General features: G+C 66.3%; 6 protein-coding genes and 1 pseudogene across 6 annotated transcripts; 3 read left to right on the top strand and 4 right to left on the bottom strand.

Moving 5' to 3' along the window:
• Window positions 1-1,995: 1,995 nt before the first annotated feature.
• LOC120748270 (2-oxoisovalerate dehydrogenase subunit alpha, mitochondrial-like) lies at window positions 1,996-12,400 on the bottom strand (annotated as a pseudogene).
• A 1,758-nt stretch (window positions 12,401-14,158) lies between these two features.
• LOC120748265 (MAP/microtubule affinity-regulating kinase 4-like) lies at window positions 14,159-28,933 on the bottom strand. The gene is given in 22 exon segments (XM_058423219.1): window positions 14,159-14,285; window positions 15,004-15,048; window positions 15,728-15,807; window positions 16,513-16,685; window positions 16,718-16,805; window positions 17,720-17,820; window positions 18,613-18,693; window positions 18,696-18,847; window positions 19,603-19,634; window positions 19,636-19,751; window positions 20,282-20,391; window positions 20,625-20,724; window positions 21,732-21,814; window positions 21,817-21,850; window positions 22,852-23,088; window positions 24,153-24,208; window positions 24,728-24,820; window positions 25,375-25,440; window positions 25,841-25,889; window positions 26,292-26,345; window positions 27,098-27,397; window positions 28,883-28,933. Coding segments are annotated over 22 exon segments (2,166 nt in total). The 3' UTR covers window positions 14,159-14,220.
• Window positions 28,934-31,196: 2,263 nt separating this feature from the next.
• EXOC3L2 (exocyst complex component 3 like 2) lies at window positions 31,197-40,076 on the top strand. The gene is given in 12 exon segments (XM_040054383.1): window positions 31,197-31,301; window positions 31,524-31,647; window positions 32,246-32,906; window positions 33,418-33,532; window positions 34,211-34,321; window positions 34,809-34,910; window positions 35,150-35,491; window positions 36,195-36,317; window positions 37,331-37,486; window positions 38,056-38,177; window positions 39,846-39,880; window positions 39,883-40,076. Coding segments are annotated over 12 exon segments (2,190 nt in total).
• Window positions 40,077-43,177: 3,101 nt separating this feature from the next.
• Window positions 43,178-49,838, bottom strand: FOSB (FosB proto-oncogene, AP-1 transcription factor subunit). The gene is made up of 4 exons (XM_040054386.2): window positions 49,058-49,838; window positions 47,679-47,948; window positions 46,502-46,609; window positions 43,178-45,208 (listed from the first exon to the last, which is right to left on the bottom strand). The coding sequence occupies exons 1-4, from the start codon at window positions 49,181-49,183 to the stop codon at window positions 44,798-44,800; spliced, it is 915 nt and encodes a 304-aa protein (XP_039910320.1). The 5' UTR covers window positions 49,184-49,838; the 3' UTR covers window positions 43,178-44,797.
• Window positions 49,839-52,898: 3,060 nt separating this feature from the next.
• On the bottom strand, window positions 52,899-55,853 carry LOC131378703 (reticulon-1-A-like; the record flags this gene model as incomplete). Its single annotated transcript, XM_058423584.1, has 6 exons — window positions 52,899-53,024; window positions 53,234-53,292; window positions 53,611-53,657; window positions 54,270-54,339; window positions 55,129-55,260; window positions 55,839-55,853. Coding segments are annotated over 6 exons (366 nt in total), but the record flags the coding sequence as incomplete, so codon positions are not given.
• Window positions 55,854-60,003: 4,150 nt separating this feature from the next.
• Window positions 60,004-64,173, top strand: LOC120748267 (vasodilator-stimulated phosphoprotein-like). Its single transcript, XM_058423705.1, has 6 exons — window positions 60,004-60,040; window positions 60,626-60,786; window positions 62,270-62,440; window positions 63,080-63,248; window positions 63,365-63,422; window positions 64,079-64,173. Exons 1-6 carry the CDS (start codon window positions 60,004-60,006, stop codon window positions 64,116-64,118), a joined length of 636 nt encoding a protein of 211 aa, XP_058279688.1. The 3' UTR covers window positions 64,119-64,173.
• A 187-nt stretch (window positions 64,174-64,360) lies between these two features.
• Window positions 64,361-65,828, top strand: LOC120748269 (vasodilator-stimulated phosphoprotein-like). Its single transcript, XM_040054388.2, has 8 exons — window positions 64,361-64,436; window positions 64,511-64,611; window positions 64,711-64,756; window positions 64,897-64,939; window positions 65,160-65,205; window positions 65,307-65,376; window positions 65,514-65,571; window positions 65,682-65,828. Exons 2-8 carry the CDS (start codon window positions 64,580-64,582, stop codon window positions 65,717-65,719), a joined length of 333 nt encoding a protein of 110 aa, XP_039910322.1. The 5' UTR covers window positions 64,361-64,436; window positions 64,511-64,579; the 3' UTR covers window positions 65,720-65,828.
• The last annotated feature ends 137 nt before the right edge of the window (window positions 65,829-65,965 follow it).

A 65,965-nucleotide genomic window follows, 5' to 3' on the forward strand; every position in this document is an offset into this window, starting at 1 on the left:
CGGCGCTGCACCACCTCAGGTGAGCTGCCTGTGTCACCTGTGTGTGTGTGTTACCTGTGTGTGTGTGTGTCACCTGACCTGTGTCACCTGGGGACCTCCCAGTCCATCCCAGTCCATCCCAGTATCCCCAGTTTATCCCGGTTTATCCGGTTCCCGCAGCTCCCTGCGCTCCCTGGATCTCTCCGGAAATTCCCGTTCCAGCCCCGGGCGGTTCCGGGCTCTGCTGGAGGGCGGCGCTGCCGGGATGTCGCATCCTGGGCCTGGACGAGCCCCAGCAGTGATTAATTAAATTATATTAATTAATTTAATTAATTAAAATAAATAAATAAAATAAAATAAATTAATTTGTCGTTTCCCATGGATTCGGGGTTTTTTCTGGGTTGTTCCTGGCACTGCCGGGATGTCGCATCCTGGGCCTGGAGGAGTCCCAGCAGTGATTAATTAAATTATATTAATTAATTTAATTAATTAAAATAATTAAATTAAATTAAATTAAATTGTCGTTTTTCCATGGATTTTGGGGTTTTTCTGTGTCGCATCCTGGGCCCGGAGGAGCCCCGGGAGTTAATTTAAAATAAAATAAAATAAAATAAAATAATAAATATATATATACACACACATAAAAATCAAATAAAATAAATTAAAAATAAAAATAAAATAAAATAAAAATTATATATAGATATAAAAATAAATAAAATAAAATATACATAAAAATCAAAGAAAAATAATATAAAATTTAAAAATATAAAATAAAAGCAAAAATAAAAATATAAATTAAAAATATATAAATAAAATAAAAAAGAAAATATGAAATAAAATATAAAAATAAAAAAAAATAAATTATATACCACACATAAAAATTAAAACAAATAATAAATAAAAAAAAGTAAAGAAAAAATCCCAAGTCCCCAAATCCCCAAATCCCCAATCCCCAAATCCCGAATCCAAATCCCCAAATCCCAACTCCGGGTCGGGGTCGCTCCCGAAAGCCCGCGGCTCCTCCTCTCCAAAATGGATTTTATATGGGATTTTGGGGGGAAAATCCGGGAATTCCGGGAAAAGCTCCGGCTGGACTCGGGGCGGATTTGGGATCGCTCAGGGGATTCCCAGGGAGTGCTCAGGGAATTCCCAGGATCGCTCAGGGAATCCCAGGGATCGCTCAGGAATTCCCAGGGATCACTCAGGGAATTTCCCAGGGATCGCTCAGGGGATTCCCAGGGATCGCTCAGGGAATTCCCAGGGATTGCTCAGGGGATTCCCAGGGATCGCTCAGGAAATTCCCGGGATTGCTCAGGGAATTCCCAGGGATTGCTCAGGAAATTCCCAGGGATTGCTCAGGAAATTCCCGGGATTGCTCAGGGAATTCCCAGGGATTGCCTCAGGAAATTCCCGGGATTGCTCAGGGAATTCCCGGGGATTGCTCAGGAAATTCCTGGGGATCGCTCAGGGGATTCCCGGGGATTCGCTCAGGGAATTCCCAGGGATTGCTCAGGGGATTCCCAGGGCGTTCCTGCCGGAATTCCGTGGAATTCCCGGGATTCCGGGATCGGGAGAAGTTCCAGGTGGATTTGGGGCGGGATCGGGGCGGATTTGGAAATCTGGGAAAGCTCAGGGAATTCCCAGGGTTTTCCTGCTGGAATTCCGTGGAATTCCCGGAATTCCGGGATCGGGAGAAGCTCCCCGGGGGGCTCCAGGTGGATTTGGGGTGGGATTGGAGCGGATTTTGGGCGGAACGCGGTGGATTTGGGAATCCTGGGGAAGCTCAGGGAATTCCCCGGGGGTTTCCTGCCGGAATTCCGCAGAATTCCGTGGAATTCCGGGCTCACTTCTGGAACTGCTGGAGCGGGTAGTGCCCCCCAGGGGGGCTCCAGGTGGATTTTGGGTGGGATTGGAGCGGATTTGGGGCGGAACGCGGTGGATTTGGGGACTGCTCAGGGAATTCCCGGGGTTTCTCCTGCCGGAATTCCGCGGAATTCCATGGAATTCCGGGCTCACTTCTGGAACTGCTGGAGCGGGTAGTGCTCCCCGTAGGTCTCCAGGTGCCGCTCCAGCTGCTCCCTGCTGCTGCCGCAGCCTTCGGCGGCATCTCCCGGTAGACGTCGGAGAAGAGCAGCTGCGGCGGCGGCTTCGGCTCGCGCTCCGCCTGCTCGAACGCCTCCAGCACCTGCCGGGATTCCCGGGAATTCCGCACCTCCGCAGCCCCCGGGATCCCGGGGTTCGGCCCCCGAAACGGCGGCGGTTTTCCCGGGTTCCTGCCCGGAAATTTCCTACCCAGGAAATCCCCGAATTTCCCACCCGAAATCCCCAAAATTTCCCACCACAAATCCCAGGGATCCTCCCCCAAAATCCCAAGGATTTCTCTCCTTAAATCCCAAAGATTTCTCTCCTTAAATCCCAAAGATTTCTCTCCTTAAATCCCAAAGATTTCTCTCTCTAAATCCAAGGATTCTCTCCCTAAATCCCAAAGATTTCTCTCCTTAAATCCCAAAGATTTCTCTCCTTAAATCCCAATATTTCTCTCTCTAAAATCCCAAGGATTTCTCTCCCTAATCCCAAAGATTTCTCTCTCTAAATCCCAAGGATTTCTCTCCCTAAATCCCAGGGATTTCTCTCCCTAAATCCCAAGGATTTCTCTCCTTAAATCCCAAAGATTTCTCTCCTTAAATCCCAGGGATCCTCCCCCAAAATCCCAAGGATTTCTCTCCCTAAATCCCAAGGATTTCTCTCTCTAAATCCCAAGGATTTCTCTCCCTAAATCCCAAAGATTTCTCTCCCTAAATCCCAAGGATTTTCCCCCAAAAATCCCAAAGATTTTTCCCCCAAAACCCTCAAGGATTTTTCCTCAAAAACCCTCGGGATTTTTCCCTAAACCCTCAGTAATTTCTCTCCCAAGATCCCAAGGATTTTTCCCCAAAATCTCAATTATTTCCCCCAATCCCCCTGGGATCTTCGCACCACCCCAAAACATTGGGAATTCTCCCGAAAGCACCGCCCGAAAACAAAACTTCGGGAATTCTCCCCAAATCCCGGGAATTCTCCCCAAAACCCCTGGAATTCTCCCCCCAGAACGCCGGGAATCTCTCCCCCAAGAACCAGGAATTCCCCCAAAACCCCAAGGAATTCTCCCTAAGCCCTAGGAATTCTACCCCAAATCCCAGGAATTCTCCCCCAAACACTGGGAATTCTCCCAAAACCCCAGGAATTCTCCCCCAAACCCTGGGAATTCTCCCCCCAAACCCCAGGAATTCTCCCCCGAACCCGGGAATTCCCCCCCGAACCCCAGGAATTCTCCCCCAAACCCCAGGAATTCTCCCCCAAACCCCGGGAATCCTCCCCCAAACCTTGGGAATTCTCCCCCAACCCTGGGAATTCTCCCCCAAATCCCAGGAATTCTCCCCCGAATCCTGGGAATTCTCCCCCAAACGCTGGGAATTCTCCCCCAAGAACCAGGAATTCTCCCACAAGCACCAGGAATTCTCCCCCAAATGCTGGGAATTCTCCCCCAAGAACGAGGAATTCTCCCCCAAACCCCGGGAATTCTCCCCCGAATCCTGGGAATTCTCCCCCAAACGCTGGGAATTCTCCCCCAAACCCTGGGAATTCTCCCCCAAACCCGGGAATCCTCCCCCGAACCCCGGGAATTCCGCCCCCGCACCATTTTTTCGGGAATTCTTCCTCCAGGCCTTCTCCTGCGCCTCGTCCCACCACTGGCGCCGCGCCATGTAGTGCCGCAGGCGGGAGATGGGGTGTGATCCTGCTTGTCCCAGTAATTCACCTCGTCCACGGAGCGGTACGCCGAGCTGTCGTCGCTCGTGCTGTGGTGCCCGATCCTGGAAAAAATGGGAAAAAATCCAGGGGAAAATCCAGGGAAAAATCCAGGGGTGAAAACGGGAAAAATCCAGGGAAATTGGGGAAAATCCAGGGGAAAAACGGGGGAAAATGGGGAGAAGAATGCAAGGGAATGCGGAGCTGTTGTTCGCTCGTGCTGTGGTGCCCGATCTTGGGGGGAAAACGGGGAAAATCCAGGGGAAAATCCAGGGGAAAAACGGGAAAAATCCAGGGGAAATTGGGGGGAAAAATCCAGGGGAAATTGGGGAAAAATCCAGGGGGAAAACGGGGGAGAATGCAAGGGGAGAGCGGAGCTGTCGTCGCTCGCTGCTGTGGTGCCCGATCCTGGGGGAAAAAACGGTGGAAAATCCAGGGAAAAATGGGGAAAATCCAGGGGAAAAATGGGAAAAAAACGGGAAAATCCAGGGGAAAAAACGGGAAAAATCCAGGGGAAATTGGGGAAAAATCCAGGGGAAAACCGGGGAGAATGCAAGGGAGCACCAAGCTGTCGTCGCGCTCGTGCTGTGGTGCCCGATCCTGGAAAAATGGGAAAAAAAGTGGAAAATCCAGGGGAAAAATGAGAGAAAATCCAGGGGAAATTGGGGAAAAAGCCATTGGAAATTGGGGAAAATGGGGAGAATGGGGGGGGGGGAAATTCCTGGGAAAAGCAAAGGGGCTGGGGGAATTCTGGGGGAGAAGTGAGGGGGGGGGTTTCGGGAATCCAGGGGAAAGTGAAGTGTTCCTTTTTAAATTCAGGGCAAAGCACAGGTTTTTTCAAGAATTTCAGGGGGGGAGAAAATCGATTTTTTTTCCAGGAATTCAGAGAAATCGATTTTTTCCTGGAATTTCGGGGAAAATCTAATTTTTTTCAGGTATTTCCAGGGCAAACCCTTTTTTTTTTCCAGGAATTTCAGAGAAGAAAATCAATTTATTTCCAGGAATTTCAGAGAAAATCCTTTTTTTTTTTTTCAGGAATTTCAGGGGCAAACCCATTTTTTTTCAGGCATTTCAGGGGGAAAGGAAAATCGATTTTTCTTTTCTTCAGGAATTTCAGGGAAAAAATCTATCTTTTTTCGGGAATTTCAGGGAAGATTGAGTGATTTTTTTTAGGAAATTCAATAAAAATCGGATTTTTTCCCAGAAAATTCAATAAAAAATCGATTTTTTTTCTCCAAGGAAATTCAATAAAAATCTTTTTTTTTTTTTTTTCCGGGAATTTCAGAGAAGTCGATTTTTTTTTTCCAAAAATTTCAGGGAAAATCGATTTTTTTTTTTTTCGGGAATTTCAGGGGCAAACCCATTTTTTTTTCAGGAATTTCAGGGAAAATCGATTTTTTTTTCCCGGGAATTTCAGAGAAGAGTAATTTTTTTTTAGGAAACTCATAAAAATCCATTTTTTTTTCCCCCAAGGAAATTCAATAAAAATCCTAATTTTTTTCCCGAGAATTTCAGATAAAATCAATTTTTTTTTCCCAAAAATTTCAGGGAAAATCTAATTTTTTTCCCAGGAATTTCAGAACCCCCCCCCGACTTTTCCCGGGCCTCGGAGGGGCGGATCCGTGGTTTTTTCGGGGGCGCACCGGTAGGTCATGGCCTCGATGAGGAAGGGCTGGTTCTCGGCCACGGCGCGGCGCCGCGCCTCCCTCGTGGCGTTTGTACACGGCGAAGACGTCGTTGCCGTCCAAGCGGATGGAGAGCAGCCCCGTAGCCCGGGCCCCGCGCCGCTGCCGGGGAGAAATCCCCGGAAATCCCGTCGGATCCGGGGGAAAATCACAAAAACACCCCGTCGGATTCCCGGGAAATACCAAAAACCCCCGTCGGATTCCCAAAAATCCCGTCGGATTCGGAGGAAAAATCCCAAAAAAACCCCCTCGGATTCCGGGGGAAATCACAAAAACCCCATCAGATTCCCAGGAAAATACCAAAAAAATCCCGTCGGATTCCGGGGGAAAAATCACAAAACCCCCATCGGATTCCCAAGAAAATCCCCAAAAATCCCGTCAGATTCCCAAAAAAATCCCATCGGATTGCAGGGAAAAATCCCAAACACCCCGTCAGATTCCAGAGAAAATCACAAAAATCCCATCGGATTCTGAAAAAAATCCATCCCATCGGATTGCGGGGAAAAATCCCAAAAACCCCGTCGGATTCCCAGGAAAATACCAAAAAAAATCCCGTCGGATTCCGGGGAAAAAAACACCACAAAAAATCCCATCGGATTCCGGGGAAAAAAATCCCAAAAATCCCGTCAGATTCCCAAACACCCCGTCGGATTCTGGGGAAAATCACAAAAAATCCCATCGGATTCCAGGGAAAATCCCAAAAAATCCCGTCGGATTCCGGGGAAAAAAACCAAAAAAATCCCATCGGATTCCCAAAAACCCTGTCGGATTCCGGTGAAAATCACAAAAATCCCATCAAATTCCAGGGAAAATCACAAGAATCCCGTCAGATTCTGAAAAAATCCCGTCGGATTCGCAGGAAAATCCCAAAAAAAATCCTGTGGGATTCCGGGAAAAAAATCCCAAAAGTCCTGTCGGATTCCAGGGAAAATCCCCAAAACCCCCGTCAGATTCCGGGGAAAAATCCCGTCAGATTCCGGAAAAAATCCCAAAAAACTTGTTGGATTACAGGGAAAAATCCCCAAAACCCCGTCGGATTCCGGGAAAAACCCAAAAAACCCCCAGATTCCCCCCGATTTTTTCCAGAATTTCCATTTTTTCCCCCTTTTTTCCCATTTTCCCCATTTTTTCCCCAATTCCCCCTTTTCCCACCGATCCCGTGCCCCTGGCACTGCTCCGAGGTGGGCGTGGGATGGATGGAGATGGCAAACCCCAGATTTTCCCCGATTTCTCCCGATTTTTCTGGGGGTTTTTTCAGTTTTTTCCCATTTTTTTCCCCCAAATTCCCGTTTTTTTCCCATTTTTTCCCCCTTTTCCCGTTTTCCCCCACCGATCCCGTCGCCCCGTTACTGCTCCGAGGTGGGCGTGGAGATGGCGTAGCCGTTGTTGCGGCAGAAAGAAGACCACGGGGCACTCGAGGGTGGCGGCGAAGTTGAAGCCGGCGTGAGCGTCGCCCTCGCTGGCCGCCCCCTCCCCGAAATAGCAGACCACCGCCCGGCTGGCGTCCGCGCGCGCTTGATGGCGTAGGCCGCGCCCACGGCTGCGGGGAAATCCGGGAATCCGGGGGGAAATTCCCTCAGGGATTGAGGGGGAAATTCACTCAGGGATTGGGGGGGAAATTCCCTCAGGGATTGGGGGAAATTTCCCTCAGGGATTTGGGGAAAAAATGAGGGAGGGGTTTGGGGAAATTCCCTCAGGGATTTGGGGTGAAATGAGGGGAATTTGGCGTCCGCGCGCTTGATGGCGTAGGCCGCACCCACGGCTGCGGGAAAATCCCGGGAATCCGGGGGAAAATTCCCTCAGGGATCGGGGGAAATTCCCTCGGGGATTGGGGGGGGAAATTCCCTCAGGGATTTGGGGGAAATTCCCTCAGGGATCGGGGGAAATGAGCGGAATTGAGGGGACAATGAGGGGAATTTGGCGTCCGCACGCGCTTGATGGCGTAGGCCGCGCCCACGGCTGCGGGGAAAATCCGGGGGGAAATTCCCTCAGGGATGTGGGGAAATTCCCTCAGGGATTTGGGGAAATTCACTCGGGGATCAGGGGAAATTCCCTCGGGGGTTTGGGGTGAACGAGGGGAATTTGGCGTCCGCGCGCTTGATGGCGTAGGCCGCGCCCACGGCTGCGGGGAAACCCCCGGGAATCCGGGGGGAAATTCCCTCAGGGATCGGGGGAAATTCCCTCAGGGATTTGGGGGAAATTCCCTCGGGATTTGGGGGAAATTCCCTCAGGGATCGGGGGAAATTCCCTCAGGGATTGGGGAGGAAATTCCCTCAGGGATTGGGGGGGAAATTCCCTCAGGGATTGGGGGAAATTCCCTCGGGGATTTGGGGGTGAAACGAGGGGAATTTGGCGTCCGCGCGCTTGATGGCGTAGGCCGCGCCCACGGCTGCGGGGAAATCCCGGGATTCCGGGGGGAATTCCCTCAGGGATTGGGGGAAATTCCCTCGGGGGTTTGGGGAAATTCCCTCAGGGATCGGGGGGGAAATTCCCTCAGGGATCGGGGGAAATTCCCTCAGGGATTCGGGGGAAATTCCCTCAGGGATCGGGGGAAATTCCCTCAGGGATCGGGGGAAATTCCCTCAGGGATCGGGGGAAATTCCTTCAGGGATGGGGGGGAAAAGGAGGGGAATTTGGGGGGAAATTCCCTCGGGGATTTGGGGGGGAAAAATGAGGAGAATTTGGGGGGGGAATGGGAATTTGGGGAAGGGGAGAGGGAGGTGGGAGAGGGCGGGGACAGGTGACACAGAACAGGACAGGGGACACAGATCAGGACAGGTGACACAGAACAGGACAGGTGCCAGGTGACACAGAGCGGGGCCAGGTGACACAGAACAGGACAGGTGACACAGAGCAGGACAGGGGACACAGAGCAGGACAGGCGGCAGGTGTCGGTGCCAGGTGCCGGGCCGGGCGGCACAGAGCAGGGACAGGTGACACAGGACAGGTGACACATAACAGGACAGGTGACACAGGACAGGTGACACAGAGCAGGGACAGGTGGCACAGCTCAGGACAGGTGACACAGGACAGTGACACAGATGAGGACAGGTGGCACGGCACGCACCTTGCGGGATCTGCGTGGCCAGCGGGGACGAGATGGTGACGAAGTGGCGCTCGGGCAGCCGTAGTGCACCGGCATCTGCCGCCCCTTGCCGGGTCACGCGCGTTGCCGTAGCACACTGCGCCATGAACAGCTCCAGCGGGTACCCGCGGTACAGCAGCACACCTGGGGACACCTGCGTCACACCTGGGCACACCTGGGGACACCTGAGCTACACCTGAGCTACACCTGTGTGACACCTGCGACCTCCCCAGGAACCATGAACAGCTCCAGCGGGTACCCGCGGTACAGCAGCACACCTGGGGACACCTGCGTCACACCTGGGCGCACCTGGTGACACCTGCGTCACACCTGGGGACACCTGGGGACACCTGAGCTACACCTGAGCTACACCTGAGCTACACCTGTGTCACCGGGGTTACACCTGCGTCACACCTGGGGGCACCTGGGGACACCTGAGCTACACCTGGGGACACCTGTGTGACACCTGCGTCACACCTGGGGACACCTGGGGACACCTGCGTCACACCTGGGCACACCTGGGGACACCTGCGTCACACCTGGGCACGCCTGAGCTACACCTGAGCTACACCTGTGTGACACCTGTGACCTCCCCAGGAACCATGAACAGCTCCAGCGGGTACCCGCGGTACAGCAGCACACCTGGGGACACCTGCGTCACACCTGGGGGCGCCTGGGGGCACCTGCGTCACACCTGGGCACACCTGAGCTACACCTGAGCTACACCTGCGTCACCGGGGTTACACCTGTGTGACACCTGTGACCTCCCCAGGAACCATGAACAGCTCCAGCGGGTACCCGCGGTACAGCAGCACACCTGGGGACACCTGCGTCACACCTGGGCACACCTGGGCACACCTGAGCTACACCTGTGTGACACCTGGGGACACCTGCATCACACCTGGGGGCGCCTGGGGACACCTGGGGACACCTGGGGACACCTGCGTCGCACCTGTTCCACCCGTCTCTCACCTCTCTCCCCTGTACCCGTGTCCCTCCCCTGCCCCAGGTGTGCCTCACCTGTCTCACCTGTCCCAGGTGTGCCTCACCTGTCTCACCTGCCCCAGGTGTCCCTCCCCTGCCCCAGGTGTGCCTCACCTGTCTCACCTGCCCCAGGTGTGCCTCACCTGCCTCCCGGTACTGCCCGAAGACGAGGTCGGAGGCGTCGAGCGCGGCGGCGCTGCCCACGTGCGTCCCCTCCTCGCCGTAGTTGGTCATGTAGAAGGAGATCCGGCCCTGGAGCAGCGCCAGGTGAGCTCAGGTGAGCCCAGGTGAGCCCAGGTGAGCTCAGGTGAGCCCCAGGTGAGCCCAGGTGAGTTCAGGTGAGCCCAGGTGAGCCCAGGTGAGCTCCAGGTGAGCTCCAGGTGAGCTCAGGTGAGCCCAGGTGAGCCCCAGGTGAGCTCCAGGTGAGCCCAGGTGAGCCCAGCTGAGTCCCAGGTGAGCCCAGGTGAGCCCCGGCCATACCTGGCGCTGGGACTCGTACAGGATCCGGTCCATGGTGTTGAGCAGCGTCATCGTCCTGTAGAGCTTCAGCACCTGTTCCTTGGGCAGCTGTGGGGACAGGTGTGGCACCTGAGGGACACCTGGGGGACACCTGGGCAGGTGTGGGGACGGGTGTGGCACCTGAGGGACACCTTAGGGACACCTGAGGGACACCTGGGCAGGTGTGGGGACAGGTGTGTGACACTGAGGGACACCTGGGCAGGTGTGGCACCTGTCCCGTGTCACCTGTCTCCTCTCACCTGTCCCAGGTGTGTCACCTGTGTGTCACTTGTCCTGTGTGTGTCACCTGTCCCAGGTGTATCCCCTGTGTGTCACCTGTGTGTCACCTGTCCCGTGTGTGTCACCTGTCCCGTGTCACCTGTCCCCTGTGTGTCCCGTGTGTGTCCCGTGTGTGTCCCCTGTGTGTCACCTGTCCCAGGTGTGTCCCCTGTCCTGTGTCACCTGTCCCGTGTGTGTCCCCTGTCCCCTGTGTGTCACCTGTCCCAGGTGTGTCCCCTGTCCTGTGTCACCTGTGTCCCCTGTCCCCAGTGTGTCCCCTGTCCCAGGTGCGTCCCCTGTCCCGTGTCACCTGTCCCCTGTGTGTCACCTGTCCCGTGTCACCTGTCCCCTGTGTGTCCCGTGTGTGTCCCGTGTGTGTCCCGTGTGTGTCCCCTGTCACCTGTGTGTCACCTGTCCCAGGTGCGTCCCCTGTCCTGTGTCACCTGTGTCCCTGTCCCCTGCGTGTCACCTGTCCCAGGTGCGTCCCCCGGCTCACCTGGGGGTCCTCGGAGGGGCGCAGCACCTGTCCCTGCCGGTCCATCACGCGGTACACCGGGATCCCGGCCAGCACCTGCGGCTGGATGAACTCCAGGCGCTCGGCGAACTCGGCCGAGGCTCCCGGGAACTGCGGCCGCTCCTCGGGGGACTCCTGCGGGACCGGGGACCCCAAAAACACCAAAAACTGACCCCAAAAACTGACCCGAAATCACCCCAAAAACTGACCCAAAATCACCACAAAACTGACCCAAAACTGACCCAAAACCGCCCCAAAAAGGGACTCCTGCGGGACCGGGACCCCAAAAACACCCGAAAACTGACCCAAAACTGACCCGAAACTGACCCAAAATCACCGCAAAACTGACCCAAAACTGACCCCAAAAATCCCAAAAACTGACCCCAAAAAATCCCAAAAACTGACCCAAAAACTGACCCCAAAAACTGACCCAAAACTGACAGCAAAAAACCCCGAAAACTGACCCAAAACTGACCCAAAATCACCCCCAAAAACTGACCCAAAACTGACCCCAAAAACTGACCCAAAACTGACCCAAAAAACCCCAAAACTGACCCAAAACTGACCCGAAACTGACCTGAAATCACCCCAAAAACTGACCCAAAACTGACCCAAAACTGACCCGAAATCACCCCAAAAACTGACCCAAAACTGACCCAAAACCACCCCAAAAAGGGACTCCTGCGGGACCGGGGACCCCAAAACCCGAAAACTGACCCCAAAAAATCCCAAAAACTGACCCAAAACTGACCCCAAAACCCCGAAACTGACCCAAAACCACCCCAAAAAACGCCAAACTGACCCAAAACTGACCCAAAACCGCTCCAAAAAGGGACACCGGGATCAGGGACATCGGGACATCGGGACACCGGGATATCGGGACATCGGGATATCAGAATATCGGGATACCGGGACATCGGGACATCGGACACGGGGACATCGGGATATCGGGATATCGGGACACGGGGACATCGGCACATCGGGACACCGGGACAGCGGCACATCGGGACACCGGGACATCACGGGGCACAGCCGGGGCGGGACAGGGGCGCTCGCAGAGGGGACGCGGCCCCCCGGTGCCCCCCCGGTGTCCCCCGGTGTCCCCCGGTGTCCCCCGATGTCCCCCCGGTGCCCCCCCGATGTCCCCCCGATGTCCCCGCGGTGTCCCCCGATGTCCCCCGGTGCCCCCTCGGTGTCCCCCCGATGTCCCCCGATGTCCCCCGGTGTCCCCCGATGTCCCCCGGTGTCCCCCCGGTGTCCCCCGATGTCCCCCCGATGTCCCCCGGTGCCCCCTCGGTGCCCCCCCGGTGTCCCTCGATGTCCCCCGGTGTCCCCGCGGTGTCCCCCGGCCTCGCTCACCGCCGTCCCCAGCAGCCGCCTCACGATCGGCCCCGGGAGCCGCCGCCGCCATCGCAGCGCCCTCAGCGCCGCCATCTTCCCCGGGGGGCGTGGCCGCGCGGGGCGCCGGGCGCCGATTGGCCGCGGGCGGGGCGGCGGCGCTGATTGGCCGCGCGCGGGGGGCGGTGGCGGCGGCGGCGCCTGATTGGCTGCGCGCGGGGGGCGCTGGCGGCGGGGGGAGGCCACGCCCATATCGGTTGACCACGCCCACTAATTAGCATAATCCGCTGCACGGGGGCGTGGCTGTGCCTGATCCCGCCCTCTAATTATCATAAATTAACATACAGCGTGGGGGGTGAGTGGCCCCGCCCTCTAATTATGTAAATATCCCACCTATGGAGGGTCATGGCCTGGTCACGCCCCCTAATTACCATAAAATTAGCATACATTGTGCGCTGTGCTGATCCCACCCCCTAATTAACATAAATATCGGCGTACACGTGCCCGGCCCCGCCCCTCAATTACCATAAAATTACCATGCACCGCCTCTGCACACCCTAATTAGCATAAATTACCGTACCGCGTCCCGAGGCCACGCCCCCACAGGTAAAGGTGGGCGGTGCCTCGGCCCCGCCCCTTGAGTGACATCGGGGGGGCTTCTCCCGGCCGCCCCCCCCCCCAACCCAAAATCCCCTTCCCCACCGTGTGACCCCTCCCCTCCCCTATCGCGACATGGCGCCCCCGCCCCTCCCCTATCGCGACATGGCGCCCCGCCCTCTCCCCAAAGCACACGGGGGTCGTGGGGGGGGGGGGGTCGTGGCGGCGGGGGGGGGGGGTGTCCCTACGTTTATTTTTTTTAAATTTATTTTTATTATTTTTATTTTTAATTTGGGGAGGGGTCGGCACAGAGTGGGGGAGGGGCAGGAATAACTTAAAAACGGGGGAGGGGCGAGGTGGGGGAGGGGCGGCGCCGTATTTACAGACTGTACAGAGCGGGGGGAGGGGCGGGGGGGGTCCCCCAAAATCTTGGCACCGATGTTCCGGACACCCCCCACCCCCCAAAAAAATCCCCCCCCCAAATGTCCTCAGGTTTTGGGGGGGGGGTCCCGGTGCTGCCGCAGGTGTCCAGAGCGCCCCCCCCCGGGCAGGTTTGGGGGGTCCCGGGGTCATTTTGGGGGTCCCGGGGGGGGTCCCAATCTCATTTTGGGGGTCCTGGGGAGGTCCCGGGTTCGTTCTGGGGGTCCCGGGGGGGTTCCCGATGGTTCCAGGGGGGTCCCAGGAGGGTCCCAGGCTCATTTTGGGGGTCCCAGGAGGGTCCCGGGTTCATTCTGGGGGTCCCGGGGGGTTCCCGATGGTTCCAGGGGGGTCCCGAGAGGGTCCCAGGCTCATTTGGGGGGTCCTGGGGGGGTCCCAGACCGGCCCCGATGCCCTCAGCGGGGGGGTCCCAGTCTCATTTCGGGGGTCCCAGCCAGGTTCCGGGGGTCCAGGGGGGTCCCGATCCAATCCCGGGGGTCCCGATCTGGTCCTGGGGGGTCCCGGTGCTGTTCTGGGGGTCCCAGGGGGGGTTTCGGGGGTCCCGATCCAGTTCCGGGGTCCCGATCCAATTCCGGGGTCCCGATCCAATCCCGGGATCCCGATCCGGTTCCGGGATCCCGATCCAGTTCCAGGGTCCCGATCCAGTTCCGGGGTCCCGATCCGGTTCCGGGGTCCCGGTGTGATTTTGGGGGTCCCGGGGGGGTCCCGATCCAATCCCGGGATCCCGATCCGGTTTCCGGGTCCCGATCCAGTTCCGGGGTCCCGATCCAGTTCCGGGGTCCCGGTGCGGTTTTGGGGGTCCCGGGGGGGTCCCGATCCAATCCCGGGATCCCGATCCAATCCCGGGATCCCAATCCAGTTCCGGGGTCCCGATCCGTTTCCGGGGTCCCGATCCATTTCCGGGGTCCTAATCCGGTTCCGGGGGTCCCGGCGCCCCTCCCCTCCCCCCGTGCAGGGGGCGTGGTCCCGGGCGCTGGGGGGGGCGGGTCCCGGGCAGGGTGTGGGGGGGGGTCCGGGGGTCGCAGCCCCCCCCCCCATCACAGCCCCCCCCCCTCGGAGCAGCCGGGGGGCGGCTTCCGCTTGATGCCCAGGTAGATGGCGACTGCGGGGGGGGGGGGCACAGGTGAGGAGGGGGCGTCCGGGGGGGGGGGGGGTCCCGGGGGGGGTTTGGGGGGGGTCCGGGGGGGGGGTCCTGAGGGGATCCCGGGGGTCCCAGAGGCATCTGGGGGGGTTCCAGAGGGGTCTGGGACGGTCTGGGGGGGGTCTCGGGGGTCCCAGGGGGGACTGGGGGGGGTCTGAAGGGATCCTGGTGGGGTCCCAGGGGGGTCCTGGGGGGATCCTGGGGTCCTGGGTGGGTTTGGGGGGGTCCCAGGGGGTCCTGGGGGTTTTGGGGGGGTCTCAGGGGGTCCCTGGGGGGATTTGGGGGGGTTCCCAAGAGGTCTGGGGGGTCTCAGGGGGTCCCAGGGGTTCCCAGGGGGGGTCCCGAGGGGTTTGGGGGGGTCCCTGGGGGTCCTGGGTGGGTTTGGGTGTTTTGGGGGGGGTCCCTGGGGGGATTTGGGGGGGTCCCAGGGGGTCCCTGGGGGTCCTGGGGGGGGGTCCCGAGGGTTGGGGGGGGTCCCTGGGGGTCCCTGGGGGGAGTTGGGGGGGTCTCAGGGGGTCCTGGGGGTCCCGGGGGGGTCCCGAGAGGTTTGGGGGGGTCTCAGGGGGTTTGAAGGGGTCCTGGGGGGGTCCCAAGAGGTCTGGGGGGGTCTCAGGGGTCCCTGGGGGTTTTGGGGGGGGTGTCAGGGGTCCCCGGGGGGGTCCCGGGGGGCGGCGCCCACCTTGCGAGCGCAGGTCCCCCGATTCCCGCAGGTTCGTCTGCGACCCTGGGGGGGCACCGAGGGGTCAGGGGTCAGAGGTCAGGGGTCGGGGGTCAGGGGTCAAATCCCGCCCCCCCCATGAAAAATCAGAATTGTGTCCCCCCCTCCCCCCCAAAAAATCTCCTGGAAATAAAAAATTATTACCAAAAAAAAAAAAAAAAAAAAAAAAAAAAAAACCACGCTGAAAAGTTAAAATAAAATAAAATAAAATAAAATAAAATAAAATAAAATAAAATAAAATAAATCCCCCAAAAATTAAAAAAAAAAAAAAAAATCCCCCCAAATCCCCTGAAAAAAAAAAAAGAAGATAATTTTAAAATGCCCTAAAAAAATAAAATTAATCCCCCCAAAAATTCCCAGGTGTATCCCAGCTGTCCCCAGGTGTGTCCAGGTGTATCCCAGGTGTGTCCCAGCTGTCCCCAGGTGTGTCCCAGGTGTGCCCAAGTGTGCCCAGGTGTATCTCAGGTGTATGCCCTGTGCCCCAGGTGTATCCCAGGTGTATCCCAGGTGTGCCCAGGTGTATCCCAGGTGTGTCCCAGCTGTCCCCAGCTGTCCCCAGGTGTATCCCAGGTGTATCCCAGGTGTGTCCCAGGTGTGCCCAGGTGTGCCCAGGTGTGCCCAGGTGTATCCCAGGTGTGTCCCAGCTGTCCCCAGGTGTATCCCAGTGTGCCCAGGTGTCACTCACGGATCTTGGCGGCGCCGGGGCCGGGTGTGGCCGAGACGCAGCGATTGGAGCTCTGGCGGCGCGAGGGGTCAAGGGACACCCTGGAACAGAGGGGACAGGTGAGGGGGGACAGGTGAGAGCTCAGGTGAGAGGGGACAGGTGAGAGCTCAGGGGACAGGGGACAGGGACAGGTGAGAGCTCAGGGGACAGGGACAGGGACAGGTGAGAGCTCAGGTGAGAGCTCAGGTGAGAGGGGACAGGTGAGAGCTCAGGTGAGAGCTCAGGTGAGAGCTCAGGGGACAGGCGACAGGTGAGTGGGAGGAGCAAGACGAGGGAACAAAGGCACCAGGTGAAGCGGAGGAAGACGAAACCCCCAGGTGACACCACAGCCCCGCCCAGGTGACACTGACCCCCCCAGGTGACACTGACCCCCCCAGGTGTGTCCCCAGGTGTGTCCCCGCCCCCTCTCCAGGTGTGACCCCGCCCCCCAGGTGTGTCCCCGCCCCCTCCCCAGGTGCCACTGAGGCCCGCCAGGTGACACTGACCCCCCCCAGGTGTGTCCCCAGGTGTGTCCCCGCCCCCCAGGTGTGTCCCCGCCCCCCAGGTGTGCTCCCACAGGTGTGTCCCTGTCCCCCCAGGAGACAATGATGTCCCCCCATGTGTGACCCCGCCCCCCAGGTGTGACCCCGCCCCCCAGGTGTGACCCCGCCCCCCAGGTGTGTCCCCGCCCCCTCCCCAGGTGTGTCCCCGCCCCCCAGGTGTGTCCCCGCCCCCCAGGTGCCCCGGACCCCCCCAGGTGCGCTCACCTGCGCGTCAGCTTGGAGGTGATCTTGCTGAGCAGCGTGGCCGTGGGGCGGGGCCGGGGGGAGGCGGCCGCAGGTGCGGGGGGAGGGGGGGGCGAGAAGGGGGAGGGGCTCCCGAGGCCCCGCCCCCCCCGCGGCGGCCCCCGCCCGCCCCTCCCCCGCCGCCGTGGAAGGTGCTGCGGGCGGAGCAACCGCGGGCCAGGTGCGCCAGGTGAGCCCCGCCCAGGTGAGCCCCGCCCAGGTGAGCCCCGCCCAGAGAGTGGCTGGACGGGGACGGCGGCGGGCGGGACGGCAGGCTGGGGACACACAGGTGACGCTCAGGTGGGACAGGTGACACTCAGGTGACACAGATAACACAGGTGACACACAGGTGACACAGGTAACACACACAGGTAACACAGGTGACACGGGGGACACAGGTGACACATACACACAGGTAACACAGGTGACACACACAGGTGACACACACACAGGTGACGCTCAGGTGGGACAGGTGACACTCAGGTGACACACAGGTAACACACAGGTGACACAGGTGACACACTCAGGTGACACACACAGACACAGGTGACACTCAGGTGGGACAGGTGACACTCAGGTGACACCGCCACACGCTCAGGTGACCCCGCAATCACACAGGTCACCACCCCACGGGGGGACTGGTGGCACTGGGACAGGTGTTGGGGGGGGCACAGGTGGATTTTGGGTGGATTTTGGGCTGGATTTTGGAGTGATTTTTGATGGATTTCGGGGTGATTTGGGGATGGATTTTGGGGTGATTTTGGGGTGATTTTGGGGTGATTTCGGGCTCACCTGTCCTTGCCGTTGGGCAGCAGCAGGTGCCGCTCCCTGGGTGGATTTTGGGTGGATTTTGGATGGATTTTGGGGTGATTTCGGGGTGATTTTGGGCTGGATTTTGGGGTGATTTTGGGGTGATTTGGGGATGGATTTCGGGGTGATTTTGGGCAGGTTTTGGGGTGATTTGGGGATGGATTTTGGGGATAGATTTTGGGGTGATTTCGGGGTGATTTCGGGCTCACCTGTCCTTGCCGTTGGGCAGCAGCAGGTGCCGCTCCCCAGGTGGATTTTGGGCTGGATTTTGGGGTGATTTTGGGGTGATTTTGGGCTGGATTTTGGGGTGATTTCGGGGTGATTTGGGGATGGATTTTGGGGTGATTTCGGGCAGGTTTTGGGGTGATTTCGGGCTCACCTGTCCTTGCCGTTGGGCAGCAGCAGGTGCCGCTCCCCGCCCGGGCGCTCCGAGCACACGTAGGTGTTCCTGCGGCCCATCACGCTGGGGGGCACGTGGGGCTGGGGGGGGCACGGCCCTGGGGTCACCCCCAGACCCACGGGGACGCCCCCAGACCCACAGGGACACCTGGGATCACCCCCAGACCCACGGGGACGCCCCCAGACCCACAGAGACCCCCGGGGACACCCCCAGACCCCCGGGATCACCCCCAGACCCACGGGGACACCCCCCAGACCCACAGAGACCCCCGGGGTCGCCCCCAGTCCCTTCTCCCCTGCCCCAGGTGTGTCCTCCAGGCCCCCCAGGTGCCCCCCAGGTGTGCCCAGATGTTCCCAGGTACCCCCCAGGTGCCCCCAGGTGCCCCCCAGGTGTTCCCAGGTGCCCCTATTCCCCTCCCCAGGTACCCCCAGGTGTCCCCCAGGGGTTCCCAAATGCCCCCCAGGTACCCCCAGGTGTTCCCACGCCCCCCCAGGTGCCCCCAGGTGCCCCCCAGGTGCCCCCCACGCCCCCCCAGGTGCCCCCCAGGTGCCCCCCAGGTGCCCCCCCAGGTGCCCCCAGGTGTTCCCACGCCCCCCAGGTACCCCAGGTGCCCCCCAGGTGTTCTCACACCCCCCAGGTGCCCCCCAGGTGCCCCCAGGTGCCCCCCAGGTGTTCCCACACCCCCCCAGGTGTTCCCACGCCCCCCCAGGTGTTCCCACGCCCCCCCAGGTGCCCCCCAGGTGTTCCCACGCCCCCCACGCCCCCCCCAGGTGCCCCCAGGTGCCCCCCAGGTGCCCCCCCAGGTGCCCCCAGGTGTTCCCACGCCCCCCCAGGTGTTCCCACGCCCCCCCAGGTGCCCCCCAGGTACGCACGGCGCTGTCCGGGTGCCGCTCGGGGATCTCGGCCTTGTTGGGGTTGTGGGCGGAGCTCACCAGGGGGCTGGAGGGGGGGGCGGGCCCGGGCCCCCCCCGCCCCCCCCGCCGCTGCCCCTGCCCCTGCGCGAGGCCACGCCCCCCTCCCGCGAGGCCACGCCCCCTTCCCGCAGCTCCGCGGCGCCCGCGCTGGTGGGGCTGCGCTTGGGGGGCGCGGGGGCGGGCGCGGGGCCACCTGTGGGGACAGGACGGGGACACCTGTGACACCTGTGTCACCTGTGACACCTGTGACACCTGGGGACATTGGGGACATTGGGGAACCCCCACGGGGCTGCGCTTGGGGGGCGCGGGGGCGGGCGCGGGGCCACCTGTGGGGACAGGACGGGGACACCTGTGTCACCTGGGGGGAGACCTGTGTCACCTGTGACACCTGGGGACATTGGGGACATTGGGGATCCCCCATGGGGCTGCGCTTGGGGGGTGCGGGGGCGGGCGCGGGGCCACCTGTGGGGACAGGACGGGGACACCTGTGTCACCTGGGGGGACACCTGGGGACAGGAGAGGTGACAGGAGGGGACAGGAGGGGACAGGGGGGGACAGGGGGTCACCTGGGGGGGGGACACGGGGTGGGGCCGGACCCCCCCAGTCTGCTCTGCCCTGCCAGGGGTCACGCACGGGAGTCAAAGTGTCCCCAATGTCCCCATTGACCCCAATGTCCCCAATGTCCCCACTGTCCCCAGTGTCTCCAATGTCCCCAATGATGTCCCCAGGGTCTCCAATGTCCCCAGTGTCCCCAATGATGTCCCCACTGTCCCCAATGTCCCCACTGTCCCCAGCGATGTCCCCAGTGTCTCCAATGTCCCCAGTGTCTCCAATGTCCCCACTGTCCCAGGTGTCCCCAGTGTCCCCAATGATGTCCCCAGTGTCTCCAATGTCCCCACTGTCCCCAGTGTCCCCAGTGATGTCCCCAGTGTCCCCAGTGCCACTCACAGAAGTCGCTGTGCCGTCGCTGCCGGTGGTGGCCGCCCCCCGCGCTGTCCCTTCCCGTGGGTCCCCGATGTCCCCGACTTGGTGGCACCGTTGGGCGCCTCGGCCGGGGCGCGCAGGCGTGACAGGGACAGGGCACTGCCACCCTCGGGCTGCCACCGGGTCACAGTGTCACCGGGGTCACAGTGTCCACCGGGGTCACCAGTGTCACTCCAGGGACAGGGCACTGCCACCCTCGGGCGTCACAGTGTCATCGATGTCCCCAGTGTCCCCCCCAGGTCCCTAAGACCCAAATGTCCCCAATCCCCCCGATGTCCCCAATCCCCCCAGTGTCCCTGCTGTTCCCAATGTCCCCAATGTCACCATTGTCACCCACCTCTCCCCGGCGGCCCAGCAGCAGGTACGTGGCCGTGTCCCCAGTGTCCCTGCTGTCCCCAATGTCCCCGATGTCCCCGATGTCCCCAATCCCCCCGATGTCCCCGATGTCCCCAATCCCCCCGATGTCCCCGGTGTCCCCGCTGTCCCCGGTGTCACCCACCTCTCCCCGGCGGCCCAGCAGCAGGTAGGTGGCCGTGTCCCCAGTGTCCCTGCTGTCCCCGATGTCCCCGATCCCCCCGATGTCCCCGATCCCCCCAGTCCCCCCGATGTCCCCAGTGTCCCCGCTGTCCCCAGTGTCACCCACCTCTCCCCGGCGGCCCAGCAGCAGGTACGTGGCCGTCACCTCGTTGTACTTGTGCGTGCTCAGCGCCTCCTTGATCTCGTCCCTCGTGTAGCCCATGCCCACCATCACCTCTGGGGACACGGCGGCGTCACCTGGCCGTCCCCAGCTGTCCCCAGGGCGTCCCCAGGGTGTTCCCAGGGCGTCCCCAGCTGTCCCCAGGTGTCCCCAGGTGTCCCCAGGGTGTCCCCAAGTGTCCCCAGGCCATCCCCAGGTGTCCCCAGGTGTCCCCAGGGTGTCCCCATCTGTCCCCGGGATATCCTCAGGTGTCCCCAGGGTGTCCCCAGGTGTCCCCGGTGTCCCTCACCGATGCGCTTGGTGTCCCCGAAGTCCTCCTGGGGCTCCGTGTACGGCGTCAGCTCGTCCCCCTCGTAGCCGATGTTGATCCACTTGTCCTTCATGATTTGCTGGGAGGGACAACGGGGACAACAGGGGACAGAGGGGACAATGGGGACAGCAGGGGACACGGGGACAGCAGGGACACAGGGGGAAATCAGGGACACAGGGGGACATGGGGACATCAGGGACATGGGACCGCCCCCAAATCCCTGAAAACTGCCCCAAAAATCCCTGAAAACTGCCCCAAAACTGCCCCCAAAACCCCTGAAAAAACCGCCCCAAATCGAAGCCCCTCCCCAAAACCCCACAGAAGCTCCCCGGAACCGCCCCAGGACCCCTCAAACCTGCCCCCAAAAACCCCCACAAACCTCCCCCAAAACCCCACCTCAAACCCCTCCCAGGTCACCCCCCGGTGACCCTGGTGACCCCCCGTGACCCCCCCGTGACCCCGTGACCCCCCGGTGACCCCTCCATGACCCCGGTACCTCCAGGGTGCAGCGCTTGGCGGAGTTCAGCACCAGGAAGCGCCGCAGGACCCCCGTGACCCCGGTGACCCCGTGACCCCCCGTGACCCCGTGACCCCCCCCGTGACCCCTCCATGACCCCGTGACCCCCCCGGTGACCCCCGGTACCTCCAGGGTGCAGCGCTTGGCGGGGTTCAGCACCAGGAAGCGCCGCAGGACCCCGTGACCCCGGTGACCCCGTGACCCCCCCATGACCCTGGTGACCCCGTGACCCCCCGGTGACCCCCCGGTGACCCCCCGGTACCTCCAGGGTGCAGCGCTTGGCGGGGTTCAGCACCAGGAAGCGCCGCAGGACCCCCGTGACCCTGGTGACCCCCCTTGACCCCGGTGACCCTGTGACCCCTCCATGACCCCGTGACCCCCCGTGACCCCGTGACCCCCCGGTGACCCCCCGGTGACCCCGGTACCTCCAGGTGCAGCGCTTGGCGGGGTTCAGCACCAGGAAGCGCCGCAGGACCCCCGTGACCCCCGGTGACCCTGGTGACCCCCCGTGACCCCGGTGACCCCGTGACCCCCCGGTGACCCCGTGACCCCCCGGTGACCCCCGGTACCTCCAGGGTGCAGCGCTTGGCGGGGTTCAGCACCAGGAAGCGCCGCAGGATGTTCTCGCAGTCCGTGGACATGTAGAAGGGACGCGGTACTTCCCCCGCAGCACGCGCTCCCGCAGCTCCTGCGGGGTCACACGGGGTCAGGCAGGGGTCATTCAGGGGTCACCCGGGGTCAGGCGGGGTCACCCGGGGTCAGGCGGGGTCAGGCGGGGGTCAGGCGGGGTCAGGCGGGGTCAGCTGGGGTCATTCGGGACACCCTGGGGACATCCTGGGACACCTGGGATACTTGGGGATGCCCTGGGGACACTTGGGGACATCCTGGGGACACCTGGGGACATCCTGGACAGCTGGGAACACCCTGGGGACGCCCTAGGACACCTGGGGACACCCTGGGGACACCTGGGGACATCCTGGGAACACCTGGGGACACCTGGGGACACCCTGGGGATATCCTGGGGACACCCTGGGGACATCCTGGGAACACCTGGGGACATCCTGGGTACACCTGGGACAGCTGGGGACATCCTGGGGACACCCTGGGGACAGCTGGGATATACTGGGACACCCTGGGGACACCTGGGGACATCCTGGGAACACCTGGGGATATCCTGGGGACACCCTGGGATATCCTGGGAACACCTGGGGACATCCTGGGAACACCTGGGGACATCCTGGGTACACCTGGGACAGCTGGGGACATCCTGGGGACACCCTGGGGACAGCTGGGGATATACTGGGGACACCCTGGGGACACCTGGGGACATCCTGGGAACACCTGGGGATATCTGGGGACAGCTGGGGATATCCTGGGGACACCCTGGGGATATCCTGGGGACAGCTGGGACAGCTGGGGACACCCTGGGGACACCCTGGGGACACCTGGGGATATCTGGGGAAATCCTGGGGACACCTGGGGATATCCTGGGGACACCTGGGGACAAACACGTCACCTTGAGGTTGTGGCCGTCGAAGGGCAGCGAGCCGCTGACCAGCGTGTAGAGGATGACCCCAGGGTGACCCCAGAGTGACCCCAGGGCAGGGTCAGGGCTGACCACAGGTGACAGAGGCTGACCATGGGTGACAGGAGGTGACAGCAGGTGACAGAGGGTGACAAAGGCGTCACCTTGAGGTTGTGGCCGTCGAAGGGCAGCGACCCGCTGACCAGCGTGTAGAGGATGACCCCCAGGCTCCAGATGTCCACCTCGGGCCCGTCGTACTTCTTGCCCTGGAAGAGCTCGGGCGCGGCGTAGGGCGGGGAGCCGCAGAAGGTGTCCAGCTTGGAGCCGCGCGAGAACTCGTTGCTGAACCCGAAATCCGCGATCTTGATGTTGGCGTCGGCGTCCAGCAGCAGGTTCTCGGCCTGGGGACACCGGTGGGGACAATGGGGACATCGGTGGGGACGGCAGTGGGGACAGGGACATTGGGACACAGACACTGGGACAGGGACACTGGGACAGGATCCTGATGTTGGCGTCGGCGTCCAGCAGCAGGTTCTCGGCCTGGGGACACCGGTGGGGACATGGGGACATCGGTGGGGACAGCAGTGGGGACGGGCAGTGGGGACGGCAGTGGGGACAGGGACATGGACACAGGGACGGGATCCTGGAGCACCCAGGAGCAGGTTCTCGGCCTGGGGACAGTGGTGGGGACATGGGGACATCAGTGGGGACATGGGGACAATGGTGACATCAGTGGGGACAGGGACATTGGGACACGGACACTGGGACACGGACACTGGGACAGGATCCTGATGTTGGCATTGGTGTCCAGGAGCAGGTTCTCGGCCTGGCGACAGTGGGGACAGCAGTGGGGACAGGGACACTGGGACAGGGACACAGGGACGGACACAGGACACAGGGTCAGAGACACAAGGACGGACACAGGGATATGGGGACGGGACACTGAGACGGACATGAGGACACCAGGACGGACACAGGGACACTGAGATGGACACAGGGACACAGGGACAAGGACACTAAGACGGACATGAGGACACCAGGACGGACACAGGGACAGGGACACTGGGACGGACACAGGGACAGGGACACAGGGACACTGAGATGGACACCAGGATGGACACAGGGACAGGGACACTGAGACGGACACAGGGACACAGGGACAAGGACACTGAGATGGACATGAGGACACCGGGATGGACACAGGGACATGGGGACAGGGACACGGGGACACTGAGACGGACACAGGGACAGGGACACGGGGACACTGAGATGGACACAGGGACACTGAGATGGACACAGGGACACGGGGACATGGGGACGGACACAGGGACAGGGACACGGGGACACTGAGATGGACACAGGGACACAGGGACGGGCACAGGGACCCTGCCCCCGGCGTGGTGCCACCCCCATGTCCCCCCCCGTGTCACCCCCATGTCACCCCCGTGTCCCCCCCGTGTCCCACCTTGAGGTCCCTGTGCACGATGTTCTTCTGGTGGCAGTAGTGCACGCCGAGACGATCTGGGGACAGCGGGTGGCACTGTCACCGTGGGGCCACGAACCCCCGGGGTGTCCCCAGACCCCCCTGGGGTGTCCCCAGACCCTCCCAGGGTGTCCCCAAACCCTCCCCAATGTCCCCAAACCTCCTCAAGGTGTCCCCCAAACCTCCCCAGGGTGTCCCCAAACCCTCCCTGGGGTGTCCCCAGACCCTCAGGATGTCCCCAAACCTCCTCAAGGTGTCCCCAGACCCTCCCAGGGTGTCCCCAAACACTCAGGGATGTCCCCAAACCCTCCCCAATGTCCCCAAACCTCCTCAAGGTGTCCCCAAACCCTCCCAGGGTGTCCTCAAACACTCAGGGATGTCCCCAAACCCTCCCTGGGATGTCCCCAAACCATCTCCAATGTCCCCAAATTGTCCCCAGGGTGCTCCCAAACCCCTGGGATGTCCCCAGACTGTCCCCCGTGTCCCCACACAACCTGTCCCCAATGTCCCCACACCTGTCCCCCGTGTCCCCACACCTGTCCCCAATGTCCCCACACCTGTCCCCCGTGTCCCCACCTGTCTGAACTTGGCCCCCGCCGCCTCCTTCTCCTTCATCCTCCCGTGGGACACCAGGTAATCAAACACCTCACCTGGGGAGGGGGGGACACACCTGGGGTCACCCCAAAATCCGCACCTGGGTCACCCCAAAAATATCCCCAAAATCCGCACCTGGGGTCACCCCAAATCGGCACCTGAGGGGCTGAGACCCCCAAAATATCCCAAAATTCACACCTGGGGAGGGGGGGACACACCTGGGGTCACCCCAAAATCCGCACCCCAGAATCTGCACCTGGGGTCACCCAAATCCGCACCTGAGGGGCTGAGAGCCCCAAATTATCCCAAATCCACACCTGGGGTCTCAGCCCAGGTGTGTCCCCACTGTCCCAGGTGTCCCCACACCTGTTCCCAGGTGTCCCAGGTGTGTCCCAGGTGTGTCCCAGGTGTGTCCCAGGTGTGTCCCAGGTGTGCCAGGTGTGCCCCCACTGTCCCCAGGTGTGTCCCTGCTGTCCCCACACCTGTCCCAGGTGTCCCCCCAGATGTCCCAGGTGTGTCCCCAGGTGTGTCCCTGCTGTCCCCACACCTGTCCCTGCTGTCCCCCACACCTGTCCCCGGTGTCCCCAGGTGTCCCCACACCTGTCCCCACCTGCGCTGGCGTACTCCATCACCAGGTACAGCGTCTTCTCCGTCTCGATCACCTCAAACAGCTTCACTGGGGGGGGGGGGACGGGGACAGAGGGGGGGTCAGCGGGGACCCCTCCCCACCCTGGGAACCCACCCCCCCTGACCCCTCCCCACCCTGCGGACCCCCCCTGACCCCTCCCCACCCTGGGACCCCTCCCCACCCTGGGGACCCCTGGAGACCCCTCCCCACCCTGGGACCCCTCCCCACCCCTGGAGACCCCTCCCCACTCCTGGGACCCCTCCCCACCCTGCGGACCCCCCCTGACCCCTGGAGACCCCTCCCCACCCTGGGACCCCTCCCCTTATCCTGGGGACCCCTGGGACCCTCCCTGACCCCTCCCCACCCCTGGAGAGACCCCTCCCCACCCTGTGACCCCTCCCTGGGACCACCCCCCCCCCCCTTCCCAGACCCCCGGGACCCCCCTCACCGATGTTGGGGTGGTTCAGCCCCTTCATGATCCGAACCTCCCGGAAGAGCTGAGGGGAGGGGCACGGTCAGCGGGACCCCTCCCCAAAACAGGGAAACCTCCGGGACCCCCTCCCCATAATGAGGGGAAACCCCCGGGACCCCCTCCCCAAAAACAGGGGAACACCCCTGGGACCCCTCCCCAAATGAGAGAATCCCCCTACAAAACAGGGAAACCCCTGGGACCCCCTCCCAAAATGAGGGAATCCCCCCAGGACCCCCTCCCCAAAATGAGGGGAAACCCCTGGGACCCCTCCCCAAAATGAGGGGAAACTCCCCCAAATCAGGAGAAACCCCCCCAGAACCCCTCCCCAAATGAGAGAACCCCCCCCCCAGGACCCCCCGGGACCCCTCCCCAAATGAGGAGACCCCACCCGGACCCCCCCGGGACCCCCCCGGGGACCCCTCCCCACCTTCTGCAGGCTGGTGGGGTTCAGCTGCGTCTTGTCGATGATTTTGATGGCAACCTAAAGTGGGGAGGGGGCTCAGGCGACACCCGGGGACCCCCCGTGACCCCCAAATCCACCCCTGAGAGACCCCCAAACTCACCTGAGAGACCCCCCTGGATTCCCCAAATTCACCTGAGACCTCCCTGTGACCCCAAATCCACCCCTGAGAGACCCCCAAACTCACCTGAGAGACCCCCAAAATCCACCTGAGACCCCCCAAACTCACCTGAGAGACCCCCCTGGATTCCCCAAATTCACCTGAGACCCCCCCGTGACCCCAAATCCACCCCTGGGAGACCCCCAAAATCCACCTGAGACCCCCAAAATCCACCTGAGACCCCCCCTGGATTCCCCAAATCCACCTGAGACCCCTCCCCAGGCCCCCAGGACCCCCTCCCATCACCCCAAACCCACCCTGAGACCCCTCCCAGACCCCTGAGCCCCCCCGCCATCACCCCAAATCCCCCCTAAACCCTTTCCCATCAACCCAAAACCCCCCTCCCACTACCCCCCAAACCCTCTCTGAGCCCCCTCCCACCGCCCCAAATCACCCCTGAGACCCCTCCCCAGGCCCTCAGGACCCCCTCCCATCACCCCAAATCCCCTCTGAGCCCCCTCCCACAGCCCCAAATCCCCTCTGAGCCCCCTCCCACCGCCCCAAAAACCCTCTCTGAGCCCCCTCCCATCACCCAAACCCCCCCCAAACCCCCTCCCACTGCCCCAAACCCCCCTCCCCCGAGCCCCCCGAGCCCCCCGAGCCCCCCGCCCACCTCTCTGCCGGTCAGCACGTGCCGGGCCAGCTTGACCTTGGCGAAGTTGCCCTTGCCGATGGTCCGCAGCAGCCGGTAGTTGCCCACGTGCGGGGGCTCCTCGGCCCCCAGCGAGTTTCCGGCCCCGGGGGGCTCCGGCCCCCCGCGCCCCGACCACCCCCCCCGCCCTTCTCGGGGCGGCCGCTGCCCCCCGGGCCCGCCAGCTGCTGGGAGAGGGGAGGTGAGACCCCTCCCCGAATTACAGCGGGGAGGAGAGACCCCTCCCCGAATCACAGCGGGGAGGTGAGACCCCTCCTCAAATCACAGCGAGGAGGTGAGACCCCTCCTCAAATCACAGCGAGGAGCAGGGGAGAGGGGAGGTGAGACCCCTCCTCAGATATAATAAATGGGGGTGAGACCCCTCCTCAAATCACAGCAAGGAGCAGGGGAGAGGGGAGGTGAGACCCCTCCCCGAATCACAGCGGGGGGGTGAGACCCCTCCTCAAATGGAATAAATGGGGGTGAGACCCCTCCTCAAATCACAGCGGGGAGGTGAGACCCCTCCCCGAATCACAGCGGGGAGGTGAGACCCCCTCCTCAAATTATAGCAGGGAGAACCCTACCCAAATTACAGCAGGGAGGTGAGACCCCTCATCAGATATAATAAATGGGGGTGAGACCCCTCCTCAAATACAATAAATGGGGGTGAGACCCCTCCTCAAATCACAGCGAGGAGCAGGGGAGAGGGGAGGTGAGACCCCTCCCCGAATATAATAAATGGGGGTGAGACCCCTCCTCAAATGGAATAAATGGGGGTGAGACCCCCTCCTCAAATTACAGCAGGGAGAGCCCTACCCAAATTACAGCAGGGAGGTGAGACCCCTCCTCAGATATAATAAATGGGGGTGAGACCCCTCCCCAAATATAATAAATGGAGGTGAGACCCCTCCCCAAATTACAGCGGGGAGAGCCCTGCCCAAAGTAACACAGGGAGACCCCTCCCCAAAATAACACAGGGAGACCCCTCCCGAAAATCATATCGGGGATGAGATCCCCCCTCAAAACACAGAAATGTGGGGAGAGGGGAGGTGAGACCCCTCCCCAAAATGTAATAAATGGGGGTGAGACCCCTCCCCAAAATGTAATAAATGGGGGTGAGACCCCTCCACACAATGTAATAAATGGGGGTGAGACCTCTCCCCGAAATGTAATAAATGGGGGTGAGACCCCTCCCCAAAATGTAATAAATGGGGGTGAGACCCCTCCCTGAAATGTAATAAATGGGGGTGAGACCCCTCCCTGAAATAACACTGCAGGGAGAGGGGTAGAAAGGGGAGGTGAGACCCCTCCTCAAAATATAGAACTGCTGGGAGACCCCTCCTCGAAATAATCAATGCAGGTGAGACCCCTCCCGGAAATACAGAACCGCTGGGAGACCCCTCCTCGAAATACCGCAGGGAGACCCCCACCCAAATTACGGCAAAGGCGAGATCCCCCCCCCCAAAACCCCCTCAGACCCCCCCAAATCCCCCCCCCAAAACCACAATGGAGAGACCCCCGGGACGCCCCCAGACCCATTCCCGGTGCTCCCCCGCCGCTTTACCGGGACCCCCGGGACGCCCCCAGACCCACTCCCGGTGCTCCCCCCGCCGCTTTACCGGGACCCCCGGGACGCCCCCAGACCCATTCCCGGTGCTCCCCCCGCCGCTTTATACCCGGACCCCCGGTTCCTCCCCATCCCCTCCCGGTTCCGCTCCCGCCCGTGCCCCCCCCGCCCGTGTCCCCCCGGTGCCGCCCCCCCCTCACCGTGTCGGCGTTGCGCTCGTTCCCCGCCGCCAGGGCGGAGCGCGAGGACATGGTCCCGGCGCGGGGGGGGCACCGGGGGCACCGGGGGGCACCGGGAGGGGCGGGGCCCTTTGCCGGGGCTCCCGATCCCGGCGGGGGCCGGGGGGGGGGTGGTCGGGGGAGGGGGGGGGTCGGTCCCGTTACCGGGGGGGGCGGAGGGGCCGGGCCGTGGCGGCCATGGCGCCGGAACCGGAACCGGAACCGGGGCGCGCCGTGGGCGGGGCGGGCTTGGGCTTTGTATAAGGGAGGGGTGTCGGCCACGCCCACCCGGCGGAGGGGACCAATCAGAAGGCGCCGCCCGGGCATGGAGACAGCCGGGGCGCGCCCCGGGGAGGGGGCGAGGCCGAGCGCCGGGGGCGCGGCGCGATTGGCTGAGCGCTCGGCCAATGGGAGGAGGGAGAGGGGGTTTAACCCTTGAGTGGCCGGGGAGGGGTCACGTGGGGCGCGGGTCGGGGTCACGTGGGAGGGCGCGCGGCCCCTCTCCGTGTCCCCCGTGTCCCCTCGGTGCCACCCGTGAGGTCCCTGGTGTCACCCGCGGGGTCCCCGGGGTCGCCTGTGACCCCTCCCTGTCACACCTGGGGTCCCCGGTGTCACCCGTGTCCCCTCGGTGTCACCTGTGCTGTCCCCGGTGTCACCCGTGTCCCCTCCCCGTCACCCTGAGGTCCCTGGTGTCGCTGCCTGCTGTCCCCGTGCCATCCCCGCTGTCACTGATGTCCCCTCCCTGCGTCCCCCGGTGCCACCAGGGGCCCCTCCCGGTGTCCCCAGGATCCCATCCCGGTGTCCCCAGGGTCTTGTCCCGGTGTCCCGGTGTCCCGGTGTCCCCGATGTCCCCAGTGTCCCAATGTCCCGATGTCCCCAGAGCCCCATCCCAGTGTCTCCAGTGTCCCCAGTGTCCCGATGTCCCAGTGTCCAGATGTCCCGGTGTCCCGATGTCCCCAGAGCCCCATCCCGGTGTCCCCGATGTCCCGGTGTCCCGGTGTCCCCAGAGCCCCATCCCAGTGTCTCCAATGTCCACAGTGTCCCCAGTGTCCCGGTGTCCCCAGAGCCCCACCCCGGTGTCCCCGGTGTCCCGATGTCCCGATGTCCCCGGTGTCCCGGTGTCCCCAGAGCCCCATCCCAGTGTCTCCAATGTCCACAGTGTCCCCAGTGTCCCGGTGTCCCCAGAGCCCCATCCCGGTGTCCCCGGTGTCCCGATGTCCCGATGTCCCCGATGTCCCGATGTCCCCAGTGTCCCGGTGTCCCCAGTGTCCCCGATGTCCCGGTGTCCCGGTGTCCCCAGAGCCCCACCCCGGTGTCCCCGATGTCCCGATGTCCCGATGTCCCAGTGTCCCCGACGTCCCTGTGTCCCGGTGTCGCCCGCCCCCGCCGCGCTCCCCCGCGCTGTCCCCGCCCGGTGCCGGTGCCCGAGCGGAACCGGGCTGACCCTGCCCGGCCGGGGAGGCCCCAGCGGGGCGGCGCTTCCTGAGGAAACCCCCGGGCAGCGCGGCTGTCCCCGCGGCCACCGCCGCCACTGTCACCGCGGCCACCGCAGGCACCGCCACTGTCACCGCGGCCAGCTCCAGTGTCACCACAGGCACCGCCGGTGCCACCACAGGCAGCTCCAGTGCCACCGCGGCCACCGCCAGTGTCACCACAGGCACCGCCGGTACCACCAGTGTCACCGCTGCCACCGCCACTGTCACCGCGTGCAGCTCCAGCGTCGTCAGTGCCACCGCGGCCACCGCCGGTGTCACCACAGGGCACCGCTACTGTCACCGCAGCCGCCACCAGTGCCACCGCTGCCACCGCCAGTGCCACTGCTGCCACCACCAGTGTCACCGCGTGCAGCTCCAGTGTCACCGCGGGCACCTCCGGTGTCACCGAAGGCAGAGCCACTGTCACCTGCGGCCACCGCCAGCGCCACCAGCGTCACCGCCGCCAGCTCCAGTGTCATCGCAGGCACCACCGGTGCCACCAGCGCTGTCCGTGCCACCGCCGCCAGCGCCACCAGTGTCGCCAGCGTCACCGGAGTCACCGGCACCGCCTGTCGCACCGGAGCCCTCGGTGCCACCACTGTCACCGCCGCCACCGGTGTCGCCGGAGCCACCAGAGCCGCGCCGGTTGCCGGGGGTCTCCGTGCGCCCGCCGCCTCCCCGGGCCGCGCGGTGCCAGCCCGCGCCCGGTGTCCCCCCGGTTGTCCCCCCGGTGTCCCCCCCGGTGTCCCCCCCGGTGTCCCCCCCCGGGGCCGCGCGGTGACAGCCCGTGCCCTCCGCCGCCCCCCGGCGCCCCCCCGGCCATGCCGCTGCTCCGGAGACCCCCGGGGGGGGCACAGGAGGACGGGGACCCCTTCGCCACCAACCCCGAGAGCCGGCGGCGGCGCCGCGCCACGCTGGGCGGGCTGGTGGGGCTGGGGGGACAGCTGGGACAGCTCGGGGGACAGCTCGGGGGACACCTGGGACAGCTCGGGGCACCCTTCGGCCGCGCCCGCCGCCCCCGGGACCCCGCCGGGCCCCGCGGCCGCCGCCGCTCCGAGGACTCGGGGGTCCCGCGGAGAGCCCCGGAGGAGGCGGGCGGGGGCAAGCGGGGGTCGCTGCTGCGCCTGGCGCTGGGGACGTGGGGACAGCGAGGGACCGAGAAGGTGTCGCCGGTGGAGGGACAGGCCGGGGACGGCGCGGAGGGAGCGGGACCGCGGCCGGAGAGCGGCCGGAGGGACGAGGACGGCGGCAGGGACAGGGAGCCGCTGTCGGGTGAGTGGGGACAGCGAGGGGTCCGGGGACACGGGGTGGGGACAGGGACGGGGACACGGGTTGGGGACAGGGACGGGGACACGGGTTGGGGGCAAGGATGGGGACAGGGGGGCTTGGGGACGAGGGATGGGGACATGAGGGTGAGGGGACAGGGGATGGGGACAGGAAATTGGGACAGGGGATGGGGACGCGGGGTGGGGACAGGGATGGGGACAGAGATGGGGACAGGAAATTGGGACAGGAAATTGGGACAGGGGATGGGGACAGGGATGGAGACAAGGATGGGGACAGGGGGGGCTTGGGGACAAGGGATGGGGACATGAGGGTGAGGGGACAGGGGAATGGGGGCAGGGGACTCGGGGCACGAGGATGTGGCGTCTCGGGGACGGCGACAGAGGCCGCAGGGACACGGGGATGGTGACAGGGGGCACGGGGATGGGGACAGGGGACACGGGGATGGGGACTTTGGGAGATGGGACGGGGACAGGCGCCTTGTGGAGACGGGGACACGGGGGTGGCCGCCTGGGGACGCGCGGCACGGAACGCGGGGACGCGGCGACACCCGGAGCCCACCGCGCCCCGCGCCGCGTCCCCGCAGTGCTGGAGATCCTGGAGCTGATCCAGCGCCGGGAGCTGGTGGCGGCGGACGCTCAGATCATCGCTCTGGAGGCCGAGTGCTCCCTGTCGCCGTCGCGGCCGCCGTCCCCGGTGTCCCCCCCGGGGGTGTCCCCCTCGGCGGGCTCCCCTCCGCCCTCTCCTCGCCCCTCGGGCGGGCGGCGAGCCCGGGACGTGGCTCTGCTCTACCGGGCGCTGCTGGCCCAGCTCTGGGCCGTGGTGGCCGAGGCGGTGGCCGCGGAGCGAGCGGTGGCCCCGCTGCGGGCCGTGGTGGCCGTGCTGGAGCAGGAGGAGGCGGCGGACGCTCGGAGCCCCCCCGGCACCCACCCGGGGCGGCCTCGGGGGCTGCGGCGGCGCTGGAGCGAGGCGGTGGCCAGGGCGGCGGGCGAGCGGCTGGCCCAGGTGGCCCCGGCGGGCGGGTTGGGGGCCCGGCTGGCCGCGCTGGCCGCCAGGGTGGTGGGCGACCTGGGGGTCGTCAGGAGCCACGTGGCGCCCGCCTACCCCCCCGAGTACGGGGCGCTGGGGGTCTACGCCCGCGGCTACCACCGGGCGCTGGCCCAGCAGCTGCGGGCGCTGGCCCAGAGGCCGCTGGCGGTGCCCGAGCTGTACCTGCTGCTGGACTGGCACAGCAACGCCTACCCCAGGTGAGGCACACCTGGGGGGGCACCTGGGGGGGGGCACCGGGGGGGGGGGCACGCTCCTCTCCTCCCCAGGGCGCTGTGACACCCGCGGGACTCCCCCCGAAATCTGGCCTGGCGCAGAGTGTCACAGCTGGGGCACAGCTGGGGCACAGCTGGGGCACACCTGGGACACACCTGGGGCACACCTGGGACACACCTGGGACACACCTGGGACACAGCTGGGAGCCCCGCACTCCTCATGGCACCTCTGGGACCCCCCCCCAAAATCTGTCCCCTCCTGCCCTGGCACAGAATGTCACACCTGGGACACACCTGGGGCACACCTGGGACCCCCACACTCCTCATGGCACCTCTGGGACCCCCCCAAATCTACCCCTCCCCACCCCAGCACGCCGGGTGTGACACCCGTGGGACCCCCGGCATGTGACCAGGGTGTCCCCAGGGTGTCCCCAGGGTGTCCCCAGGGTGTCCCCAGGGTGTCCCCAGGCACCCACCGGCGCTGTCCCCTCCCCAGGGAGGTTTTGGGGCACCCCGAGGTGGGGGCTCTGCTGCGGGCCCAGGAGCTGGGGCCCCTCCTGCCCCCCGAGACCCAGCGCGACCTGGAGAGCTCCTGCATCGCTGCCGTCAAGGTGGGGACACCGGGGTGGCACTGGGGACACTGGGGACACTGGGGTGGGGATGCTGTGGTGGCACTGGGGACGCTGGAGACAGTGGGGGGACACTGGGGACACTGTGGTGGCACTGGGGTGGCACTGGGGACACTGAGGTGGTGCTGGGGTGGCACTGGGGACCCTGGGGACACTGTGGGCACCAGGCTGGGGACACTGGGGACACTGTGGTGGCACTGGGGACACTGGGCTGGGGATGCTGTGGTGGCAATGGGGACACCGGTGTCACTGTGCTGAGGGCACTGTGGGTGCTGTGGTGGCACTGGGGACACTGGGGACACCAGGGTGGCACCGGGGACACCAGGGCGGCTCTGGGGGGACACTGGGGTGGCACTGGGGAGGACACTGTGGTGACACTGGGGACACTGGGCTGGGGATGCTGTGGTGGCAATGGGGACACCGGTGCCACTGTGCTGGGGTGCTGTGGTGGCACTGGGGACACTGTGGGCACCAGGCTGGGGACACTGGGGACACTGTGGTGGCACCGGGGACACCGAGGGCTCTGTGGTGGCCCTGGGACCTGCACTGGGGTGGCACCACCAGGCCAGTCCCAGGGCAGGGGGTGTCAGGGGACCCTGTGCCCCGCTGTCCCCACGCCCGGTGTCCCCACGCCCACGCGCTGTCCCCTCGCCGTCCCAGGCCAAGGTGGAGGTGGCCGTGGCGCAGGAGCTGCAGCTCAGCGAGGACACATGGCCCGAGGACGTCACCAGCCAGGACATGGACGAGGGGCTGGCCACGCGCGTCATCGGGGTACGGCCACCCCCAGAGCCCGGCCCTGGCCCTGGCCCTGGCCCCAGGGACATCGCGGTGGCCCGAGGGGCCGGCGGTGGCCCGGGGGCGCCGTGGTCACGGTGGCCGTGTCCCCACACTGCTGGTGGCCGTGTCCCCACCCTCAAGGTGGATGTGTCCCCACACTGATGGTGGCCGTGTCCCCACACTGACGGTGGCTGTGTCCCCACTCTCATGGTGGCCGTGTCCCCACCCTGACGGTGGCCGTGTCCCCACACTGATGGTGGCCGTGTCCCCACACCGATGGTGGCCGTGTCCCCACACTGACGGTGGCTGTGTCCCCACACTGTTGGTGGCCGTGTCCCCACCCTCATGCTGGCCGTGTCCCCACCCTGATGGTGGCCGTGTCCCCACCCTCAAGGTGGCCGTGTCCCCACATTGTTGGTGGCCATGTCCCCACATTGTTGGTGGCCGTGTCCCCACCCTCATGCTGGCCGTGTCCCCACAGCTGCTGCGGGCGCACGTGGACCGAGCCCCCCAGGTGACCCCCCGAGTTCGGGCGGGAGATGGCCCACAGCCTGCTGGGCGTGCTGGTGGCCTTCCTGCACAGGTGGGACAGCCTGGGGACAGCTTGGGGACAGCTTGGGGACAGCTTGGGGACACGGTGGGGACAGCCTGGGGACAGCTTGGGGACACGGTGGGGACACCAGGATGTGACCCGGGACGGGCCCAGGGGGTGCGGGGACACGGGGACACGCAGGGCAGGGGTGGCACCGGAGCCACGTGTCCCCCCCCCGTGTCCCCTGGGTGCCGCCGCGGTGCCACCGCCGTGTCACCGCGTGTCCCCAGCTTCCAGCGGAAGGTCGAGCGGTTCCTGGAAGCCCCCGGAGATGTCCCCTCCCCTGCCGAGGGCGCCCCGGCCCGCGCCATCGCCTTGGCCAACTGCTGTCCCCCCTTCAGGTGAGGCCACCCGCCGTGTCCCCCGGCGCCCGTGTCCCCGCCGTCCCCTCCCCTGTGTCACCTGCCCGTGTCCCCCCCCCCCGACACCCCGGCAGGGCGTTCGCCGAGCGGCTGGCGCAGTTCGGGCACCCCGAGAGCGAGGAGCCGCGGCGCCAGGCCCACGCCGCGCTGGACAGGGTGACACGCGCCTGCGGCCACGTCCTCACCCGGCGCCTCCTCGAGGACCTCAAGGTGTCCCCAGGGCGGGCGGGGGACAGCCGGGGGCGCGGCGGGGGGGCGTGGTGGGTGGGCTTTGGGTGGGGTGACACCCAGGGGACGTTGTTGGGTGGGGTGACACTTGGGGGACGTCGTTGGGTGGGGTGACACTTGGGGGACATTGTTGGGTGTTGGGTTAGGTGACACTCAGGGGACATCGTTGGGTTGGGTGACAGCTCAGGGGACGTCGTTGGGTGTTGGGTGACACCTGTGGGACATTGATGGGTTGGGTGACATTTTGGGGACATTGTTGGGTGTTGGGTTGGTGACACCCAGGGGACATTTTTGGGTTGGGTGACACTCAAGGGACACTTTTGGGTTGGGTGACACCCCTGGGACGTGGTTGGGCTGGGTGACACTCAGGGGACACGGTGGCCATCACTGGGACACGGTGGCCATCACTGGGTGTTGGGTTGGGTGACACCTATGGGACATTTTTTAGTTGGGTGACACTCAGGGGACATTTTTGGGTTGGGTGACACCCATGGGACACTTTAGAGTCGGGTGACACCTGTGGGACATTGTTGGGGTGAGTGACACCCCTGTGACACTCTTGGGTTTGGTGACACCCCTGTGACACCTCTGAGTGGGGTGACGCCCCCGTGACGCCGTTCCCGTGGGCGGGCGTCGGCTCCGGGCGCCGGGTGCCACCCGCGGGTGACGTCCCCGCTGTCCCCAGCCCCACTTCGGGAAGCTGATGAAGCGCAAGTGGCTGACGAGCTCGGACGCCTTCGACGCCATCGTGATGCGCGTCACCGGCTTCGCGCAGACGCTGCGCCCGCTGCACCCCGAGCCGCACCAGGTGTGCGCGGCCCCGATGGGTGACACCCCTGGGACACGGGACAGTGTCGGGTGACACCCCTGGGACATGGGGACAGTGTCGGGTGACACCCCTGGGACATGAGGACACTGCTGGGTGACACCATTGGGACATGGGGACGCTGCTGGGTGACACCATTGGGACACGGGGACACTGCTGGGTGACACCCCTGGGACATGAAGACACTGCTGGGTGACACCATTGGGACACGGGGACAGTGTCAGGTGACACCCCTGGGACATGGGGACAGTGTCGGGTGTCACTCCATGTGACACCTGATGGGTGCAGTGACCACAGGACAGTGCCAGGTGACACCTGACGGGTGCGGTGACCATGGGACAGTGCCAGGTGACGCCTGACGGGCACGGTGCCATTGATGGGTGTCCCTTGGTGTGACACCCACGGGCGCAGTGACCACGGGACAATGCCAGGTGACACCCACAGGCCCGGTGGCCGTGGGACAGTGCCGGGTGACACCTGACGGGTGCGGTGACCACGGGACAGTGCCAGGTGGCACCTGACGGGTGTGGTGGCCGTGGGACAGTGCCGGGTGACACCTGACGGGTGCGGTGACCACAGGACAGTGCCAGGTGACACCCATGGGCGCAGTGACCACGGGACAGTGCCGGGTGACGCCTGACGGGCCCGGTGACCACAGGACAGTGCCGGGTGGCACCTGAGGGGTGCAGTGGCCATGGGACAATGCCGGGTGACACCTGACGGGTGCAGTGACCACGGGACAGTGCCGGGTGACACCTGAGGTGACGCCTGACGGGCACGGTGCCATTGATGGGTGTCCCTTGGTGTGACACCCATGGGCGCAGTGGCCATGGGACAGTGCCGGGTGACACCCATGGGTGCAGTGACCACGGGACAGTGCCGGGTGACACCTGACGGGCCCGGTGACCACGGGACAGTGCCGGGTGACACCTGACGGGCCCGGTGACCACAGGACAGTGCCAGGTGGCACCTGACGGGTGTCACCCGGCGCCCAGGTGCTGGTCAGCGAGCTGCACCGCCGGGTGCTGATCGAGTACGTGCGGCCGCTGCTGCAGGGGCGCCTGGTGTGCGCCTCGGCCAAGGCGCGGGCGCGCGTGGCGCAACGGCTGGGCGACGAGGCCCGGCAGCTGCGGGAGCTCTTCACGCGCCTGGTGAGACCCCCGGGGAGCGCGGGGGGCCGGGGGCACCCGTGGGTGCGCGGGCGCGGATGGGCGTTGGGATGGGTGGCACCTGTGGGACGTTGATGGGTGTTGGGATGGGGTGGCACCTGTGGGACATCGTTGGGTGTTGGGTGACACCCATGGGTGTGGTGGCCGCGGATGGGTGTTGGGATGGGTGGCACCTGTGGGACATTGATGGGTGTTGGGATGGGTGGCACCTGTGGGACATTGATGGGTGTTGGGTTGGGTGGCACCTGTGGGACATTGTTGGGTTGGGTGACACCCATGGGACATAGTTGGATTTTGGGTCGGGTGACACCCATGGGACATCACTAGGTGTCCAGGTGACACCCGTGGGACATTGCCGGGTGTCCAATCGGGTGACACCCATGGGACGTCATTGGGTGCTGCGTGACACCCGTGACGCGGTGTCCGATCGGGTGACACCCATGGGACGTCATTGGGTGCTGGGTGACACCAGTGACGCGGTGTCCGATCGGGTGACGCCCATGGGACGTCGCTGGGTGCTGGGTGACACGCGCTGTCCCCACTGTCCCCAGGACTCGGCGTGGCCGTGGCTGGACTCGGTGGTGCCGCGGCTGCGGGAGCTGCTGGTGCTGGAGGACACGGCCGCGCTGCAGATGGAGGTCGGGGCCCTGGCCAGGGACTTCCCGGACGTGCGGTGCGTGGGGGGACCCCGCGGGGTGGCACCGGGGGACACCGAGGGGGTGGCACCGGGGGACACCGTGGGGGTGACACTGTGGGGTGGCACCGGGGGACACCGAGGGGGTGGCACTGTGGGGGTGGCACTGGGGTGACACCGAGGGGGTGGCACTGTGGGGTGGCACCGGGGGACACCGAGGAGTGGCACTTGGTGACACTGCGGGGGTGGCAGTGGGGTGGCACAGCCAGGGGTGACACCGCGGGGACCCTTCGGGGGTGGCACTGGGGTGACAGAGCCAGGGGTGACACTGTGGGTTGGCATCGGGGGACACCGAGGAGTGGCACTGGGGTGACACCGTGGGGGTGGCAGCAGGGTGGCACAGCCAGGGGTGACACTGTGGGAGTGACACAACCTGGGGCGACACTTCGGGGACCCCTCGGGGGTGGCACTGGGGTGGCACGGCCGGAGGTGACACTTCGGGGACCCCACGGGGGTGACACTGGGGTGGCACTGGGGTGGCACGGCCGGAGGTGACACCGCGGGGACACCACGGGGGTGGCACTGGGGTGGCACAGACAGGCAGGACGCTCCGGGGACCCCACGGGGGTGGCACTGGGGTGGCACGGCCGGAGGTGACACCGCGGGGACCCCACGGGGGTGGCACTGCGGTGGCACTGCGGTGGCACTGCGGTGGCAGGGCCGGGCAGGACGCGTCCGTCCCGCGGGGGACCCGAGCGCGGTGACCGGACGCGGCCTCCGGCCCTTCCCGGCAGCTCCCGCCCCGCTCCTCCCGCCGGGAAGCGGCCGCGGCCCCGCGCCAGGTCCCCTCCCCTGTCCCCGCTCTCCGTCCCCTCCTCTGTCCCCGCTCTCGGTCCCCGGGGACCGCTGGCACGCGCGGCCACCCGGGGACAGCAGGGGAGGGGACGCGCCCCGGTTAAACCGGGCTGGGGGGGGGGCGGAACTGGGAGCGGTGAAAGCGCAGCCGGGGGCGCCCCAAAACCCCCAAAACTCCCCCAAACCCGCACCCCGGGCTGCGAGGGGGTTTCGTCGCCGCTGACCCCCGCTGTCCCCCTCTGTCCCCCTCTGTCCCCCTCTGTCCCCCTCTGTCCCCTCCGTCCCCGCTGTCCCCGCTGTCCCCCGCTGTCCCCTCTGTCCCCCTCTGTCCCCGCTGTCCCCCTCTGTCCCCGCTGTCCCCCATTATCCCCGCTGTCCCCTCTGTCCCCCTCTGTCCCCTCTGTCCTCTCTGTCCCCGTTATCCCCCGCTGTCCCCGCTATCCCCCGCTGTCCCCGCTGTCCCCCGCTGTCCCCCATTGTCCCCGCTGTCCCCCATTATCCCCTCTGTCCCCTCTGTCCCCTCTGTCCCCTCTGTCCCCTCTGTCCCCGCTGTCCCCGCTGTCCCCCTCTGTCCCCGCTGTCCCCGTTATCCCCCGCTGTCCCCGCTGTCCCCCGCTGTCCCCGCTGTCCCCGCTGTCCCCCTCTGTCCCCGCTGTCCCCGTTATCCCCCGCTGTCCCCGCTGTCCCCCGCTGTCCCCCATTATCCCCGCTGTCCCCCGCTGTCCCCCATTATCCCCGCTGTCCCCTCTGTCCCCTCTGTCCCCACTGTCCCCCGCTGTCCCCGCTGTCCCTGCTGTCCCCGCTGTCCCCTCTGTCCCCCGCTGTCCCCCGCTGTCCCCGCTGTCCCCGCAGGAGGAGACACGTGGCCGCGCTGCTGGACGCGCGGGGCTGCGGGCTCAGGGCCCCCGCAGGGAGATCCTGGGGGTGCTGCAGGATCTGGAGGGGTCGGAGGCCGAGCCGGGGCCCCCCCGGCACCGAACCTTCTTCTCGGAGCTGCCGGCGCCGCGCCCCGTGCGCTGCCTCCCGTTCCACCTGCCCCGGCTGCGCCTGCCGCGCCGCAGCCCGGCCAGGACCCCGCCGTGACAACCCGCGGGACACCCCCGGGATACACCAGGGATACCCCGGGATACACCAGGGATACCCCCGGGACCACCCGGGACACCCCGGGATACACCAGGGATACCCCCGGGACCACCCGGGACACCCCGGGATACACCAGGGATACCCCGGGACCACCCGGGACACAACCGGGATACCCTGGGATACCCCGGGACACAACCGGGACACCCTGGGATACACCAGGGATACCCTGGGATACCCCGGGACACAACCGGGACACCCTGGGATACCCCGGATACACCAGGGATACCCCGGGACACCCCGGGACACAACCGGGACACAACCGGGACCACCCGGGATACCCCGGGACACCCCCGGGACCACCCGGGATACCCCCAGGACACCCCGGGATACCCCGGGACACAACCGGGATACCCCGGGATACCCCAGGGACACCCCCGGGACACCCCCAAGGGGATGGGGACACCCCGAGCTTGGGTCTGGAGACACCCCGAGTTCGGGGTCTGTCCCCTCCCAGGATTGGTGACACCCCCGAGTTCGGGTTTGGGGACACCCGGGGTTTGGGGACACCCCGAGTTCGGGTCTGTCCCCTCCCGGGGTTTGGGGACACCCCGAGTTCGGGGTCTGTCCCCTCCCGGGGTTTGGGGACACCCCGAGTTCGGGTCTGTCCCCTCCCGGGGTTTGGGGACACCCCGAGTTCGGGTCTGTCCCCCGCAGTCCCAAACTGTCCCCAAATCCACGCGTGTCCCCCCTCCCCGGTGTATAAATGTCGCTGTAAATGAGCACCGGGGGCTCTGTCCTCGTCCTTGGGGACACGGGGACACCGGCGAGGGGCCACACCGGGGTGGCGGCGCAGGACAGGGCCACCAGCGCCAGGCGGGGGAAGCCACCAGGCGGCGGGGACACGGGGGACACGGTGGGGACACGGGGGACACGGTGGGGACACGGGGGACACGGTGGGGACACGAGGGACACGATGGGGACGAGGGGACACGATGGTGACAAGGCCACACACCAGAGACGAGGGGACACTTTGGGGACACTGGGGACACTGTGGGGACGAGGGGGACATGAGGGGGACAAGGGGAACACAGCAGGGGACGAGGTGGGGACACGATGGTGACAAGGCCACACACTGCAGGGACAAGAGGACGCGGTGGGGACACGACGGTGACAATGCGACACTTCGGCCCTTCCCGGGGAGGGGCGGGGAGGACCTCGGCGGGGTTGGGGACAGGCTTGGGGACACCGAGGGGTCTCGTGCGACGCCCGGGGCAGGGATACGGAGGGAGGACACGGAGGGGGGACACGGAGAGGGGACACGGGGGACACGGGGACGCGGTCACTCGGCCCGCGGGGGGGGGCTCTGGGTGCGTCCCCCCCCCGGCTCCGGTCCCCGGGTCAGAAATAGCCGGGATCCGGCCAGGAAGAGGCGACAGCTAAAAATAAAGTGACCGCGGCGGGAGCGGGGCCAGGGGTCACGGTGTCACCCCCCGGGCCTGGGAAGGGACCGGCGGCGACGGAAGCGACAGCGCCGGGCGGGGACCGGGGGACGCCGGGGAAGCGGGGGGACCCCGGCGCTGGGAGGGGGGCGCGGGACGGCGAGGGGACACTCGGGGACGGCTCGGGGGTGGCGCGGAGGGGGTGAGGCGGGGGGACACGGGGGGTGACAGAGGGGGACACACGGGTGACAGAGGGGGACACACAGGGGGTGACAGTGGGTGACACACGCGGGGGGACAGAGGGGGACAGACGCGGGGGGACAGTGGGTGACACACGCGCGGGGTGACAGCGGGGGACACGGGGGGTGACAGAGGGGGACACACGTGGTGACAGCGGGTGACACACGCGGTGCCAGCCCCGGTGAATCACAGCGCCGCTGGCGTCACGGAGGGGGGCCAGGAAGGAAATTCCACCCCCCGCTCCCCCCCCAAAAAAAAACCCAAAAAAAACAAACGGGGAGAGAGGGATCGGGGGGGAGCCCGAAACTCCCCAGGGATGCCCAAACTGGGAAAAGGATCCTCGAACTGGGAAAGGATCATCCGAACTGGGAGAGGAGTCCTGAAACTGGGAGAGGAGTCCTGAAACTGGGAAAGGACCCCCGGGACTGGGAGAGGATTCCCGATACTGGGAGAGGGTCCTCGGTACTGGGAGAGGACCCCTCAAACTGGGAAAGGATACTCCAAACTGGAAAGGAGTGCTGGAACTGGGAAAGGACCCCCGAAACCGGGAGAGGATCCCCCGTACTGGGAAAGGAACTCCCCAAACTGGGAAAGGACTCCCTAAACTGGGAGAGAAGCCCTTAAACTGGGAGAGAGCCCACATCAAACTGGGAAAGGACCCTCCAAACTGGGAAAGGCACCCCTCAAACTGGGAAAGGCACCCCCCAAACTGGGAAAGGACCCCCTAAACTGGGAAAGAACCTCCTAAACTGGGAGAGAAGCCCTTAAACTGGGAGAGAGCCCACATCAAACTGGGAAAGGACCCTCCAAACTGGGAAAGGCACCCCCCAAACTGGGAAAGGACCCTCCAAACTGGGAAAGGACCCCTCAAACTGGGAAAGGACCCTCCAAACTGGGAAAGGACCCCACAAACTGGGAAGGCACCCCTCAAACTGGGCGCTGCCCCCCCCCTCAAGTCTCTCCCGCACCCCTGGCGCCCCCTGCGGGTCACCGGCGGAGCTGCAGGAGGGGCTGGGGGCGTGTCCCGAGGAGGGCGTGTCCCGAGGAGGGCGTGGCCGCGGCCCCACCCAATTTCCCCGTTGATTGACAGGCGGGCGGGGTTTCTCCTCGCCGCCCCCCCCCCCCCAAACCCCCTCGGGGGTCCCCCCCACCCCAAAAAAGAGACGCCGGGAGCCGCTGGAAGCTGCTTTATTGGCCACGTTTGGGGCGGGACGAGCGCGGACGGGGGTCCCGGGGGCGGGCCCCGGACGGGCACGAACACGGCACAGGGCGACAATAATTATCCTCGTTATAATAATAATAAAAAATTAAACATCTCCCGCGCAACAAAAATAGATTTATATACCGGGGGGGGGGGGGGGGGTGTGAAGGGGAGGGGGCGGAGCCAAGGCCGGCGAAGCTGAAGGGGACAAAGGGGGGGGGACAAGAGGGGACGAGCAGGACAGGAGCGCACCTGGAGGTGTCACCTGGAGGAGGGGGTCACCTGGAGGGGGTCCCGGAGGTGACGGAGGGGCGGCCCCGAAAAAGGGGGGCAGGTGACCCGGAGGGGGTCACCCGGAGGCGCGGGGACCCCCCCGAGGGGGACGCGGAGGTGACACCCGGAGCAGGGGCGGAGGTGGCCCGCGGAGCCCCTCAAGGGGACATCTCCAGCGGGACGGAAATGAGGCGGGGACCTGGCCGGGGGACGCGGCGGTGGCGCCGGGACCCCGGTGGGGGAAGCGGGACCTTCAGCGGGGGGAATTGGGGACACCTCGGGTGTCGCAGGTGCCACCAGGGCCAGGCTGGGACATCTCCCAAGGGACGGAGACGCGGCGGGGCGAGGGGACAGTCACCCCTGAGGCGACGGGGACACCGCGGAGAACTTCTCCGGGCGCTGGGAATGGCACAGGGACGTCGCCGAAGGGACGCGGACGCTGCCCGGAGCCCCGGGGGGCGGCGGGGACCTCGGGAGGTGACAAAAGGAGGGGACAAAAATCCGCCCCCAGGGAGGCGGAGGTGGGGCAGGGACATCTCCGGAGGGGTGGGAGACGTCGGAGGAACCCCGAGGAATGAGGGAGGGACATCTCGGGGGTGACAGGGACACCCCGAGAGGGACGGGGATCCGGGGAGATCCCCAAAAAGGAGGGAGGGTCACCTCTGGGGTGACAGGGACACCTCGAGAGGTCTCTGTGGGCAGTGGGAGCAGGACAGGGACATCTCCAGAGGGACGGGGATCCGGGGAGATCCCCAAAAATGAGGGACGGTCACCTCTGGGGTGACAGGGACATCTCCAGAGGGACGGGGATCCTGGGTGATCCCCAAAAAATGAGGGACGGTCACCTCTGGGGTGACAGGGACATCTCCAGAGGGACGGGGATCCTGGGTGATCCCCAAAAATGAGCGACAGTCACCTCTGAGGTGACAAGGACACCTCGAGAGGTTTCTCTGGGGTGTGAGGGACATCTCGAGAGGGATGGAGATCCTGGGTGATCCCCAAAAAATGAGGGACAGTCACCTCTGAAGTGACAGGGACATCTCCAGAGGGATGGAGATCCGGGGTGATCCCCATGAAATAAGGAATGACACCTCTGGGGTGACAGGGACACCTCCAGGGGGACAGACATCCTGGGTGATCCCCCTGAAATGAGGGACAGTCACCTCTGCGGTGACAGGGACACCTCCAGGGGGACAGAGATCCTGGACAAACCCCAGAGGTGACGGGGACCGGGAGCAGACGCCTCCCAACAACCACGGGAACGCTGGAGCCTCATCACGGCCACCACCTCCAGGCGCCAAAACCCTCCCAAAAAAAAACCCGCCCAAAACCCCAAAAAACTCCACAACACCGCTCCAGAACCGGGAGGGGTGAGCACAAAAAAACCCCAAAAAACAACCCAAAAAAGACCCCAACAATCGGAGCGGGCCAAGCCCAGCCCCGAGGCGCGGCGGCGGCAGGGAGGAGGCGCGCCCGGTTTGGCGGATTTTGGGGGTTTTTTTGGTTTTTTTGGGGGGGTGGGTGCGGGCGAGGAGGGGACAGAACTGGGCCGGGGGGCGGGTGGGGTTTCACAACGCGAGGAGCGAGGGAGAATTCAAGGAGTCCGAGGACTGGTCGCTGCTGCTGCTCCGCTGGTGCGAGGCTCCGCAGGTGGCTCCCTCTGGGTGGGTGAACACAAACGCGGGGGTGGCGTTAGGGGGTCCCGCGGGGACCCCGGGCGGGAGGCAGCAGCCGGGGAAGGGACCCTGCGGGCCCTGGAACGGCGCCGGGGGCAGGAAAGCGACGGTCCCCGCCTTGCCCGGGCTGCTCACCTCGGCGGGGCCGGCGCCCAGGGCGCCGATGTCGCCGATGTCCTCGAAGGGGACCTTGCAGGCGGGCGCGTGGGCCACCAGCACGAACTCCAGGCGCTCCTTCTCCTTGCGCAGCTCGGCGATCTCCGACTCCAGCTCCGCCTTCTCCTCCTCCAGCTGGTCCGTCTCCTGCGGGGACGGAGCGGTCAGGCTCGGGGTGGCCCCAGGGTGTCCCCGGGGTGGCCTCAGAGTGTCCCCGGAGTGTCCTCAGGGTGCCCCTAGAGTGTCCCTCAGAGTGTCCTCGGGGTGTCCCCGGGGTGGCCTCAGGGTGTCTCTAGATTGTCCCTCAGAGTGTCCCCAAGGCGACCCCAAAATGTCCTCAGAGTGTCCTAAGGTGTCCCCGTGGTCTCCTCAGGATGGCCCTAGATTGTCCCCCAGAGTGTCCTCGGGGTGGCCTCAGAGTGTCCCTAGATTGTCCCTCAGAGTGTCCCCAAAATGTCCTCAGAGTGTCCTCAGGATGTCCCCGAGGTAGCCTCAGGATGCCCCTCAGAGTGTCCCCAGAGTGTCCCCAGGGTGGCCCCAGGGTGGCCTCAGAGTGTCCCTAGATTGTCCCTCAGAGTGTCCCCAGGGTGACACCAAAGTGTCCTCAGGATGTCCCTCAGAGTGTCCCCAGGGTGGCCCCAGAGGGTCCCCGGTGTCCCCGACCCTGAGCGTGGCGTTGTCCCCCTGCATCTCTGTCTGTCTGTCCCCCTGTCCGTCCTCCTGCTCCTGCAGCACCCCTGGGTGTCCGTCTGTCTGTCCTCCTGGGTGTCCCCTCTGCTGTCCCCAAGCCCCGGGGGACATCCCGCGGGCTGCTCTGGCGTCCCTAAGTGTCCGTCTGTCCCCTCCCTTGTCCCCTGTCCCCAGGGGTGGCATTGTCCTCCTCCTGCAGCACCCCTGAGTGTCCGGCTGTCCCCAAGCCTGGGGACAACCCCGAGTGTCCGGCTGTCCCCTCTGCTGTCCCCAGGAGGGGACATCCCCGAGTGTCCAGCTGTCCCCAAGTCAGGGGACATCCCCGAGTGTCCGACTGTCCCCTCTGCTGTCCCCAGGAGGGGACACGCTCTGCTCTCCGCGGTGCCACCACCCCTGGAAAGTCCTGGGGACATTGCCACCTCCCCTGATGTCCCCGGGGATGTCACTGTCCCTTACACGGGGACACCGCTGCGCCCCCAGCTCCCAGAGCGGCAGCGCCATCCTCATCCTCCTCCCCAGCGGCCGCGGCGACACCGCTGTCCCCACCGCACGTCCCCAGCCCCGTGCCAGCTGTCCCCAGCTCCGAGGACACGGCCACCACCCGCGCCGCTCCACGGGGACACGCGTGTCCCCAGCTGCCCGCGCGAGGGGGGCGCGGCCCGGCCGCTTGTCCCCGGGGCCACCCCCGCGCTGTCCCCGCGCTGTCCCCGCGCTGTCCCCGCGCTGTCCCCGCGCTGTCCCCGCGCTCACCGCCTGCAGCCGGTCCGTCAGCTCCCGGCGCCGGTTGCGACATTTGGCCGCCGCCAGTTTGTTCCTCTCCCGCCGCACGCGCCGCTTCTCCTCTTCCTCGGGCGTCAGCTGCCACACGGAGGGGACTGTCACCTTCTGTCACCTTCTGTCACCCTCTGTCACCCGCTGCCGCCCCCCACTCCGCGTCCCCAAAGCCCCGCTGTCCGCGCCCCACCCCGGACCCGAGCACGGCGGGAGATGTCACCAAGCGCGGTGTCACCGAGGTGCCACCGCCTGAGGTGGCCCTAAAGCTCCTGACGCTGGCAGTGTCACCGAGGTGTCACCACCTGGGGTGGCCCTAAAGCATCTGCCACTCACGATGTCACCAAGGTGCCACCGCCTGGGACGTCCCTCACTCTCCTGCCACTCACAACGTCCCCAAGGTGCCACCACCCCTGGGTCCCTCAGGCTCCTGATGATCATGATGTCCCCAGCTTCCCCTCATGTCCCCAAGGTGCCACCACCTGGGACGTCCTTCACTCTCCTGCCACTCACAATGTCCCCAAGGTGTCACTGCCTGGGGTGGCCCTAAAGTTCCTGCCATTGACAGTGTCCCCAAGGTGCCACCACCTGGGACATCCCTCACTCTCCTGCCACTCACAGTGTCCCCAAGGTGTCACCTGAGGCACGTCCCTTGCTCTCCTGCCACTCGTGATGTCCCCAAGGCGCCACCACCTGGGACATCCCTCGCTCTCCTGACACTCGTGATGTCCCCAAGGTGCCACCGCCTGAGGCACGTCCCTCACTGTGCTGCCACTCAGAATGTCCCCAAGGTGTCACCCGAGGCACGTCCCTCACTGTGCTGCCACTCACAATGTCCCCAAGGCGCCACCACCTTGGGTGTCCCTCACTCTCCTGACACTCGTGATGTCCCCAAGGTGCCACCTGAGGCACGTCCCTCGCTCTCCTGCCATTCACAATGTCCCCAAGGCGCCACCACCTTGGGTCCCTCACTCTCCTGCCACTCACAATGTCCCCAAGGCGCCACCTGAGGCACGTCCCTCACTGTGCTGCCACTCAGAATGTCCCCAAGGTGTCACCCGAGGCACGTCCCTCGCTCTCCCCGCCACCCCTGCCACCCTCGCGCCCCCCCGCCCCCGTGTCCCCAGGTGCCACCACGGCCGCTGTCCCCTCTCACCGTCTCCTCGCGGCTGCGCCGGGGCCGGGCGCGGGGGGCTCGGGCCGGGGCCGGGCCCGGGGGTCCCGCGAAGGCGCCCAGGCCGGGGGTGGAGTAACTGGGTCCGGGGAGGTCGTAGGGGTCCAGGGGGGGCGGCTGAGCCATGGGAGCCCCCGGGGCCACCGAGGAGATGAGCGTGGGCTGCACCAGCCACTGCAGGTCCTGGCTGGTGGTGATGGCCGTCACCGTGGGCACGAAGGAGCCGGGCATGTCCCCCAGGGCGCTGCACTCCTGCGGGGCGGGGGGGTGACACGGGTCAGGGCGGCCGGGGACAGCGGCGACACGGCCGGGGACACCCCCGCGCGCGCGAGGGCACACCGGTGCGACGCCCACCCACCCACACCTCAGGAACGCGCGGGTGGCGTTGTCACCGCCACCGGCGTTGTGGCACCGAGGGGTGCCGCGGTTTGGGGACAGCGATGTCGCCAGCTGGTGGCACCTGGCGGGGGCGGGGGGCCACCCTTTGGGGACATCGCCACCCTTGGGGGACGCCTCCACCCTTGGGGGGACATCGCCACCCTTTGGGGACACCGCCACCCTTTGGGGGACATGGCCACCCTTTGGGGACATCGCCACCCTTTGGGGGACACTGCCACCCTTTGGGGGACACCGCCACCCTTTGGGGACATCGCCACCCTTTGGGGGACGCCGCCACCCTTTGGGGGACGCCGCCACCCTTTGGGGACATCGCCACCCTTTGGGGGACACCGCCACCCTTTGGGGGACATCGCCACCCTTTGGGGGACACGGCCACCCTTGGGGGACACCGCCACCCTTTGGGGACATGGCCACCCTTGGGTGACACCGCCACCCTTTGGGGGACATCGCCACCCTTGGGGGACATCGCCACCCTTGGGGGACACTGCCACCCTTTGGGGACACCGCCACCCTTTGGGGACATCGCCACCCTTAGGGGACACCGCCACCCTTTGGGGGACACCCCCGATTCCCCCAAAAACTCCGCGAGGAGGCGTGGCCACGCATCGAAATGGGCGTGGTCCCTCCGGCGAGGTGGGGCGTGGCCTCCCCGCCGCCGCCGCAGCAGCAGCAGCGGGCTCGGGGCGTGTCTCCGCCCCGTAATGGGCGTGGCTAAGAAAAGGGGGCGTGTCCCCCTCCTCGCGTCTCCCCCGGCAACGGCGCGCGGGGCGGGGGAGGGGGCGGGGACAACCCTCCCCCCCCCCCAAAAATAACCCCGCGCGCGCTTTGCGTGCGTGCCGCGTCACCGGCGGCGGCGTCACTGCGCGCGCTTACGCACGGCCCCGCCCCCTCCTCCTCCCTCCCCCCCCGTTCCCCTCCCCAAAAAACCCCGAGCGCGCCCCCGCCGCTCCCGGCGCGCTCACCTGCGCGGCCCCGGCGGCCGCGGGGCTCCCGAAGGAGTCGAGCGGCGACAGGTACTGGGACTCGGCCGAGGGCGACGAGCTGCAGCGCGACCCGGAGTCGTAGTCCCCGGGGAAGCCCTGGAACATGGCCCCGGGGGCGCGGGGGCCGCCCCGCCGCGACAAGGCTGCGGGGTCACGCCGCCACCGGCATGGCGGAGCGAGGCGGAGGGTGCTGCGGGGAGCCCCGGTTGCGCGCGGCGAGCTCCCCGGTTATCCGCTCCGGGGCTCCGGTCTCTCGGTTCGAGCCGCGGTGCGATGTTAGAGACGCCGGTGAGTCCGTGCCGGGCTCCGGCGCGCCGGTGAAACGTCCCGGTGAAGCGCTGCGAGCTCCGGTAAATCCGTGGCAGGCTCCGGTGCGCTTCCGCGAGCCTCGGCCGGCCGGTGCCGGACGCCGCCGTGCCCCGTCCCGGGCTCCGGGTCCCGAGCTATAAGCTCCGGTACATCGGTCCCGAGCTCCGGTGCGCCGCTCCAAAGCCCCGCCGCTCCCCTACGCGTCCCGGTACATCCGTGCCGGTCTCCGGTCGCTCGGTGCAAAGTCCCGCCGCGCCCGTCCCGGGCTCCAAAGTTGTCCGGTGCCAAGCCCCCGGTGGCTCTCCCGCTACCGGCCCCGCTACGTCCGTCCGTGCCAAGATCCCCGACACAAAGTTCCGCTCGGCCGCCGCCGGCTCCGGTAAATCCCTTCCCAGGCTCCGGCACGGTCCCGCTCCGAGCCCCCCGGCCGACGCTCCCGCCGCTCCCCCGGTCTCCGGTTTTTATGAATGAACTGCTCGCGGCAGCCCCGCCGCTTTATACGGCGGGGCCCCGCCCCTCTCCGCTGACGTCACGGCAGCCGCCGCCGCCTCTCCCGGGACCCCCGGGACCCCCCCCGGGACCCCTGGGAGCCCGCAGCCGCCGCGGTCCAGGCGATGGGCTCGGTTTGAGGCTCCGGGAGCCGCCGCCGCCGTTAAGAGGCCCCGGGGCGGCGCTGGAGCGGGGGGGATCCCTGTCCCCGCCCCCCGGAGTTCCTGTGACGCAATTAGCCAAATATGGGCTTGTCTGGAGTGTTTGTTTGGTATCCTAGCAATGACGTCACAGGGATTCCCTCCGCCGCCGCCGCCGCCGCCGCCGCCGCCGCCGCCGCCGCCGCCGCCCCGGGCGCGTATTAATAGAAACGGCACCGAGCGCCGTTCTAGAAACGGCCCGAAGCGTCCGGGCCGCCGGCTCCGGGGCGCGGGAACCCGCGGGAGACCCCCGAGACCCTCGGGATCCCGTGCCCACGGTAACGCCGCGGGATCCCCCCGGGGAGGCGGCCCCGGATCCCCGGCACGCCCCCCCGCCCCCTCCGGGGCATCCCCCGGGCTTCCCCCGGTGACCTCGGGAACCCCCCCCGTGACCTCCGGGATACCCCCCGGTGACCTCTCGGGACCCCTCCCCACCTTGATCGGGATCTCCGGGACTCTCCGGTGACTTCCCGGGACCCCCGGTGACCTCCCGGGACCCCTCCCCATTCCGACCGGGATCTTCAGGATCCTCCGGTGACTTCCCGGGACCCCCGGTGACCCCCCGGGACCCCTCCCCACCCCAGTCGGGATCTCCGGGACCCGCACCCCGACCCGGATCTCTGCCGGGATCCCCCCGGTGATCCCCCAGCGGGACCCCCGGGATCCTCCGGTGTTCCCTAGGACCCCCGGTACCTCCGGTAACCCCCCCAGAGCATCCCCCGGGACCTCCCAGAGCATTGCCCGGACCCCTCCCGGTACCTGCGGGACCCTCGGGACCCCCCAGCACCGTCCCGGGGCGGAGCCGTCCCCGTGCGGGGCCGCCCGGTACCGGAGCCACGGGAGCTCCCCCCGGAGGGGTCCCGGGACCGGGGCAAAGCGACCCCCACCCACATCCCGCAGCACCGGGAGTCACCGGCACCGGCCCGAGGAGCTCCGGGGCTCCCGGTACTGAGCGGTGCCGGTACCGGCGGTGTCCCGGTGGCGGGTGGGGACACACCGGGGGTGGGCGGGGCCCCGGTAGCGGGGCGCGGGGACCACCGGGAGGGGGGCCCGGGGGGTCCCGGTCCCTTTCGGCGGCGGGACCGGCACCGGAAGCTGATGTCAGCGGCGGGAACCGGCGCTGAGTCACGGCGGGACCGCGGGGACCGGAGCGGGGGGCGGTTCCCACGGCCCGGGGATCGCCCGTTCATTCATTCGCGCTGGCCCCGCCCCCTCCGGTGTCCCCGTCCGGTGCCCCCCGGTGGCAGCAGCTCCGGCGTGTACCGGGGGTCTCGTTCCGGTGTCCCGGGGGTCCCGGGGGTCCCCGTCCCATTCCCGGGACCCCCGGTCGGGCTCTCGGGGTGTTCTCAGCCCCGTTCCCGGTGTCCCGAGATCCCGACGATCCCGTTCCCACTGTCCGGTGTACCGGAGGTTCCTGTCCCGTTCCCGGGACCGCCGGCCGGGCTCTCGGGGGCATCCCCGCCCCGGTCCCGGTGTCCCGGTGCCCCGGGATCCTTGTCCCCTTGCCGGTGTACCGGCAGTCACTGTCCCGGTCCCGGGGGTCCCGCCGGGCTCTCCGGGGGGTTCCCGGCCGCGTCCCCGGGGTCCCGGGAGACTCGGGGGTCCCTGTCCCGTTCCCGGGGGTCCCGGCCGGGCTCTCGGGGGCTTCTCGGACCCGGTCCCGGGGTTCCCATTGCCGTTCCCGGGGTCCCGGGGTTCCCAGTCCCGTTCCCGGGGGTCTCGGAGGTCCCGGTCCCGGGGGTCCCGGCCGGGTTCTCGGGGGGTTCCCGGCCCCGTTCCCGGGGTCTCGGGGGTCTCGAGGGTCCCGGTCCCGGTCCCAGGACCCCCGCCCGCGCTCTCGGGGGGTTCCCGGCCCGTTCCCGGGGTCCCGGGGGTCTCGAGGGTCCCGGTCCCGGTCCCAGGACCCCCGCCCGGGCTCTCGGGGGTTCCCGGCCCGTTCTCGGGTCCCGGGGGTCTCGAGGGTCCCGGTCCCGGTCCCAGGACCCCCGCCCGGGCTCTCGGGGGGTTCCCGGCCCGTTCCCGGGGTCCCGGGCCCGTCCCGGTAAACACTGCGCGGGTCTCCCCGGTTACGGGCGTTCCCCGCCGGTGACGTCACCACGTCCGGCGTCCCGTGTTTACGGTCGCGCGGCAACGGCCGGTAACCGCGGCAACGGGGGCGGGGCCGGGGGCGGGGCCCGCGGGAGAGGGGCGGGGCGGGAACAGAGCGGCGTTCCCGCGCTTTTGGCGGGACCGGGGGGACACTGGGGACAATGGGGGGACATTGGGGGACAATGGGGGACACTGAGAGACACTGGGGGACATTGGGGGACAATGGGGAACACTGAGAGACACTGGGGACAATGGGGACACTGGGGGACATTGGGGACACTGAGGGACACTGAGAGACACTGGGGACAATGGGGGACATTGAGGGACACTGGGGACACGGGGGGACACTGGGGACAATGGGGGGACATTGAGGGACATTGACGGACATGGGGTACACTGGGGGACATGAGGGGACACTGGGGGACATTGGGGGACACTGAGGACAATGGGGACACGAGGGGACATTGTAAACATTGGGGACATTGAGGGACATGGGGGACACGGCGAATGTCAGACACATGTTTAGGGGTTCCCGCGGCCCCCCAGGACACCCTGTCCCCCCCGTGTCCCCCCCCCCGTGTCCCCTCCTGTCCCTCCCTGTGTCCCCTCCTGTCACCCCCCGTGTCCCCCCGTGTCCCCTCGCTGTCACACGCCATTGTCACAACAGTTTTTATTAAAGTGTGACCCCCGCCCCGCGTGGGGGGGGGTGAAGGACATGAAGTGGGGGGGAGGGATTTTGGGGACACCCCCCCCCCCCCCCCCGCTGTCACCTCGGGGTGGCGTCGGGGACAGCTGGGGACAGCTGGGGACAGGGGTGTCACTGCGGCTTCACTTTGGCACTTGGGAGCTTGGCCAGGACCCTGCGGGGACATCGAGGGGTCGGGGGGGGGACACGGGGACACCCCCGGGACCCCCCCTGGGCTGGGGGACACAGGGGACACGGGGACACGGGGGACACGGGGGACACAGGGACACAGGGGACACAGGGGACACCCCCGGGACCCCGCCCGGGCTGGGGGACACGGGGGACACGGGGACACAGGGGACACGGGGACACAGGGACACTCACCTGGCTCGCAGGTGGCTCAGGTGGCTCCTCACCAGACTCAGGTGCTGCTCGATCTGGGCCTGGGGACAGCGTGGGGACAGCGGGGGGACATTGGGGACATCGGGGGGGACATTGGGGGGGGCAGTTGGGGACATTGCGGCACAATTGGGGACATTGGGGGGACATTGGGGCACAATTGGGGACATTGGGGCGCAGCTGGGGACATTGGAGGAACAGTTGGGGACATTGGGGCACAATTGGGGACATTGTGGGGGCAGCTGGGGACATTGGAGGGGAAATTGGGGACACTGGGGGACAACTGGGGACAAAGTGGGCGGGGCCGAGGGACGCACACGACCCCCGGTGTCCCCGTGTCCCCGTGTCCCCGTGTCCCGTACCTGGTGGCGCCGGTAGAGCACGGGGAAGGTGAAGGCGCAGACGACACCTGGCCGGGGAGCGCCATTGTCACCTGCGGTCCCCAGGCTGTCCCCAAACTGTCCCCGTGTCCCCGTCCTGTGTCCCTGGGCCCCCTCCTTTGTCCCTGTCCCCATCCCCGTGTCCTGTGTCCCCATCCCAGTGTCCCCGTGTCCCCCCCAATGTCCCCTGTGTCCCCCCCTGTTCCCCCCATGTCCCCAGCTGCCCCCGCAGTGTCCCCAGCTGTCCCCACAACGTCCCCAGCTGCCACCCCCATGTCCCCAGTTGTGCCCCAATGTCCCCAGCTGCCTCCCCCGGTGTCCCCATGTCCCCCCATGTCCCCCTGAGTCCCCAATGTCCCCGTGTCCCCCCATGTCCCCCCCAATGTCCCCGTGTCCCCCCAATGTCCCCGTGTCCCCCCGTGTCCCCCCATGTCCCCGTGTCCCCCCATGTCCCCCAATGTCCCCGTGTCCCCCAATGTCCCCGTGTCCCCCCAATGTCCCCATGCCCTCCCAATGTCCCCGTGTCCCCATGTCCCCCCCAATGTCCCCGTGTCCCCCCAATGTCCCCGTGTCCCCCCCATGTCCCCATGTCCCCCCATGTCCCCGTGTCCCCTCAATGTCCCCGTGTCCCCTGTCCGTACCCGCTGCCAGCAGCGTCAGCCCGTTGCACACGGCCCCCACGTAGGTCAGCAGGTAGAACAGGAAGGCGAACTGGGGACAGCGCGGTGGCACCGCCACCGGCAGTGTCACTGTCACCAGCACTGCCACCGCCACCCCCCCTGCCACCCACACCCCCGTGCCCCCATGTGTCCCCAATGTCCCTCACACTCCCCGTGTCCCTCATGTCCCCACTGTCCCCGTGTCCCCAAGGCCCTCAATGTCCCCCCCCACACCCCCTTGTGTCCCGTGTCCCCCAGCCCGTGTCCCCCCTCTCGCTGTCCCCCTGTCCCTGTCCCCCTGTCCCTCTCACTGTCCCCCCGTCACTCTCCTAGTCCCCCTGTCCCCCTGTCCCTATCCCCATCCCCCTGTCACTGTCCCCTTGTCACTGTCCCTGTCCCCCGGTCACTGTCCCTGTCCCCCTGTCCTTCTGTCCCTGTCCCCTGTCACTCTCACTGTCCCCATCCCCCTGTCACTGTCCCTTGTCCCCCTGTCTCTGTCCCTATCCCCGTCCCTATCCCCCTGTCCCTGTCCCCCTGTCCCTGTCCCCATGTCACTCTCCCTGTCCCTGTGCCCATCCCTGTCCCCTGTCCCCATCCTCCTGTCTCCATCCCTGTCCCCCTGTCCCTGTCACTCTCCCTGTCCCCTGTCCCTGTCCCCCTGTCACTCTCCCTGTCCCTGTCCCCCTGTCCCTGTCACTCTCCCTGTCCCCGTACCCTGTCTCCATCCCTGTCCCCCTGTCCCTGTCCCCCTGTCACTCTCCCTGTCCCCCTGTCCCTGTCCCCATTGCCATCCCCCTGTCCCTGTCCCTGTCCCCTGTCCCCGTCCCCCCGTCCGTGTCACCTTGAGCGACTCGGGGACGCTGTGCACCAGGAAGAGGCGCGTCAGGGTGCGCGTGGCTGTCACCCCGCGTGTCGCGCCAGGAGCCGCGCCCAGCGCTGCTGCTGCTCCGGGCTCAGCGCCGCCACCTCCGCCCTGGGCACGGGGACGGTGAGAGGGACAGGGGACAGGGACAGGGGACAGGGACAGGGGACAGAGACAGGGACAGGGACAGGGGACACCGAGAGGGACAGGGGACACCGAGAGGGACAGGGGACAGGGACAGGGACACCGAGAGGGAGAGGGGACAGGGGACAGGGACAGGGGACACCGAGAGGGACAGGGACAGGGACAGGGACAGGGGACAGTGAGAGGGACACAGACAGGGGGACAGGGGACAGTGAGAGGGACAGGGGACAGAGGCACAGGGACAGGGGACACTGACAGGGACAAAGGACAGTGAGAGGGACAGGGGACAGGGACAGGGGACAGCTCAGGGGGACAGCAGTGGGGACAGGGACAGCGTCAGGGGGACAGTGACAGCTCAGAGGGACGGGGATGGGGACAGGGACTGGGACAGGGACAGCGTGAGGGGGCACAAGGGGCAGGAACCACGGGAACACCCCCGGGATGGGGACAGGGCCACCAGGGCCACCCGGGGGTGGCAGGGAGGGCACAGGGAGGGGACAGGGAGGGGACAGGGAGGGCACGGGGCCGTCCCCGGCGTCACTCACCGCGCCGGGGGCTGCGGGGCGGCCGTGCCCAGCGCCCTGAGGGCGGCCTGGCGCAGGCGCAGGGGGACGGTGACGGCCAGCACGGCCAGCGCGCCGTAGGCGGCCACCGAGACGGCGCTGAAGCGGGACAGGGAGCCCAGGGCCACCAGGGCCAGCAGCAGGGCCAGCGCCGAGCGCTCGGGGACGCGCCAGTACAGCAGCGCCCACACTGGGGACAGGGGGAGCGCGGTGGCACGGCGGGGACGGGGACGGGGTCCCCACGGTGCCACCCGCGGCTCCCCAGTGCTCCCAGTGCCACCGAGTGATCCCAGTGCCACCCAGTGATCCCCAGTGATCCCAGTGCTCCCCAGTGCCACCCAGTGACTCCCAGGGATCCCAGTGACCCCCAGTGCTCCCAGTGCTCCCAGTGATCCCCAGTGATCCCAGTGATCCCAGTGCCACCCAGTGATCCCAGTGATCCCAGTGACCCCCAGTGCTCCCAGTGCTCCCAGTGATCCCCAGTGATCCCAGTGACCCCCAGTGCCACCCAGTGCCACCCAGTGCTCCCAGTGACCCCCAGTGCCACCCAGTGATCCCAGTGCTCCCCAGTGCCACCCAGTGATCCCAGTGCCACCCAGTGCTCCCAGTGCTCCCAGTGCCTCCCAGTGCCCCCCAGTGCCACCCACGGCTCCCCAGTGCTCCCGGTGCCACCCAGTGACCCCAGTGATCCCAGTGCCACCCAGTGACCCCAGTGCTCCCAGTGCCACCCAGTGATCCCAGTTCCTCCCAGTGCCACCCAGTGACTCCCAGGGATCCCAGTGATCCCAGTGCTCCTTCAGTGTCCTCCCAGTGATCCCAGTGATCCCAGTGCTCCCAGTGCCACCCAGTGCTCCCCAGTGATCCCAGTGCCACCCAGTGACTCCCAGTGCCACCCAGTGCCCCTTCAGTGTCCCCCCCAGTGTTCCCCAGTTCCTCCCAGTGCCCTTTCGAAGTCCCCCCCAGTTCCTTACCGGAGCCCCCCAGTCCCTCCCAGTCCCTCCCAGTGCCTCCCAGTGCTCCCCCAGTCCCTCCCAGTGCCCCCCCAGCGCCCCCCAGTTTCTCCCAGCGCCCCCCAGTTTCTCCCAGTGCCCCCCAGTTTCCCCCAGCGCTTCCCAGTTTCTCCCAGCGCCCCCCAGTTTCTCCCAGTGCCCCCCAGTTTCTCCCAGCGCCCCCCAGTTTCCCCCAGTGCCCTTCCCGGCGCTCCCAGTGCCCCCCCCGTGCAGCACCTGGTCCCTCCATGGCTCCCGCGGGTGCTGCCGGGTTTTTTTTTGGGGGGGTCACCCCCTATTTTTAGCCGCCAATGGCGGCGGGGGCCGCGGGACCCTCCCCGAAATTGGACCCCGGGGCGTGCCCCCAACCCCGCCGGCCCCGCCCCCGCGCGCCGATTGGCCGCTCACCCTGTCCGTCAGCGCCCGCCGCGCTCTCTGATTGGTCCGCGGGCGGCGGGGGCGGGGCCGGGAGCTGAGGGGGCTCCGGAGGGGGCGGGCGAGGGGCGCCCCCTGGCGGCGGGGGTGGGAGGGGCGCGGGGGCTGCTGGGAGGGGAAAAAACGGGGTCGGGGGGGGTCAGAGGGGGTCTGGAGACCCTCACTCATGTACCAGACCCCACCTTGGGGATCCCCAAATGCCCCCAGAGACCCCCAAACCCCCAAGGACCCCCAAATATACCCCAGGGACCCCCAAACCCTCAGAGACCCCCAAATCCCCAGGGGCCCCCAAATATACCCCAGGGACTCCCAACCCCCCCCCAGGGACCCCCAAATCTCCCCCAGAGACCCCCAAACACCCAGGGACCCCCAAATCCCCCCAGGGACCCCCAAATCTACCCCAGGGACCCCCCAAATCTATCCCGGGACCCCCCAAATCCCCCCCAGGCACCCCCAAATTCACCCAAGGACGACCCCGGACCCCCAAACCCCCCTCCCAGAGCGCCCCCCCCCCCCCAAATCCTCACCCAACCTCCCGGGGGTCTCCCCCCTCTCGGGCCCCCCCGAGTCCGGCCGAGCCCCCTCGGGGGGTGCCGGGGGCTCCCCGGGACGTTTCTGGGGGGCTCTGGCGGCCGCTCGGGGGTCCGGCCCCCGCGGGGGTCCCCCCGAGGCAGGGCGGGGGGCGCGGCCCCGGCGGGGGTCGCGGCGGGGGTCGCGGGGGCCGCTCCCGGCGCGGAAGGCGATGTAGGAGAAGGTCAGCTCGCGGTGGGGGGCGCGGGGGGGTCCCCGGGGGTCCCCCCACGCCGCCGCCCCGGCCTCGTCCTCATCTTCATCCTCATCCTCATCCTCCTCATCCTCGGGGGGCTCCGGCGCCGGCAGCTCCGGGAAATCCGAGAGCTCGTTGCTGCCTGAGGGGGGGGGGGATTTGGGGTTCAGGGGGGGTCGGGGGGGGTTCAGAAAGGTTTTGGGGGTTCGGGAGGGGTTTTGGGGTTCCGGGGAGGTTTTGGGGTTCGAGGGTTTTTTGGGGTTCTGGGGGGATTTTGGGGTTCCGGGGGGATTTTTGGGGGTTCAGGAGGAGGTTCCGTGGGGTTTGGGGTTCGAGGGGTTTTTGGGGTTCAGGAGGGGTTTTGGGGTTCAGGGACTTTTGGGGTTCAGGGGTTCCGGAGGGGTTTTGGGGTTCCAGGGGGATTTTGGGGTTCAGGAGGAGTTGGGGTTCCGGGGGAATTTTGGGGGTTCCGGGGGATTTTTGGGGTTCCGGGGGATTTTTGGGGTTCCGGGGGATGTTTGGGGGTCCCCGCTCACCCTCGGTGGAGTCCGGCGTGGTGGAGGCCGTGGACGGAGCCTCTTCTGGAGAGGGGGGGGGAGCACGGGGGGGCGCGGGACCCCCGGACTCGATTTTCCCGCAATTCCCGGGACCCCCGCACGCGCCCCGAGTCCCGGTCCCGGTGTCCCGGTCCCTCCCGGTGCCGCCATCCCCGGCCACTCCCGCTCCTTCCGTGCCCGGTTCTTCCCGGTTCCCGCAGCCCCGGTGCTGCCCCGGTGCCTCGGCCGCTCCCGATCCCCCGATCCCGCGCCGTCCCCGGTTCCCGGTGCCGGATCCATTCCCGGTTCCCAGTGTCCCAATCCCCGTTTCCCGGTGTTCCCATTCCCGGTTCCCGGTGCCGGATCCATCCCCGGTTCCCGGTGCTTCCATCCCCGGTTCCCGCTGCTCCCCATCCCCGGTTCCCGGTGCCGGATCCATCCCCGGTTCCCAGTTTCCCCATCTCCCGTTCCCGGTGCTCCCATCCCCGGTTCCCGGTGCCGGATCCATCCCCAGTTTCCCGGTGCTCCCATCCCCGGTTCCCGCTGCTCCTCATCCCCGGTTCCCGGTGTTCCCATCCCCGCTTCCCGGTGCTCCCATCCCCGGTTCCCGGTGTTCCCATCCCTCGTTCCCGGTGTTCCCATCCCCGTTTCCCGGTGCTCCCATCCCCGGTTCCCGGTGCCGGATCCATCCCCAGTTTCCCGGTGCTCCCATCCCCGGTTCCCGGTGCCGGATCCATCCCCAGTTTCCCGGTGTTCCCATCCCCGTTTCCCGGTGCTCCCATCCCCGGCCACTCCCAGTCCCTCCGTGCCCGGCTCCTCCCGGTTCCCGCAGCCCCGGTCCCTCCCGGTGCTCCCATCCCGGGCTGTCCCCGGCCCCTCCCTGTTCCCCGCTGCCGGTACCGATTCCCGGTACCGATTCCCGGTGCCGATTCCCGGTGCCGATTCCCGGTTCCCCATCCCCGGCACCTCCCGCGGCCCCTCCCGCTCCCCGTTCCCGGTACCCGGTTCCCCATCCCCGGCCCCTCCCGCTGCCCGCTCCCCGCTGCCCGGTGCCGGTTCCCGGTGCCGGTTCCCGGTCCGTACTGCAGTGGGCGAAGCCCAGGACCTGCCCCATGGCGGCGGCCCCCGCATGGGGCTCCCGGTGGCGCCCGGGCCGGCCCCGCCGCGCATCACCGCAGCGCCATGGCGGGGCCCGGCACGGACAAAGGGCGGCGGCGGCGGCGGCGAGGGGCGGGGCCGGGCGGGGCCGGGAGGGGCGGGGCCGGGAGGGGCGGGGCCGGGAGGGGCGGGGCCGGGGGCGGGAGCGCGCCGGAGAGCGGGGAATGGGAATGGGAATGGGAATGGGGAATGGGGAATGGGGAATGGGGAATGGGGAATGGGAATGGGCACTGGGAACCGGGGATGGGCACCAGGAACCGGGAATGGGCACCTGGAATAGGGACCGGGAACCGGGAACTGGTACCGGGAATGGGGAATGGGGCATCGGGAATGGGGAATTGGGAATGGGGACCGGGAATGGGCACCTGGAGTAGGGACCGGGACCCGGGAATGGGGAATGGGGAATGGGCAACCGGGAATGGGGCACTGGGAATGGGGCACTGGGAATGGGGCACTGGGAGCCGGGCACTGAGAAACGGGAACCGGCACCGGGACCCGGGCACCGACCCCGGGGCTCCCCAGTGTCCCCCCAGTACGTCCCAGTGCTCCCCGCAGACCCTCCCAGTGCTCCCAGTCCCTCCCAATGCCCAGAACCGGAGAGTTCGTGGGGACACTGGGGTGACACTGGGGTGTCACTGGTGGTCACTGGTGGTCACTGGTGGTCACCGGGGGGGGTCACTGGTGGACACTGGACGTTACTGGTGGTCACTGGTGGACACTGGTGGTCACTGGTGGACACTGGTGGTCACTGGTGGACACTGGGGGGTCACTGGTGGTCACTGGTGGTCACTGGAGGGGGTCACTGGTGGACACTGGACGTTACTGGTGGACACTGGACGTTACCGGTCCTCGCCGGGCCCCGCGCGCCGCCGTTGCCGCTTTAAGGGGTCCCGGGGCCCCTCCCGGTCACCGCCGCCGTTACCGGCAGGGGCGGGGCCGGGTGGGCGGGGCCGGCCCATGGGGGGCGGGGCCTCTCGCCGGGACCGGCGGGTCCGGCCCCCGCCGCCACCGGAAGGGCCCGGACCGGCCGCGGCCGCCAGCATGAGGTGAGCGGGGATCGCTACTGGGAGGCACTGGGAGGCACTGGGAGGCACTGGGAGGCACTGGGAGGCACTGGGAGAACCGCGCGCCGGCGCTGGGGGGCTGCGGGAAGCGTTACCGGGCGCGGGGGGCACCGGGGATCGGTACCGGGAGCGCCGGGAGCGGGAACTGGGCGGACTGGGAGCGGCGGGGATCGGGACTGGGAACACTGGGAGCACCGGGGATCGGGACTGGAGGCACTGGGAGCACTGGGGATCGGGACTGGAGGCACTGGGAGCACTGGGAGCACTGGGAGCGGCGGGGATCGGTACTGGGGGCAGTGGGAGCACCGGGGATCGGGACTGGGAGCACTGGGAGCGGCGGGGATCGGGACTGGAGCACTGGGAGAGCCGGTAACGGGCGCTGGGGGCAGCGGGCGGCGCCGGTAACGGGCACGGGGGGCGCCGGTAACGGGCGCTGGGAGAACTGGGACCGGGAGAGCCGGGATCCGGAACTGGGAGCGCCGGGAAGCGGTACTGGGAGCGCCGGGGAAACCGGGAAGTGGGGCTGGGAGCACTGGGAAAACCGGGAACCGGGACTGGGGGGCACTGGGAATCGGGACTGGGAGCGCTGGGAGAACCAGGAACCGGGGCTGTGGGCACTGGGAGCGCTGGGAATCGGGACTGGGAGCGCCTGGGAAACCGGGAAGTGGGACTGGGAGCGCTGGGAATCGGGGCTGGGGGCACTGGGAATGGGTCCTGGGTTTACTGGGAGTACCGGGAGCGGGCACGGAAAGGGACCGGGGGAACTGGGAGCACTGGGAGCACTGGGAGCACTGGGAGGGAGCGAAAGGGGGAGAAAGAGGAAGGAAAAGGGGGGGCAGGGGGAGGTTTTGGGGTGCGGGGGGGGATTGGGGGATGTCCGGGGGGCGGGGGGCAGCACCCAGGGGTGCCCCAGGACTCTGCGGGAGGGGGGGGCCCGACTCGGGGGGGTCCCTAAATGAGGGGGGGGTCCCGGAGCCACCCCCGGGGGTCCCACATGGGGGGGGGTCACCATACAAGGGGGGGACCTCCAAGTTTGGGGTGGGTCCAGCCCCATTGTGGGGGTGTCCAATCTCTTTTTTTTGGGGGGGTCCAGCCCCTTTTAGGGGTTCCATCCCCATTTTTTTGGGTTACACCCCCATTTTCGTGGTTCCAGTTCCATTTTTTGGGTTCCATCCCCAGTTCGTGGTCCCACCCCCCCAATTTCGGGGTTTCTCCATCCCCATTTTCCCCAATTTTTTGGGTCCCACCCCCATTTTTCGGGGTCCCGCCCCCATTTTTTTTCAGTTTCTAACCCCATTTCGTGGTCCCACCCCCATTTTTTGGGGGTTACACCCCCGTTTTTCGGGGCCTCGCCCCCATTTTTTTCGGTTCCTAACCCCGTTTTTTCTGTTTCTAACCCCGTTTTTTCTGTTTCTAACCCCGTTTTTGGGGGCTCCCGCCCCCCCGTTTTCCTGCTCCTCCGCAGCGAGCGGGTGCTGTGCAGCGCCCGGGCCGCGGTGCTGCTCTACGAGGAGGGGCAGAAGCTGTGGGTGCCGGCGGGGGCCCCCCCCAGAGCCCCAGCTGTGTCCAGCTGTTCCACCAGCCCGGCACCACCTGCTTCCGCCTGGTGGGGCGGCGCCTGCACCCCGAGCAGCAGGTGGGGGGCTCCGTGGGGCTGGGGGGCTCCATGGGGCTGGGGGGCTCCATGGGGCTGGGGGCACCCGGGGCTGGGGGGGCCTCAGTGGGGCTGGGGGCACCCAGGCCTGGGGGTCTCCATGGGCCTGGGGGGCTCCATGGGGCTGGGGGCACCCGGGGCTGGGGGGCTCCATGGGCCTGGGGGGCTCCATGGGGTTGGGGGAGCTCCATGGGGCTGGGGGGTGCTCTGTGGGGCACCTGTGATTTTGGGGAGGGGGCTTCTTGTGATCCTTTGACCCTGGGGGGGGGACGCACACCTATAATTTTGGGGAGGGTCTCTATGGTGCACCCAGGGTTTGGGGGGGGTCCGCCCTTTGTGGGGGAACAGACGCGATTTTGGGGAGGGGGCTCGCATTGACCCCTCGTGACCCTGGAGGGAGGGGGGGGACACACTTGGGATTTTTTTGGGGGGGGGGTTTGTGGGACCCCCGTGATTTTTGGGGAGGGGGCTTCCTGTGATCCTTTGACCCTGTGTGGGGGGGGGACACACCGTGATTTGGGGGGGGGTCTCCACCGTCCACCCGCGGTTCCGGGGGTCACCCCCTCATTTCGGGGGTGGGTCTGTGCCCCCCCTAACCCCCCCCTAACCCCCCCACCCCAGGTGGTGCTGAACTGCCCCCTGGGCCGGGGGCTGCGCTACAGCCAGGCGACCCCCCAGTTCCACCAGTGGCGCGAGGGCCGCCGGGTCTGGGGGCTCAGCTTCGCCGCCCCCGCCGAGGCCGCGCAGTTCGCCGCCGCCGTGCTGCGGGCGCTGCAGGCGCTCGAACAGGGTGAGCCCGGGGCGGGCGGGGGGCTTTTTGGGGTTGGGGTGGGGGGGTCCCCCCCCGAGCCTCGTGTGTCCCCCCCGCCCCTTTGGAGTCACCCTCGGGTGTTTTCTCCCGGCCAGGAACGCCTTGGCCCGAGCTCGATGGTTCCGCCCCGGAGCAGCTGGAGCAGCCGGACAGGTGAGGGGGGGACACCGGGGTTGGGGAGGGGGGGACAAAAGGGAATCTCCGAATTTGGGGAGGGGGAGACGCGGGAATCTCCGAATTTGGGGAGGGGGAGATGGAAACTCTCGAATTTGGGGAGGGGGGGATGCGGGAATCTCCGAATTTGGGGAGGGGGAGACGCGGGAATCCCCGAATTTGGGGACACGGGAACCCCGAATCTGGGGACACGGGAACCCCGAATTTGTGGAGGGGGAGATGGAAACTCCCAAATTTGGGGAGGGGGGGATGCGGGAATCTCCGAATTTGGGGAGAGGGGGACACGGGAATCTCTGAATTTGGGGAGGGGGGACACACGGGAATCTCCAAATTGGGGAACGTGGGAACCCTGAATTTGGGGTGGAGGGACCCTCGGGAATTCCCGAATTTTGGGTGGAGGGACACACGGGAATCTCCGAATTTGGGGAGGGGGAGATGGAAACCCCTGGATTTGGGGACGCGAGAATCTCCGCATTTTGAGCGGAGGACCTTCGGGAATCCCTGAATTTGGGGAGGGGGAGATGGAAACCCCGGAATTTTGGGTGGAGGGACACGGGAACCCCGGATTTGGGGAGGGGGCACTTTCACGCCCTCACGGGGGGGTTCCTGACCCTTTTTTTTGCCCCCCTCCCCAGGCCGGTGATGGACGAGTCCGAGCGCCGAGCAGGTGAGTGAAGGGGGGGGGCTTCAACCCTGACACCCCCCCCCAAAATCCCCCTCACTGACCCCGACCCCTCCCCAATTTTTTTTTTTTTTTTTGTTTTGTTTCTCTTCTCCCCACCCAGGACCCCCGGCTGCGCCCCCCCCGCCCCCGGCCCTCCCCCCCCTCCGGGCCCCCCCCCGCCCCCCGGGCCCCCCCCAGCCCCGGGGGTGCCCCCGGCCCCGCCGCTGCCGGGGGGGGGGGGCCCGGAGGGGGGGCCCGGGGGGGTCCCCGGGGGGGTCTCGGGCTTTGCCGCCGCCATCGCGGGGGCCAAACTCAGGAAAGTCGGGAAGGTGAGGTTGGTTTTTTATTGGGGGGGTGTGTTTAATTAATTAATGAGGGGGGGGTTAATGAATTGTCCCACCAGGACGAGACCCCCAGCGCCCCCGCGCCCCCCCCCAAAGCCGAGGGCGCCCCCCGGGGCGGGGGGGGGCTGATGGAGGAGATGAGCGCCATGCTGGCCCGCAGGTGAGGAGGGGGCCGCGCGATGGTTTTTTGGGGGGGGTTCCCCCCCCCTCCTCAATTCCCGCGCTGACCCCTCCCCTTTTTTATCTCCCCCCCCCCCAGGAGAAAAGCCACGGAGGTGCCAAAGAAGGAGGATGACGTCACTAATGTCAGTAACCGCCCCGCCCCTTTACCAAATTTGGGGAGGGTGAATGGGGGGGGGGTCTCTGGCTCCCAGCCCCCTCACCCCAAATTCCCCGCACCCCCCCCCTCAATTTTTTGTGATCCCCCCCCCCCCCCCTCTCGCAGGAGGAGGCGGAGCCGGGCGCGAGGACGGCGGGGCCGCCGCCGGGTGAGCGCGCGGACCACAGCCCCCAGCATGCACCGCGGCGGGGGCGCGCGGCCGGGCACGGTGCGGGCGCGCGGGGCACGCCGGGAGCCGTAGTTCTGATTAAAAAAAAAAAAAAAAAAAAGCAGCTTGGGGGGGCTTTTTTTTGGGAGGGGGGAGGACTTTGGGGGGGGGGGGCGGTGCAGCCCCTGCTCCCCCCTCACCCCCTGCCCTGTCCCCACAGAGCCCGTAAGGAGGCCCTGGGAAAAATCCAGCTCCACCTTGCCCAGGTGAGTTTTGGGACGGGGGGGCATTTCTTTTTGAGGGGGGGGGGGGGTGTTTTTCTGCGGGGGTCCCCAATTTATTATTTTCGCCCCCCCCCCGCCCCCAGGATGAAATCGGCCGTTCCGGCTGCCCCCTCCGAGTCGCACAGTGAGCTGGACCTGGAGCGATTCAAACTGGTACCGGTTTTGGGGAGGGGGTCTGGGGGGTCGGGATTTGGGTCTGGGGGTCGGGATTTGGGTCTGGGGTCGGGATTTGGGTCCGGGGGGGGTCCGGGGTGTGCCCCCCCCCTCACCCCGTGCCCCCCCGTCCCCAGGAGCTGCTGGAGGAGGTGCGGCGGGAGCTGCAGAAGATGAAGGAGGAGATCCTCGAAGGTGGGGGAGGGACGAGGGGGGGGAAATGAGGGGGAGGGTCGCGGGGGGGGGGGGGGGGAGAGGTGACCACGACCCCTCCCCGACCCTTTTTTTGTGCCCCCCCCCCACAGTGTTCGTGACGGAGCTGCGGAAGCGGAACGGACCCTGACCCCCCCCACCACCACCACCACGCCACGGGCCCGGATTTGGGGAGGGGGGCGACCCCCATTTCCCCCCCCCCCCCCAAAAAAAAAACCCCTCCCTCACAATTTCACCCCCCTCACCGCCCCGGGGGGGCTCCGGGCCGCGCCCCCCAGGCTGTGCCTTACCGGCAGGGGGGGCCCCGAGCCCCCCCCACACTGTGCCCCCCCCTCACCGCCAATGGAGGATCCCGATTTTTACACTGAGGGGGGGG

Source organism: Hirundo rustica, chromosome 39 (genome assembly GCF_015227805.2).
Source record: "Hirundo rustica isolate bHirRus1 chromosome 39, bHirRus1.pri.v3, whole genome shotgun sequence".
NCBI lineage: Eukaryota > Metazoa > Chordata > Aves > Passeriformes > Hirundinidae > Hirundo > Hirundo rustica.

Bases quoted from the DNA above. Each gene is read 5' to 3' on its own strand.
- FOSB (XM_040054386.2), bottom strand. From the start codon at position 49,183: ATGTTCCAGGGCTTCCCCGGGGACTACGACTCCGGGTCGCGCTGCAGC. The intron at 47,949-49,057 runs GTGAGCGCGCCG...CCCGCCCCGCAG, and splicing joins CGGCCGCCGGGGCCGCGCAG to GAGTGCAGCGCCCTGGGGGA. The intron at 46,610-47,678 runs GTGAGAGGGGAC...TCCGTGTGGCAG, and splicing joins GGCGCAGCCGCGAGGAGACG to CTGACGCCCGAGGAAGAGGA.
- LOC120748269 (XM_040054388.2), top strand. From the start codon at position 64,580: ATGGAGGAGATGAGCGCCATGCTGGCCCGCAG. The intron at 64,757-64,896 runs GTCAGTAACCGC...CCCCTCTCGCAG, and splicing joins AGGAGGATGACGTCACTAAT to GAGGAGGCGGAGCCGGGCGC. The intron at 64,940-65,159 runs GTGAGCGCGCGG...CTGTCCCCACAG, and splicing joins GACGGCGGGGCCGCCGCCGG to AGCCCGTAAGGAGGCCCTGG.
- LOC120748267 (XM_058423705.1), top strand. From the start codon at position 60,004: ATGGGCACCTGGAATAGGGACCGGGAACCGGGAACTG. The intron at 60,787-62,269 runs GTGAGCGGGGAT...GCTCCTCCGCAG, and splicing joins GCCGCGGCCGCCAGCATGAG to CGAGCGGGTGCTGTGCAGCG. The intron at 63,249-63,364 runs GTGAGCCCGGGG...TCTCCCGGCCAG, and splicing joins GCTGCAGGCGCTCGAACAGG to GAACGCCTTGGCCCGAGCTC.